This window comes from Zootoca vivipara, chromosome 9 (genome assembly GCF_965207765.1).
Source record: "Zootoca vivipara chromosome 9, rZooViv2.hap1.1, whole genome shotgun sequence".
In the NCBI taxonomy this organism is placed as follows: domain Eukaryota; kingdom Metazoa; phylum Chordata; class Lepidosauria; order Squamata; family Lacertidae; genus Zootoca; species Zootoca vivipara.
In genome coordinates this window covers 70,089,497-70,151,365 of record NC_142592.1, presented here as the reverse complement: position 1 = coordinate 70,151,365, position 61,869 = coordinate 70,089,497, and the positions used below count along the sequence as shown (strand labels likewise).

Genomic DNA, 61,869 nt, shown 5'->3' with positions numbered 1-61,869 from the left:
TTTTTTGTTTTGAGGCTTTTTCAGTTAATTTGTTTTTGTGACTGTGTGGATCCCAGTTCAGCTACTGATTGATTGTGTGACTGTGGAGATGGATAAAAGCCATTGACTATCATCAGCACACATAAGAATTTTTTTTTAGTTTTCATTTTTATCATCTACAATACTGTTTTATTTATAGTACAGTACATTGATTATTGGGACCCAGGTGGCGCTGTGGGTTAAACCACCGAGCCTAGGGCATGCTGATCAGAAGGTTGGCGGTTTGAATCCCTGTGACGGGGTGAGCTCCCGTTGCTTGGTCCCAACTCCTGCCAACCTAGCAGTTCGAAAGCACCTCAAAATGCAAGTAGATAAATAGGAACCGCTACAGCGGGAAGGTAAACGGCGTTTCCATGTGCTGCTCTGGTTTGCCAGAAGCGGCTTTCTCATGCTGGCCACATGACCTGGAAGCTATACGTTGGCTCCCTCGGCCAATAATGCGAGATGAGCGCGCAACCCCAGAGTCAGTCACGACTGGACCTAATGGTCAGGGGTCCCCTTTATCTTTACCTTTTACATTGATTATTGCTTTCGTTTTATGGATCAATGGTCTCGTTAGATAGTAAAATTCATGTTAAATTTCTGTTTTAGGGGTTGTTTTTAAAAGTCTGGAACGGATTAATCCGTTTTGCATTGCTTTCTATGCAGCGCCATTCTTGCTCCAGCCAGGAGTGATGGGAAGCAGCTATAGTGAAGCCCATCTCTGCCTCACTCAAACATGCCACCCACTTTCTAGACTTTCATTAAAGCGCCACGCATTTCCGTTCCTTTCTGATGCTCCACAATTTAAGGATATTGACAAGCTGGAAGGTTTGCAGAGGAGGGCAGCCAAGATGATCAAGGGTCTGGAAGCCAAGCCTTATGGGGAGCTCTTGAAGGAGCTGGGTGTGCTTAGTCTGGAGGAGACTGAGAGGAGATAGGACAGCCATCTTCAAATATCTTAAGGGCTGTCACATGGAGGATGGAACAAGCTTGGTTTTTTCTGGTCCAGAGGGGAAGACCCAAACCGATGGCTGTGAGTTACAAGAAAGGAGATTCCAACTAAACATCAGGAAGGACTTTCCGACAGTGGAACGGACTCCCATGAGAGATGGTGCAAGTCAAATATGTAAAGAAGAGTAAGCGGTTAGTCGTCAATCGGAAGTATTTTAATTTCAATTGCTGTTTTAATTATCTTTTCTCTCTTTTTCTTTTCCTTCTTTTTATCTTTTCTCTTTTTCTATCCCCTTTTTCCTCCCCCCCCTTTTCTTGTTATTTAAGTTTCTAATTTTCTTTATGTTCGGTTGTTAGTTGAGTTATTTGAGTTATATTTGAGTTGTGTTATGTTAAGTTATGTTACGTATTAGATTACGTTATGTTTCTTTTGTGATATTCTTTTTATATTTTCAGATTATTTTATGTTATATTTCCTTTCTTTGAGCGTGATGTTATGGTATGTAATGTTTTAATAATTGAAATAAAGAACTTATTATTATTATTATTATTATTATTATTATTATTATTATTATTATTTTAAAGAGAGATGGTGGACTCTCCTTCCTTGGAGGTTTCTAAGCAGACGTTGGATGGTCATCTGTCATGGTTGATCTACTTGAGATTCCTGCATTGCAGGGGGCTGACCTGGTTGACCCTTGAGGTCCCTCCCAATTCTACAATTCTATGTTATTGGTTGCTGGGGGTGGCAAGTGGGGGAAAGTTTCTTTTAAAAAGAGAGAGAGAAAAAGAATCACAGCTGTTGGTTTACTGCCAGCAGAAACAGTACCATGCAGTTGCCAAATTTTTCAGAGGAAAACCAATACATGACCAATTGAAAAAGCAAGTGATTTAAACAGTGGAAAGAACGAGGTGAAACTTCTACCTTTGCTAGGAATTTAAAATGATGCCCTGTAATCTGCAGACGACATTCTACAGAAGTGTGATGACCAACTTTATTCCGAAGAGTCAGAAGCAATATTTTTACACTTAACTATATTATGTTTGGCCTAATATTTTCTTCCTTTCAGCCTTCTTTAAAATTATCAGAGTCTTATGGCAGGAATCCCTTCTGCTCATATGCTGACCAGATATATACTATCCAAATGGATACACAGAACACCCAACAGTACAAGATAGCTTTCGACATGGTTTAAAGTGGAGGGGAAAGTTTCTCTTGAGCTCTGGGTCCTGCTTTGGGGCTTCCCTCTGGGGAACTGGCTTGCAACCAATTCTACAACTAGAGACATCCGACCTCCTCCCCTGGTGCAGACACCCCAAAGTGATCAAGCCGGACACACACACACACACACACACACACAGAGAGAGAGGGGGGGTCCTAGTGGATGGAGTGCCAGGCTTTTATTGGCAATTGCAGAGATTACATTCCATGGTTATCATGAGCGATGCCAGAAAAGAGCGGCTCTGAGAAAAGAGAGAGAGAGAACAGGCAGGCAGGCAGCCTATTGAAAGCTAGCTTGGGCCAGAGAGCCCACCGCATGCCTGGCTCCCTCTGCTGGACATTCACAGAAATGCAGCTACAACAAAGTTAACAAAGACCAAAAGGTGTCATTTATCTCCCACCGCCCCCAGCAAGCGAAGCCATTCCCGGGGAAAGGAAGAAACAATGCGGAAAGCCCCCTCCCCTGCAAAATCTGGCCCTCCAGCAGGTCCAAGGCTCACCCCCTGGGCAAGGGGCAGGAGCCACCCCGCAAGTCCTGGTCTCACCAGCCTCTCGTTCCGGAGAGGCTCCTATGAAGTGGGCTGGGGAGGGAAGGCCTCCAGAGCAAACCTTTCTACCCCAGCCGAGGAGCGTCCTCTGGGTGGGGCGACCTTTGCCCTCTGGTCCTGCCTCCGAAGCCCTCCCACTGCCTCCCCAGTCCTGGGCACAGCGTCTCCTTGGGAAAACCGCACAAGGGAACTGATCCAGTAATGGGAGATGGCGGCCAGAGCTGGGGTTCCCTGCAGCAGCAGCAAGCGAGAAAGTAAGGCCTAGAGACCCTCTACCTCTGCCCCAAGGCTCACCGGAGTGCGTGTGTGTTTGGGAGGGGTCACTAGTCCTTGGCCTTCCACTGTGCAGTCTCGGTTCCCCAAAGGCAGCCCCCCCCCAACATGCCACCTGTGGCTAGCACTCAGGCAGACCAGGAGGATCCGCGAGGACAGGGAGGATAAGATCTGGGAGGGACGGGCTGAGCAGGGAAGGAGAGAGCTGAGCTTGTGCACAGATCTGGGGCAGGAGAGAAATCTCGGGGGGAGGGGGCTGCGCATGGCCAAGGGAAGGCACAGCGGTGGAGGCAGCAGAAGGCCACGGAGGACTGAGGGCAACAGAAGGCGGAATGCAAGCAGGCGAGGGCCTGGGGGGGGGGAGAAGCTCACACAGCCCCTCCCTGTCTCCTCTTCCCACCTTCCCCGTGCCCAAGGGACTTCCATCATGGAGGGACCACCAGCCTCGCCTGCCAGAAGCCATGCCCGCAACATTTAGCTGCCTGGCATCCTCCAGGTGTGCTGCCACCCCACGGGGGCTCCGTGGCCCCCTTGCCCGGCTACGAACCAGCCCAGCCAGAAGCCAAAGAGTTTTTGCTGCTGCGGAACGAGAGCTGGCCAGCCAACCCTCCTCCTTCTGTGTCCGGGGAGAGAGCTTTGGTCCACTGGCAACGGTGCCTCTTGAGGTCCCGCGATGGTGCCAGCCTGGGCACGGAGGCAGGACGGGCGAAGGTCACTCGCACAGAGATTTCTGCTGGAAGTAGGCTTCAAAGCGGCACTGGGCATATTCCTGGGAGGCAAGAGGAGGGGAGGAAGGAGAGGAGGAAGAGGAGGGCAGAGTCAGGCTCAGGCATTGCACCACCTTTCCCGGAACATGAGAAGCCACCAGCACCCACAAGCCTCTAGTTCTAGAGCGATGCTCTTTTTGCGCACTGCATCCGTCTACCTTCACAAACTTCGCTGAAAGCGTAACATCAGAAGAGCCTGCTGGATCAGCAATGCAAGGACTCACCAGGTAGCCAAACTCGATGGTGGAGATCTTGGCCTGCAAGATGGACCACAAGCCCCAGAAGAAGTGGGAGGCCATTGCAAATCTGGGAGAGAGAGAGAGAGGAGTCAGGGAAGGAGGAGGAAGAGGAGCTGGAGGGGAGGCAACGGGGGTCCGTATGGAGGGGTGCTAGCTCAGGGACGGAGCATCTGCTCTGCACATCCATGCTTCCTGACTCCATGTGGTGTTGTGGTTAGAAAAATGAGCTGGGACTCAGGAGACCACGGTCCACACTTGGGCACGAAGCTCACCGGGTGGGGCCTAGGCCTCTGGCTACTTCTCTGTCTCAGCCAGACCTGCCTCACAGGGTTGTTATGAGGATAAAATAGGGGCGGAGAACGAAGCATGGGTGCCACCTTGAGCACTTTGGCAAGATACAAATGGCGCAAATGTACTGGCAGCTCCTGGTAGGGCTGGGAGAGCCCCCTGTTTGGAACCCTGGAGAGCCTCTGATTGGTTGCATAGATAAATAATACAGATCTATCTTAAAGGCGCATTCCTCCATTGTTTCCAGAGATAGCCATTTAACTATTGCATTAAGACCTTTTCCTCTAAGGAGCTCAAAATGGCACACCGCGTTTTCCTCCTCCCCGTTTTATCCCCATGTGAGGTAGGCTAGGCTGAGAGGCAGCGACTGGCCCAAGGCCACCCGGTGAGCTTCATGGCTGCGTGGGGATTTGAACCCTGGCCTCCCAGGTCCTTGTTTGACACTGTAACCACTATGCCACGCTGCCTCTCTCTGCCAGTGTAGGCAATAGCGGATTAGAATGCCCAAGGCAACTCCCTGCGTTCCCAGACACTGACCGGCTGATCTCTAGAAGCATCTCCTCCTCGAGGCGCTCCTGCTCTTCCGGGGATGGGCGGGCTTTCCTCCCGGCCGCCTCCTCCAGGTAGCAGCGGATAAAATGCAGCTGTGGAAAGAGTAGCCTCAGGGTGAGCTGGGAGAAGAGAGCCGGATCCTGACACGACAGGCTGCTCCACTCTCCCGAGATCTCCTTGCTTTGGCCTACTTGCCTGAACATGCTCATTACTAATCATCATAATTTGATTTATAACCCATCTTTCACCTCAAGGTCCCAGGGCATGGCACAACGCTTTCAAAAGGCAACACCGGAAACCAAAAAGCTTGTGCTTTTTGCAGACCCACAGCTGTTTCTCCCCAATAAATATTTCCCTTTAAATAAAAAAAAGACGATTTATTGCTTTTCGGTAAAGCTGGAAGGCAGCTCAGACAAACAGAAGAGGCAGCTAGACCAGGCCAGTGGCCCATCCAGTCCAGCATCCTGTTCTCACGGTGGCCAATCAGATGCCTGTGCGAAAATTTGAGAGCAGGATTTGAGCACAAGAGCAACTCTCTCCCTCCTGTGGTTCCCAGCAAGTGGGATTGAGAAGGATTGCTGCCTCTGGCATTGGAGACAGAGCACAGCCATCTCGGCTAGGAGCCCTCAAAGCCCTCTGCTCCTCCATGAATTTGCCCAATCCTCTTTTAAAGCCTTCCAAATTGGTGGCCCTCGCTGCTTCCTGTGGCAGTGAGTTCCATAGTTCAACTATGCGCGGAAGACTTTCTTTTCTCTGTCCTGAATCTTCCGTCATCCAACTTCATTGGATGTCCACAAGTTCTAGTCTGACAAGAGAGAGAAAGAAACCTTTTCTCTATCCACTTTTGCGTGCTGTGCATAATTTTATAAACTTCTAATGTGTTGCCCCTTACTCACCTTTTCTCTAAACCAAAAGGTTGTAGACATTGCAATCTATCTTTGTAAGGTCATTGTGCTACCCCCTTTCTTAAACTTTTCCAAACTCTACAATATCCTTTTTGAGGTGAGGCAACCAGAATGTGGTTGTACCAAAATTTTGTATAACAGCATGACAATATTGACAGCCTTCTTCTGAATCTCCCAAAGTTCTGCTTCATTGGATGTCCAAACACTCTGGCGTTATGGGGAGAAAAGCTTTTCAGTTTTCCAACGGATTTTAGTGCGCTTTGAGAAGAACTGCGGCAGATGAGAGAGGTGGGACTCAATATTCAAATAAAAATTCCTGCAGTCTTGCTGCTCTGGGCAGGGGCTTGTGAGAGCACCCCTCCCCAAAAGGCTGCCCTCCAGCCTCGCTGAGCCTTCAGCCTCCGGAAGCATTAAGGCTACTCACTTGACCAGTTTCAAACGCACAGAGTCAGCTTCTAAGTCAAACATGCACCAATGGATGGCCAAGCCAGCAGCAACTTAGTATAAGAGCTTAAGAGGTTTCTGCCAATTACAGCAACACCCTCCAAAAAACCCATTACTCGATTAGATTTGAAACTAAAACTCTTGTAATCCGTGATTTATAACAAAATATTATGCAAATATAAGGGAGAGACAGTGATATTCAGAGGACCCAGCTGTTGATATACTGGCATTTATTCTGGAACCCCAAAGGCAGGTACTGTAAGTTAGAAATCGGTTTACAAAGCAATGATAATGCTTTATTTATAACTAGTGGATTTTAGCCCGTTTAAAAACGGGCGCTAGAGGAAGCGGCCTGCCGGGACTGGCTTGGCGGTGGCGGGTCTTCCCGCCACCACCAAGCCAGTTCGCAGCGGGGGCTTTTCGCCGTTTGCCTTCCCCTGAGGGGGAGGCAAACGGCGAAAAACCCCGCCGCGCCGCAATTCGGCTCCGGGACTGGCTTGGCGGTGGCGGGTCTTCCCGCCACCGCCAAGCCAGTCCGCAGCGGGGGCTTTTCGCCGTTTGCCTTCCCCTGGGGGAGGCAAACGGCGAAAAACCTCGCCGCGCCGCAATTCGGCTCCGGGACTGGCTTGGCGGTGGCGGGTCTTCCCGCCACCGCCAAGCCAGTCCGCAGCGGGGGGTTTTCGCCGTTTGCCTTCCCCTGGGGGAGGCAAACAGCGAAAAACCCCGCCGCGCCGCAATTCGGCTCCGGGACTGGCTTGGCGGTGGCGGGATGTTCCCGCCACCGCCAAGCCAGTCCGCAGCGGGGGCTTTTCGCCGTTTGCCTTCCCCTGGGGGAGGCAAACGGCGAAAAACCCCGCCGCGCCGCAATTCGGCTCCGGGACTGGCTTGGCGGTGGCGGGTCTTCCCGCCACCACCAAGCCAGTCCGCAGCGGGGTTTTTTCGCCGTTTGCCTTCCCTCGAGGGGGAGGCAAACGGCGAAAAACCCCGCCGCGCCGCAATTCGGCTCCGGGACTGGCTTGGCGGTGGCGGGTCTTCCCGCCACCGCCAAGCCAGTCCGCAGTGGGGTTTTTTCGCCGTTTGCCTTCCCCTGGGGGAGGCAAACGGCGAAAAACCCCGCCGCGCCGCAAATCGGCTCCGGGACTGGCTTGGCGGTGGCGGGTCTTCCCGCCACCGCCAAGCCAGTCCGCAGCGGGGGGTTTTCGCCGTTTGCCTTCCCTCGAGGGGGAGGCAAACGGCGAAAAACCCCGCCGCGCCGCAATTCGGCTCCGGGACTGGCTTGGCGGCGGCGGGAAAAAGGGGAGGAATTCCTCCCCTTCTTCCCGCCGCTGCCAAGCCAAAGCGGGCCTCCCTCCGCGCCCGCTGCCGCTTCGGCTTCCTCGGGTTCCCCGAGGAAGCGCCGTCCCATGCCGGAGGTGTGCGGCAAGGCTGCCGGGGGGGGGGAGCGCTTCTCTCCCCCGCCGCCTCACCGCGCACCTCCAGCATGAGACTGGGCTTCGGAGCGGCGGTTGGCGGAGCGGCAGTTGGCTGTTCCCTGTGTCCCGAGAGCACGGGTCCAATCCCTGTGTCCCTGGTTGTCCCTCCGTCCAATCCCTGTGTCTCTGGGGGACATGCGCAGTACCCCAGGGACACACGGGACATCTGGACGCAGGGACAACATGGACATTATTATATAGGACTATGCAAATAAAAAATCGACACCCCCGCCCCCCCGCGCAAAGCTTGCAGGAACTACAGAACACAGACGTCTGCTTTCAAATGCAGTTACGGGGTAACCTAAATGGTTGTTGCAAACCACTTTTGAGATAATAATAATAATAATAATATATTATTTATACCCCGCCCATCTGGCTGGGTTTCTCCAGCCACTCTTGGCGGCTTCCAACCGAAAATTAAAAACAGTACAGCATCAAACATTAAAAACTTCCCTAAACAGGGCTGCCTTCAGTTGTCTTCTAAAAGTAGAATAATTGCTTATTCCCTTGACATCTGCTGGGAGGGTGCCACTACCGAGAAGGCCCTCTGTCTAGTTCCCTGCAACCTCACCTCTCGCAATGAGGGAACCGCCAGAAGGCCCTCGGCGCTGGACCTCAGTGTCCGGGCAGAACGATGGGGGTGGAGACGCTCCTTCAGGGATACAGGACCGAGGCCATTTAGGGCTTTAAAGGTCAGTACCAACACTTTGAACTGTGCTCGGAAACGTACTGGGAGCCAGTGTAAAGGCAGCCAAAATTATCAGGGAGATGGAGAGATTCCCCTGTGGGAAAGGCTGCGGTACTTGGGATTTATAGTTTAGAGAAAAGACCAGTGAGAGGCGACCTGATAGGAGGTTATAAAAATTATGCGTGACATGGAGAAAGTGAATAGAGAAACGTTTCTTCGCTCATAACACTAAAAGGGATGCACAGCCAATGAAACTGAATGATAAGAGGACTTAATGCAAACTGCTTTTAGCCAGGGTTTTCTGTTGGCCTTGATATTAATTCTCCTCCTACCTACATTTACTCACAAACTGTGATTCATCAGCCGCATGTTATATGAATGCACACATGTCATTCTACTTCTCCCTTTTCCTGTGGACGCTGCAATGCAACGGCAAGCCGCCATCGCGGAATAATTTGGCGAGAAACGAAAACGGGCCGTTATCTGAGAAACGGCCACTTCCTCCGAGCGAGAGATGCCACGCCCGTGTGGCGAGCAGAGGGCAGGAGTTACCTGTTGGTGGCGGCTGGGGTAGTTTTCTGGGCTGGCTTTGTAGAAAGGCCACTGGTCGTGGGCGTAGTTGTACACCCATTCGCAGAAGTGATTGGCGATGTCGAAGCCCCTGCAGGGGAGAGAGGGAGGGAGGGTGAAGCTGAACACACTGGACTTTGTGGCTGAGCATCAAGCCAGGATCCCACCCCACACACCCCTCCAATATGAGCAGGTCCCTCCAGTTGGTCTGCTGCAGGGCTGGGGCGTGGGGCGCTTGCCAATGGGCTTCAATGGAATGAAACCTCTTTTGAGAGTTTCATGGTGGGAAAAAGCCCCATCGGTAGTGGGGCAGCAGGCCTGCCTCCCCCCTCACTTTTCCTCAGCACAAAGAAATCCAGAGCCCTGCCTCATTAAGGGGTCACCATGCCAAGCCCGGCCCTGCGGTCGTTGCCAGGCCTCTTGCCAACAAGCCCTGATGTCTGCCCCCCGCTCGTCTCCCTGTCCTCCCCTCCAGCTCACCGGTAGTTGTAGCTGCTGTACTCAAAGTCGATCAGCATGAGGCGGTCGGAGGAGGAGGCAGCCTCGCGCCCAGCCAGGAGCAGGATGTTCCCTGGGTTGTGGGGAGAGAAGGAGCAAGAGCAGAAGGCATCAGCGCCACTCGCCATGGCTGCTATGCTTGTCACCCCTCTCCAGGGCAGAATTGTGTAGTGGTTAAGAGTGGTAGATTCGTAATCTGGTGAACAGAGTTCGCTTCTCCGCTCCTCCACATGCAGCTGCTGGGTGACCTTGGGCTAGTCACACTTTTCTAAAGTTTCTCAGCCTCACTAACCTCACAGTGTTGTGGGGGAGGAAGGGATAAGAGATTCTGAGCCGCTTTGAGACTCCTTAGGGTAGTGATAAAGCAGGATATCAAAGCCAAACGCTTCTTCTCTTTTTATAATTATATTTATTTATATCCCCCCCCCCAAGAACTCAAGGCAGCTCAGTTAAAACAGAACCTTGTGGGGAAGCAACCGTTAAACGCACACATATTTTTTAGGTATAGATAATTTTACATGTGAATATACATGCGTAACAAAACATGTCTCTCCCATCTCCACCTGTAACTCTCCAATGGTTCGATTTCACTCCCAAGAGTGCATTCTGCTCCCGTATCCTGAGACAGATGGATGCCAACAAAAATTGTGCACAGTGTGCACAACAAAAACATACAGATAATTCCAAAAAATACCAGCCCTCTCATTAAAAGCAACCAGTTCCCCAAAGCCTGTTGGAATAAGGGCAGTATTCATCTGCAGGATAGGTATTCTATATCTGCCGGTGTAGGTAGGCATTCATCTGCTGGCGGAAGGAGAGCAAGGAGGGAGCCCGTCTGGCTTCCCTAGGCAGGGAGTTCCAAAGACTGGGACCTGCCACCAATAAGGCCCTGTTTTGTGTCCTTACCCAGTATGCCTGTGAGGGGGATCGGACCGAAAGAAGGCCCTCCCCTGGAGCTCTCAGAGCCCAGTCAGGTTCATATGAGGGAACAGGATCTTTCAGTATCCCTCTGGGTACTGGTTTCTGGGAGTCACAGGTGGAGAGAGCCCTGTGGTACTCAGGTTCTGCTCCCAGAACTGGCCTCAATGGGCGCTTTGGGTCTGATCCAGCTGCAAGGCTCTCCTTATATGCCCTTCCATTCAGGGCGGCTCCAGGCACTGCGTTGCTCTCGCAGCAGAAGGAAGCCGGGGCGGTGTGCCTTGCCCTGCTCTGCTCCAAGGAGCGATCTCAGCATCATTCAGGAGGCGGGGAGTGGGAACTCTGAGCACCACCCAATATTCACGGGCCACTGGCCAAAACCTGGGGGGAAGATCACGCCGCCACCCCAACTTCCCTTCCCCACTTCCGTGTCCTCACCTTCTTGCACGTCATTGTGACAGAAGACCACGGGGGATGGAGTAGACTCCAGGAGCTCCCTGAAATTCCAGGAGAGAGAAAAGAGAGTTGGAAGAATGAGGAGGGTGTTTGCTTTGCACAGGAAAAACCCCAGCACCCTGAAACACAGCATATTTGGAGGACAGGAAAAGGGCCCCTGAAAAGAAAACATAACACACACACACCCCACATCTACCCCATCAACTCATGGAGGACAAGAAGGAGTTTTCTGCTGGTCCAGAGGGCAGGGCCAGAACCAATGGATTCAAATGACAAAGAAGGAGATTCCAACTCAACATTAGGAATAACTTTCTGATGGCATGGAATGGACAGCCTTGGAAGGTGGTTGGAATCTCCTTTGTTTGAGGTTTTTAAACAGAGGCTGGATGGCCGTCTGTCGGGGATTCTTTTGCTGTGTTTCCTGCATCGCAGCTGTAATGAACGGCATGGTTTGTACGGGCCTAAAGATTGCTGAAGAACACCACAAAATGGATGTGGTGTCTTTGAACTGTCAGTGAACTGATCATGAACTGTGTTGTATAAGCGCTAATGGGTGTGTTTTGGCAAAAACAGTGCGTGCTAGGAGCGGTGCAAGAACGGCACATACAAGGAGGCATGGAGATGGGCTACACAATATTACCTTCGAGATAAGATAAGAGTTGTGAGATGATGCCAGGGACAAGGATGTGAGATGCCAAAAACGAGGCGTAAGGAGTTGGGTAATACCATTGTGAGGGACAGGGGATATCGCGAAGTCCCTCCCCTCCTGAGTTCAAGCCCAGCACTGACCACAGGGGAAAGCAGAGGGAGCTCTGATTCCAGTGGGGAAGCAGGAAGTCGGGTCCGAGGCTCAGGCAAGGTAGCGGAGCCAGGGTCCCAGGTGGGACAGGAAGGGGCAAGTAAGGGGGGGAGACCCATCCCTCCAACGCCAGAATTACGCAGAAAGAGGAGGGGCAAGAGGATGGGTCTGCCGAGGCTTTTGTGCTGGGGAAAGACGCGCCAAAAGTCATTCGGAGGTTCTGATACCGACTGAACACATTACTCTGTGTAAATAGCAATGAACTTAGCACTGTAAATACGCAGCACCAATAAAAGAATAAAATGCAGAGCTGCGTAGCGTCGTTACTCTGAAGTAGCCTACTCAGGCCACTGTGACAGCAACCTCCGAATCTTTTTGGGCTACTTTGGAGTTGCCGGGATGAGCGTGCCAGAGGCGGAGAAATGGCGGCAGCTCGCTGAACAAGCACAAGAGGAGCTGCAGAAGCTGCATCTGCAGGCACAGGGAGAATTAAAGGCAGCAAAAGAAGAGACTAAGAAGGTCCAGGAAGACCGGCTACAACTTGCGGAACAGGTGAGAGCGCTTCAGGAAAGAGAGCAGCAATTAAGGGCGGTGGCGGTAGACCTCCAAAGCAAGCTAGATGCAGAGAAAGACAAGGCGGGAGGGGCTCCCCAAGTCCAAGTGCTGCCAGGAAGGAGAGCAGGGACCCTTGTAAGCAAGTTCAATGGAGACCCGAGGGAATACCATGGCTTTGAGACTGAGATCGTGTATGCTCTTGAGCTGCACCAGAATGAGTTCCCCGATGATGAGCACAGAGTAGCGTTTATTGTGGAACATCTTACCGGAGCAGCCAGGGAGTGGCTAAGACCATTAATCGCAACCAAGAATCCTTGCATGAAAAATGTTCAACAATTTCTAGAAGGTTTGAGGACGATGTATTCGTCAGATAGTCATTTGGACCAGACTAAGGAGGAACTGCATAATTTACGACAAGGAAATATGACAGTTCGCGCATATTGGGCGAAATTCACCATGCTGGTGCACAGACTGGGGTGGGTTTTGGAGTCGCCTCCTATGCAAGCTGCGTTTTACTTGGGTTTGCACGCGGACGTTAAGGATGAACTCTCGAGAGGTCCAAAGCCCAGTACTATGGATCAGCTGAGCAAAGCAGCTCTGGCGGTGGGGGTGAGGCAGGAATCCCGGTGGAACGACAAGCAAGCGACGCGCGCAAAGCGGGCTTGGTTCCCACGGTCGCAGGAGAAGCCACTCCCTCAACAACCCTTTCAAGCCACGCCTGGAGCCAGCCAGGACCAGGAGCCCATGCAGATTGATAGCGCGCGCGCGCGGGCTTTTCAAACCCCAGCGGCGCCAAGACGCAAGGAGGGAAGGGGCGGGAATTGCTTTCTCTGCAACTCACCCCAGCATCTCGTCAGAGACTGCCCACATCGCAGGGAGTGGCAAGGAAAGGCGGGAACGGTGGTGCCCTCCCCCACTGACGCAGCACCACAGCAGGGAAACGGGAAAGCCTGGCTGCAGGAGACAAGGGGCAGCAGCCAGGCACAGTCAGCAGACAACAGCCCCAGCCCGCCCACCCGCACAGAGAGGTGCAGAGCCAGCCCACCCCTCCCAGAGCAGGAGTGGTTCTAGAAGTGACGCTAACGCTCCCAAATGGCTATCCCCTGACGGTCCTCGCCTTAATTGACAGTGGGGCGTCCGCCAACTTCTTCTCGAGAAGCTTTGCAGAAGAGCACCAAATCCAGCTTTTGCAGTTGGATTTTCCTCTGCACGTGGCAACCATTGACGGCAGGGAGCTGCTGGGAGGGGCCATCACACATCAAACCCCCCCCATGAGAATGACGGTGGGAAGGCACTCAGAGACACTGGCGTTCAACGTCACCACCATCTCAGACCCCCCCATCGTCTTGGGCATGAGCTGGCTGGCGCGCCACGACCCCTCCATCAGTTGGCACCAGAGGTGCATCACGTTTGGGTCGGACTTTTGTCTGGAACATTGCATGCAGCACCAACCAGGGGAGGGGCCTCCGATAGCCACGGTGGCCACCATGCATATCAAAGGGGGTGAGGCAATACCCAAGCAGTACTGGGACCTGCAGGAGGTCTTCAGCGAAGCGGAGTCCGACCACCTACCCCCGCACAGGCCTTTTGACTGCCAGATCAACCTGGTGCCAGGGGCGACGATACCCCCAGCCAAGCTGTACGCCATGTCAGACCAGGAGCTGGAGGATCTGCGCGCTTTCATCGACAAGAACCTCAAGCGGGGGTTCATAAGGGAAAGCAAGGCAGCAGGGGGCAGCCCGGTCTTCTGGGTGGACAAGAAAGACACGCAACAGCGCCGTCTTGTGGTGGACTTTAGACGGCTGAATTCGGTGACAGAGCCAGTGGCTTTCCCCATGCCCAGAGTGGATGATCTCCTGACAGCGGCACGCAGGGGCAAGATTTTCACCAAGCTGGACCTAAGGGGGGCGTACAACTTGATCAGGATCCGGGAAGGAGATGAATGGAAAACCACGATGTTCACGCCTCTGGGCTCTTTTGAATATCTGGTGATGCCCTTCGGTTTGCAAGGGGGCTCAGCATGCTTCCAGGCCTTCATGCACCACGTCCTGGGGTCCCTCCTCTTCAGGAAATGCTTGGTCTTCCTAGATGACATCCTTATCTACTCGAATGACCCAGTGCAGCATGTGAAAGATGTCAGAGAGGTGTTGCAACGCCTGAAGGAGAACCACCTGTATGTGAAGCTGGAGAAGTGCAAGTTTCACACCAAAGAGGTGGACTTCCTGGGCTACAAGCTGTCAGACAAGGGGCTGGCGATGGACAAGGACAAGGTGCAGGCCATCCTGGACTGGCACAGCCCCAGGACGCGCAAAGATGCCCAACGCCTACTAGGCTTCGCTAACTTCTACAGGAAGTTCATCAAGAACTTCTCTCGCGTTACGGCTCCCATCACGGACTGCCTGAGAGGCAAGCAGAAGTTCAAGTGGACACCAGAGGCGCAAGCAGCGTTCGAAAGCCTCAAGAGAGTGTTCGCCTCAGACCAAAACCTGTTCCATGTGGTGCAGGACGCGCCCCTACGCATTGAGACAGATGCTTCTGAAAAAGCTGTGGGCGCGATTTTGTTGCAACTGGACGCCAACAGGGAGTGGAGACCCTGTGCCTTCTTCTCCAGGAAGCTGACACAGCCTGAACGCAACTACACAGTGTTTGATAGGGAACTTCTTGCGATCTACGCTGCGTTCCAGCACTGGCGACACTTCCTGGTGGGCGCAAAGCACCCCATCCAGGTGTGCACAGACCACAAGAACCTGGAGTTCTGGAGAACTGCCAGGGTGCTCAACCAGCGGCAGATACGGTGGGCAGAGTTCTTCTCGAACTTCAACTTCTCCATCCACTACATCCCGGGGGAGCAGAATGTCAGGGCGGATGCCCTCTCCCGCAAGCCAGAGTACATGGAGGAGGAGGCGCCACCAGCACCCAGGCACATCTTCCCCCCGTCAGCATGGTCCTGCGGAGCAGCAGTGGTGAGCGAGGCAGAACTCACAGCACTGACGGCAGCGGATGAATTTGCCAACCGCATCTTCAGAGAACTGAGAGGGGGGAGGGAGCAGACAAAAGACTTTGCAGAACGCAGGGGGCTGCTTTTCTACAAGGGGGCACTCTACCTGCCCACCACCCAGCTGAGACGTACAGTCCTCAAGCAGATGCACGACAACCCAACGGCGGGTCATTTTGGAAGGGACAAAACCACTCACCTAGTCATGAGACACTTCTGGTGGCCAGGGGTGCGGGAAGATGTTCGAGACTATGTACGGGGCTGTGACACCTGCCAGCGGGCAAAGGTGGTCAGAGCAGCGCCACCAGGCTTGCTGGAGCCCTTAGCCACCCCACACAGGCCGTGGGAAGTGGTGTCCATGGACTTCATCACAGATCTGCCTTCTTCCAGGGGCAAGACCGCAGTGTTGGTGGTGGTGGACCTCATGTCCAAAATGTGCCACTTTATACCGTGTGCCAGGGCGGTCTCGGCAGAAGAGACAGCCAAACTGTTTGTGGACCACGTGTTCAGACTGCATGGATTACCTTTAAGGGTTATTTCGGATAGAGGCCGCCAATTTGTTTCCAGGTTCTGGAGGCGGCTCATGAACCTCCTGCAGGTGGAGGTCAGCTTGTCGACAGCTAGACACCCGCAGACCAACGGACAGGCGGAGAGAGTCAACGCCATTCTGCAGCAGTACCTGAGATGCTACGTCAGCCAGCGGCAAACAGACTGGGTGGATAGACTGCCACTGGCAGAATTTGCCTACAACAATGCGGTGCACGTCTCCACAGGGGTGTCGCCCTTTAAGGCCAATTACGGGCGCGACCTCAGATCTTTCCCAGAGAGGGAGGGGGAGGAGGAGGAGGAGGGCCCACAGGCTGAGGATTGGGCAGAGGAACTGGAGACGGTGCACCAGCAGCTCAGAGAACACTTGGAGAGGGCCAAGGAAGCGTACAAAAGGGGGGCAGATCGCCACAGGCGACAAGGGGAGGTCATCAGGGTGGGGGACAAGGTTTGGTTGTCCTCGGAGGGCCTGCCCACCAGAGGGAGGTGCAAAAAGCTGGCGCCCAGAAGGCTGGGTCCCTTCACAGTCACGCAACAGGTCAACCCGGTGGCATACAGGCTGGCACTGCCAGAGGATATGAGGGTGCATCCAGTGTTTCATAGATCGCTGCTGTCGCCGTACAGGGAAAGCAGCAGGCTCCGAGACAGCGAACACACCCCCGAGGGAGGGGGGGAGAGGGGAGGCAGGGAGCAACTAAATGAAGCCACGGCCATCCTTGATTCACGGAGGGGGGTGGGGGGACTGGAGTACCTCATGGCATGGGAGGACGCTCCGCCCTCCCAGAATGAATGGGTCCCCGCCACTCAGATACAGGAGGAATTCTTGGTGGAAGAATTTCACGCCCTCTTCCCCCACAGACCCAAGCCCTGGCACATGGAAAGGGAGGGGGAGGAGGAGGAGGCACGGGAGAGCAGCTCCCCATGGCGCTGGGAAGCGGAGTTTGAGGAATCGGGAGACGAGATATGGGTGTCACCAAGATCCACCCAGTCAGAGGCAGAAGCAGATTGGCAGCACATTTTTACCCCCACCAGCTCAGACGCCACGGACTTTTTGGGATTCCAGTCCTCCCAGGCGGAAGGGGGGGCCTCGCAGGACTGGGCGGAGGTGTTCACACCAACGGGCTCGGAAAGCACTGAGTTCCTAGGCTTCCAGTCGTCACCGACACCTGGGGGGGACCTGGGGAGGGGAGAAGGGGAGCTTGGAAGGGGGGTGGATGTGAGGGACAGGGGATATCGCGAAGTCCCTCCCCTCCTGAGTTCAAGCCCAGCACTGACCACAGGGGAAAGCAGAGGGAGCTCTGATTCCAGTGGGGAAGCAGGAAGTCGGGTCCGAGGCTCAGGCAAGGTAGCGGAGCCAGGGTCCCAGGTGGGACAGGAAGGGGCAAGTAAGGGGGGGAGACCCATCCCTCCAACGCCAGAATTACGCAGAAAGAGGAGGGGCAAGAGGATGGGTCTGCCGAGGCTTTTGTGCTGGGGAAAGACGCGCCAAAAGTCATTCGGAGGTTCTGATACCGACTGAACACATTACTCTGTGTAAATAGCAATGAACTTAGCACTGTAAATACGCAGCACCAATAAAAGAATAAAATGCAGAGCTGCGTAGCGTCGTTACTCTGAAGTAGCCTACTCAGGCCACTGTGACAACCATAGAATCATAGAGTTGGAAGAGACCACAAGGGCCATCCAGTCCAACCCCCTGCCAAGCAGGAAACACCATCAAAGCATTCTTGACATCTGCCTGTCAAGCCTCTGCTTAAAGACCTCCAAAGAAGGAGACGCCACCACACTCCTTGGTAGCAAATTCCACTGCCGAACAGTTCTTACTGTCAGGAAGTTCTTCCTAATGTTTAGGTGGAATCTTCTTTCTTGTAGTTTGAATCCATTGCTCCGTGTCCGCTTCTCTGGAGCAGCAGAAAACAACCTTTCTCCCTCCTCCATATGACATCCTTTCATATATTTGAACATGGCTATCATATCACCCCTTAACCTTCTCTTCTCCAAGCTAAACATATCCAGCTCCCTAAGCCGTTCCTCATAAGGCATCGTTTCCAGGCCTTTGACCATTTTGGTTGCCACCCTCTGGACACGTTCCAGCTTGTCAGTATCCTTCTTGAACTGTGGTGCCCAGAACTGGACACAGTACTCCAGGTGAGGTATGACCAGAGCAAAATACAGTGGTACTATTACTTCCCTTGATCTAGTTACAGGTAGGTAGCCGTGTTGGTCTGGGTCGGAGTAAAATAAAAAAATTCCTTCAGTAGCACCTTAAAGACCAACTAAGTTTTTATTTTGGTATGAGCTTTCATGTGCATGCACACTTCTTCAGATATCTGAAGAATAGATACTTCAGATACTTCTTCTAGGTATCTGAAGAAGTGTGCATGCACACGAAAGCTCATACCAAAATAAAAACTTAGTTGGTCTTTAAGGTGCTACTGAAGGAATTTTTTTATTTCCCTTGATCTAGACGCTATACTCCTATTGATGCAGCCCAGAATTGCATTGGCTTTTTTAGCTGCTGCATCATACTGTTGACTCATGTCAAGTCTATGGTCTACCAAGACTCCTAGATCCTTTTCACATGTACTGCTCTCAAGCCAGGTGTCTCCCATCCTGTATTTGTGCCTTTCATTTTTTCTGCCCAAGTGTAGTACTTTACATTTCTCCCTGTTAAAATTCATCTTGTTTGCTTTGGCCCAGTTGTCTAATCTGTTAAGGTCATTTTGAAGTGTGATCCTGTCCTCTGGGGTATTAGCCACCCCTCCCAATTTGGTGTCGTCTGCAAACTTGCTCAGGATACCAAGCATCAGAACAACAGGGTGTATGAATGGCAAAGCCCTCCAGCCTAAGGTGTGTGCCAGACATTTACAGCGCTGTCATTTGTGTCACCCCTGGCTCTTACTGGACCTGATCAATCCAGTGAAGAGTGAAAAGTGTGTAAGGTGTATGAATGGATGTATGGCTGAGTGAATATTCCTTGTCTTGGCATGTTAATCAATAAAACTTGTTAATCAATAAAACAATATTATAGAGAAAATCCAATATTAGTTGTCTGATATTGTTCCTTCCCTGGAGTGTTCTGGGTCTCATCTATGTTAAACACCTAAACAGATTAAAAGAACCTAATTGGTCATTACACAGGGGGTTGGACTAGATGGCCCTTGGGGATCCCAGCCGTCTCTACAATTCTGTGATTATCCTGGCCAGAAATGCATCTTCCCTGTTTAGAGGCCGGTTGCCTCTTGCAGCCAGAGGCTAAAGGCATGTCGCTGCTTCAGACAAGTCCAACAACCGGTCCATTTACTCTGGAGTTGGAGTCCACCCCCACTGCCACCCCAAAGCCTTCTGGCAGGAGAGGGGCTCTGCCACTTAGAGCTATGGTGGTGGTGGTGGTGGGGGTGATGGACAGCAGGGGGGCAAGGCATCCCACCACAGACTTGCTAATTCTGCCAGGGGGCACAGCACTGACCCAAGGCTTCCGATCCTGTGCCCCACCGCCGCCCGCTCACCTGAGGCTGCGCATTTCCGCTTCCAAGTTGTACGCCTTGAGCTTACTGAGCTTCTGCAGCTGGGCTTCCTGGGGGAAGGTCAGCTCGGAGATCTGCTTCAAGTAGCTGCCAGGAGGGGTAAAGGAGAATCGGTCAGTCACCTGCTCTCTCCAGGCACAACCCAACAACTCTAGGAGGTCTCATCATTCCACTCAGAAAGCCTGGGAGGGGGATTTGCACCCTGGCCCTAACTTACACTTGACCTCCCAGTTTTCACACCCATTCAAGGGGTTAAGGTTCCGTCCCTCATGGGGCGGGCCGTTGAGCCCTGCCCTATTATGACTATCTCCTATGAATTCTCAGGAAACAACGGGATGATCCAAAGGGTATTCTTTCCTTTGCATTTCACTTCTAATTTGTACATCGCCTTTCTGAAGAAACAACAAAATATACCGCAAGGATTGCGAATCTTGTAACACCCCGATCTGATGCAGGTAAGTCATAATAAAAAAGATGACTAAAAAAAGCCTTGCTTCTACCAAATAAAATGACATTCAATAATTCATGGGAATATAATAGTACCCAATAAAATTAACCCTCAAAATATCAGCAAATGATAATTGAACAGAAATCCCCTCTCAACAATTACAACAAATTATTACTAAACTATCATCCATAAAAATAACAGTAAGTCACAATACAAACATTCCACAATGCATTAAAAATATCATCCTTAAAAACAACAGAAAGAATAAGATTCCTCTTGCATGCTAACATACATATGGACTTGTTAACTATGATTGAAAGTTGCATACCAATGACTGTTATGGTAAGATAAAGGATTAAGATCGGATTTATGATATTGGGAATAATCAAGAGAGAAAAGGCAGGAACATGAACCAAAAGATTTTCTCCTGACCAGCCATAACATGGGAAGTCCTTTTAAATTATATAATTTGGCATGTAGAATTGGCTTTATTATTTGTATTCTGGTGTGGCAATATTTGATTTGTTATTAATTGGAGTGTTATTAACGAAAACCTAATATATATATTTTTTAAAATCATCCTCAGGAAGTAGAAACGGGCCCACAAAAGGGGGTGAAAAGTGCGAGGGCCACACACACTTTAGCAACCCACAGGCCGCATCCAGCCCCACATACTGCAAGATGGCAAGAGGAACCATTGAGGACACCAGAGCATCAGCATAAGAACAGCGTGCTGGATCAGGCAATGGCCCATTCCGTTTGGCACCCTCTCTTCCCAGTGGCCAACCAGTGGCCAACCAGTGGCCTGTGGGAAATCCACAAGCAGGATCTGAGCCCAGGAGCAACTCTCCCCTCCTGCGGCTTCCAGCAACTGGGATTCAGAAGCATGGCTGCCTCCCACTGTAGAGGCAGAGCTGAGCCATTGTGGCAAGCAGCCACTGGTCCTGTTCTCCCAGTGTCCCAGCCCCAACTGGGACCTACCCAGTCTCCAAGGGCAGCCCCATGCAGTGTGCGCTACTGCGGTAAGTTTAGCCTGCAGCTTTCAAAAGCACAAGGAGCCTCACCTCTCCATTGTCCCGAACATCCACTTGGGCTCCTTATTGAAGGGCATCACCATCTCGTGAAAGTGAGCCATCTTCGTGGCGATCTCCCCCGAGATGCTGGGGTCGGACAAGTCCTCAGTGATCAGGCGGCGGCTCTGCGGGGAAGACACACCGGGGGGGGGGGCATGAGAGCCTCTTCCACCCAACAGAAGCCAATTCCCTCTGCTAGCCATAGCCCCAGAGGTGTGGGGACCCCTGGACAACAGAGCACAGAAACAGCAGGCAAGAAAGCATCGATTGAGAGTCCGTATCACAGGGGGGAGGAAAGTTTGGTGTGCGTGTCTGGGGCCACTAAACCAGAGCCAGAAAATGAAGGAGGGCATTGGCTCGGATCCAGGTTCCAATGTCTGCATGTTGGCAACATCCACAAGCGGACTAGCCTACCTCACAGGACTGCTGTGGTGAGAACACTGGACAGCCAACCTGTATAAAACATGATTCAGAATAGCAGCTTGCACAGCCCATTAAGGAAGATAATATGGCAATATGAAATTCAAAGCGGAAACCATTAATTGCATTTATTCAAAGCCCAATTAAAACTCTTTAGTTCAGGCTTCCTCAAACTCGGCCATCCAGATGTTTTGAGACTACAATTCCCATCATCCCAAACCACTGGTCCTGCTAGCTAGGGATCATGGGAGTTGTAGGCAAAAACATCTGGAGGGCCAAGTTTGAGGAAGCCCGATTTAGTTTAATTAATTCCAACAAACCTGATGAACTTGATCCAGCTTTTCCAGGTCTGAAAGTCATTTACACCTCCCGTATTCCTTCTGCCAGCCCCTCAGGTAATCCCACCCACCCCACCCACTTTGGGAACCACTGATCCCAAAGGGCACAGCCAACAACCCACCGGGATGTATTCCTCCAGGCGCCCCTGGGGGAAGATGCCGTAGAGGCGCGGCCCCAGCATCCGCTCGGCCAGGATGGCAAACATGACGCTCTCGAGAACCAGCGAGTCGACCCCCTGTGGGAGAGAGAAATAATAATAATAATAATAATAATAATAATAATAATAATAATAATAATAATTTATTATTTATACCCCGCCCATCTGGCTGGCTTTCCCCAGCCACTCTGGGCGGCTTCCAACAGAAAAATAAAACACAACAATCTATTAAACATTAAAAGCCTCCCTAAACAGGGCTGCCTTCAGATGTCTTCTAAAAGTCTGGTAGTTGTTTTCCTCTTTGACATCTGTTGGGAGGGCGTTCCACAGGGCAGGTGCCACCACCAAGAAGGCCCTCTGCCTAGTTCCCTGCAACTTGGCTTCTCGCAACGAGGGAACCGCCAGAAGGCCCTCGGTGCTGGACCTCAGTGTCCGGGCAGAATGATGGAGGTGGAGACGCTCCTTCAGGTATACTGGACTGAGACCAGAAAGGCGATGGGGTGAGATTCTGCCCTTGCCGACACCCCCCCCCCCAAAAAAAAGGAGAGAGAGAGAGGGTGTTGCACAGCCCTGGCAGAGAAAGACGTGCAAATCATAGAATTGTAGAGTTGGAAGGGACCCTGACCGTCATCTGGTTTAACCCCCTGCAATTGGCCTCAGCAGGGAAGGCAGCAGAATTGTGGGGCCTCACAAAAAGGATTCGAGATCAGGCTGGCCACAGACGAGACCCTGAAGGACTGAAGTGGCCTAAGAACAGAAGAAGAGGATGCTAGATCAGGCCAGGGTCCCATCTGGTCCATCATCCTGTTCTCACGGTAGCCAATCAGATGCCTGTGTGAAAATTTGAAAGCAGGATTCAAGCACAAGAGCAGCACTTTCCATTCCTGCCGTTTCAAGTAACTGGGATTCAGAAGCTTTGCTGCCTCCATCTGTGGAGGGCAGAGCAGAGCCATTCTGGCTGGCAGCCATTGATAGCCCTCTCCTCCTCCAGGAATTTATCTAATCCTCTTCAAAATCCACCTAGGTTGGCGGCTATTATGATCTAATCGCCAAATAGCACTTTAAACCTAGGTTATGGTCTCCACAATGGAATGTCTAGGTGCCTTTTTTTGCATTTTGGAGTTTAAAATTATTATTATTTTCATTATTTTATATTTTAAATAAAAGACCTCAAAGTGTTTTTACAAAACATCGGAACATCAAATAAAACAATCCAGAATAAAACAAATTCAAGCTTTGAGGAAAATATTTCAGATCCTTCTCTAAGTGACATTTTGCTTTCCTCAGTCGCCTACCTGGCACACTGAGATTTCCACGTGGTCGCAGATGCTTCCGTTGCCAGTTGCAAAATGCGCCTGGCGACTGGCTAATTTCTAACACTGCTCTTGCAGGAGGCATCCCCAATCCCTGAACAAACTTCAACTTCTGCTCTTTACGCTTCAGGGGGTATCTAACCAGGAGAGCTGCTCCTTTGCAACCAGAACTGGAGGAAGATCGAGACCCGCCCACCCAGGTTGCCCCCAAGAGACAGTGGTAAAAAGTAGAAGAGGGCCAGTGTCCACACAAGACGCCATCTGGGGTAGGAGTGCAAATTGCAGTTCTTGCTGGATCTTCAAATGGGAGGGGCAGGACTGCATTTAGACACCTCCCTGCACAGAGAAGGCCATGCCACGCACGGGGTCAAGGACCCAGAGCACCACCGGGACCGCAGGATCTCACCTGAAGGATGACTCCATAGATGCGCAGCAGAACTTGGCGTGGCTCATCTTCTGCAGTCACAATGTGATCTGGGAGGGTGCACTTGTAGAGGAGGTTGCTCAGCCCCCCACTGTGAAGAAAGCACAACCCAGGAGGGGAGGAAGAGTCAGAAATGGGGAGGGCAGGTAGAGACCGAAGAACAGCAGAACTGGCAGGGAGAAAAAGTCTCCAGGCAGGTAAGCCAGCAATGACCTCCTTCCTCAGGAGGCCAAACACCTCCCATCCCATGTGTCTGTGTGCCCAGGCTCATGCTTTAATAATTCAAGAAGACCCTCCTGGATCGCTCACCTAGGCAAGCATCCTGCTCTCACAAGGCCCAAGCAGATGCACCAACAGAAAATGTGTAGTAGTAGTAGTAGTAGTAATTATTATTATTATTATTTACTTATACCATGCATAGCTGCCAAGTTATCCCTTTTTTAAAGGGATTTTCCCTTATGCTGAATAGGCTTCCTCGCGAGAAAAGGGAAAACTTGGCAGCTATGATACCATGCCCATCTGGCCGGACCTCTCCAGCCACTCTGGGCAGCTCCCAACAGAATATTAAAAACACAATAAAACATCAAACATTAAAAACTTCCCTAAATGGGGCTGCCTTCAGATGTCTTCTAAAAGTCAGATAGTGGTTTATTTCCTTGACATCTGACGGGAGGGTGTTCCACAGGGCGGGTGCCACCACCAAGAAGGCCCTCTGCCTGGTTCCCTGTAACCTCGCTTCTCACAGGGAGGGAACCGCCAGAAGGCCCTTGGAGCTGGACCTCGGTGTCTGGGCTGAATGATGGGGGTAGAGACGCTCCTTCAGGTCTACTGCGCCAAAGCCGTTTAGGGCTTTAAAGGTCAGTACCAACACTTTGAAGAGACGTGGGTGGCACTGTGGGTTAAACCACAGAGCCTAGGGCTTGCCGATCAGAAGGTCGGCAGTTCGAATCCCCGCGACGGGGTGAGCTCCCGTTGCTCGGTCCCAGCTCCTGCCCACCTAGCAGTTCGAAAGCACGTCAAAGTGCAAGTAGATAAATAGGTACCACTCCGGTGGGAAGGTAAACACCGTTTCCGAGTGATGCTCTGGTTCGCCAGAAGCAGCTTTGTCATGCTGGCCACATGACCTGGAAGCTATACGCCGGCTCCCTCGGCCAATAATGCGAGATGAGCGCGCAACCCCAGAGTCGGTCACGACTGGACCTAATGGTCAGGGGTCCCTTTACCTTACCAACACTTTGAGTTGTGCTTGGAAATGTACTGGGAGCAGGATCCTAGCAAGAGTGCTCCTGCTGTGGTTTCCAGCAACTGGGATTCAGAAGAGCAGAGCCATCAACAGCCCTCTCCTCCATGTCCAGGTGTTTACACAGACACCTGCCAGTGATTCCTGCATTGCGGGGGGTTGGACCGGATGTCCCCTGGGGGTCCCTTCCAACTCCACGAGTCTTCGATTTGTCCCATACAGCAGAGGAAGCTGGAAAAGTCATCCCCACCATGCGGGCATCAAAATGCCGATGTTAGCTGCTCCCCAGGAGATGTTCTGCCCTCCTTCCCTGCCCTGTTGTTTGCCAATCTCACTGGCAGCCTCCACCCCAGCCTCTGCCCAGCCATGCTCTGGTGGTGTGTGAAGCCTTCCTGGAATGCCTTGAGAAGGAGAGGGTGACCTTTGGCGCCCTCCGTGCTGTGGGCCTGCTGTGCCACATCCCACAGGAGAAAGGAACAATTGACGCACACCCCTCCTCCTCTGGGGGCAGGAAAGGCGCAGAGCCTGCAAGGAAGAAGTGAGTCATTTTCCGGAGAGCTGAGCTGTCCAGCTGCAAGAGCAGCAGCAGCAGCAAAAAAAAACAGGCCAGAGGGATTTATATCTCTCTCTATGTACAGGAACGTAATTGCAAGTGCCTACGGCCTCAAATATCTGAAGGGCTGTCATGTGGAAGATGGAGCAAGGTTACAAGGAGCGACGGCTTCAAGTTACAAGATAGGAGATTCCGACTCAACATCAGGAAGAGCTTTCCGATGGCAAGAGATGTTCGACAAGGGAACGGACTCCCTCTGGAGATGCCGGGCTCTCCTTCCTTGGAAGGTGTTCTAAGCAGAGGTTGGATGGCTCTGTTTAAGAATCCCTGGCAGATGCGCCACCCAACCTCCGCTTAAAAATCCCCAGCCAGATCCCACTTTCCAACAGCTCTCGCCAGCAGAAGTTTTCTTCTTCCAGATGTATTTAGCCAGAGTCTTGGAACTTGAAGCCACTGGTTCGGCCCTACTCACCTGAGCAGGAGAAAACAAGCTTGCAAAACAAGAAAGTGGCTCTCCTATCCCCTCCCTCCCAGGAGCTCAAGGGGCACACGTGGTTCTCCCCCTGCTCGTTTTACTCCCACAACAACCCTGTGAGGTAGGTTAGGCTGACGGAAGACAGCGACTGGCCCTCATGGCCGGCCACAGGGAGCTTCGTGGCAGAGTTGCAGGGGGATTCGAACCCTGATCTGTCTGAGGTCCTAGCCTGGACACTCTAACCATTACACCGCACTGCCTCTCCTCCCCATTTAACCTCCACCCCCCAACAGCCCTGCCAGGTAGGTTAGGCTGAGAGGCAGTGACCAGCACTCAAGGCCACCCTATGGCTGAGAGGCAGATCTTGGAACTCTGCTCCCCCCCCCCAGGTCCAAGGCTTCATTTGACACCCCCCCCCCACGCCAACCCTTCCAGGTAGGCTAGGCTGGGAGAAGTGGTGCCTGGCTCCCAAGATTCATGGCATCACGCCCCGCTCCCTCCCAGGTCCTAGTCCAGTGCTCTAACCATTGCGCAGCACTGCCCATTTCAACCCCACGCCAACCCTGCGAGGTTGGCTAGCCTGAGGTTCTAGCCCCATTTCATAGAATCATAGAATCATAGAATCATAGAATCATAGAGTTGGAAGAGACCACAAGGGCCATCCAGTCCAACCCCCTGCCAAGCAGGAAACACCATCAAAGCATTCCTGACAGATGGCTGTCAAGCCTCTGCTTAAAGACCTCCAAAGAAGGAGACTCCACCACACTCCTTGGCAGCAAATTCCACTGCCGAACAGCTCTCACTGTCAGGAAGTTCTTCCTAATGTTTAGGTGGAATTTTCTTTCTTGTAGTTTGAATCCGTTGCTCCGTGTCCGCTTCTCTGGAGCAGCAGAAAACAACCTTTCTCCCTCCTTTATATGACATCCTTTTATATATTTGAACATGGTTATCATATCACCCCTTAACCTTCTCTTCTCCAGGCTAAACATACCCAGCTCCCTAAGCCGTTCCTCATAAGGCATCGTTTCCAGGCCTTTGACCATTTTGGTTGCCCTCTTCTGGACACGTTCCAGCTTATCAGTATCCTTCTTGAACTGTGGTGCCCAGAACTGGACACAATACTCCAGGTGAGGTCTGACCAGAGCAGAATACAGTGGTACTATTACTTCCCTTGATCTAGATGCTATACTCCTATTGATGCAGCCCAGAATTGCATTGGCTTTTTTAGCTGCTGCATCACACTGCTGACTCATGTCAAGTTTGTGGTCAACCAAAACTCCTAGATCCTTTTCACATGTACTGCTCTCAAGCCAGGTGTCTCCCATCCTGTATTTGTGCCTTTCATTTTTTTTGCCCAAGTGTAGTACTTTACATTTCTCCTTGTTAAAATTCATCTTGTTTGCTTTGGCCCAGTTGTCTAATCTGTTAAGGTCATTCTGAAGTGTGATCCTGTCCTCTGGGGTGTTAGCCACCCCTCCCAACTTGGTGTCATCTGCAAACTTGCTCAGGATTCCCTCAAGCCCATCATCCAAGTCATTGATAAAGATGTTGAACAAGACTGGGCCCAAGACAGAACCCTGTGGCACCCCACTAGTCACTACTCTCCAGGATGAGGAGGAGCCATTGATGAGCACCCTTTGGGTTCGGTCAGTAATCCAGCTACAAATCCACTGAATGGTAGCATTGTCTAGCCCACATTTTACCAGCTTCTTTACAAGAATATCATGGGGCACCTTGTCAAAGGCCTTGCTGAAATCAAGATAGGCTACATCCACAGCGTTACCTTCATCTACCAGGCTTGTAATTCTGTCAAAAAATGAGATCAGATTAGTCTGACATGACTTATTTTTCAGGAACCCATGCTGACTTTTAGTGATCACAGAGTTTCTTTCTAGGTGCTCACAGACTGTTTGCTTAATGATCTGCTCTAGAATCTTTCCTGGTATTGATGTCAGGCTGACTGGGCGGTAATTGTTTGGGTCCTCTCTTTTCCCCTTTTTGAAAATAGGGACAACATTTGCCCTCCTCCAGTCTGCTGGAACTTCGCCTGTTCTCCAGGAATTTTCAAAGATTATTGCCAGTGGTTCTGAAATCACCTCTGCCAGTTCTTTTAATACTCTTGGATGTAGTTCATCTGGCCCTGGAGACTTGAATACATCTAAACTAGCCAAGTATTCTTGTACTACCTCCTTACTTATTCTGGGCTGTGTTTCCCCTGCTGAATCATCTGCTCCATATTCTTCAGGTCGGGCGTTGTTTTCTTTCTTGGAGAAGACTGAGGCAAAGAAGGCATTGAGGAGTTCTGCCCTTTCTCTGTCCCCTGTTTGCATTTCACCATGTTCTCCTCTGAGTGACCCCACTGTTTCCTTGTTTTTCCTTTTGCTACGGACATACCCATAAAAGCCCTTTTTGTTGCTTTTAACCTCTCTGGCGAGCCTGAGTTCATTCTGTGCTTTAGCTTTTCTGACTTTGTTTCTACACGTGCTGGCTATATGTTTGAATTCCTCTCTGGAGATTTCCCCCCTTTTCCATTTTTTGTACATATCCCTTTTAAATCTTAACTCAGTCAAGAGTTCTTTAGATAGCCAGCCTGGCTTCTTTAGGCACCTTCCATGTTTCCGTCTCATTGGTATTGCCTGAAGTTGTGCTTTTAATATCTCCCTTTTAACAAACTCCCAACCATCATGAACTCCCTTCCCTTTTAGTATTACTGTCCATGGGATTTCACCCAGCGTTTCCCTAAGTTTTCTGAAGTCGGCTTTCTTAAAGTCTAGAATTTGGACCTTAGTATGCTTGGTTGCTCCTTTCCGCTGGATAATAAACTCCAGAAGAGCATGGTCACTCCCACCTAATGATCCTGCCACTTCTACCCCACCAACCAAGTCATCACTATTGGTTAGGACCAGATCTAAAATGGCTGATCCTCTTGTTGCTTCTCCCACTTTCTGGACAATGAAGTTGTCTGCAAGGCCAGTGAGGAATCTGTTCGACCTTATGCTCTTGGCTGAGTTTGACATCCAACAAATATCAGGATAGTTGAAATCCCCCATTACTACTATCTCACTTCCTTTGGAATGCTTGGCCATCTGTTCCAGGAAGGCATCATCTGTGTCCTCAGTTTGGCTTGGGGATCTATAGTAAACTCCCACAATGAGATCACTGTTGTTTTTCTCTCCCTTAATTTTGACCCAGATACTCTCAATTTGGCTTTGAAGTTTTAAATCCTGGATCTCTTCACAGGTATACATATCCCTAACATATAAAGCTACTCCTCCTCCTTTCCTGTTTGGTCTATTTCTCTTAAATAGATTGTATCCCTCTATTACTACATTCCAGTCATGAGACTCATCCCACCAGGTTTCAGTGATGCCTATTATGTCATATTTAGTTTGCTGTACCAAGAGCTCAAGTTCATCTTGTTTATTTCCCATGCTCTGTGCATTAGTATACAGACATTGAAGACCGTTGATCATTCCCCCATGTCTCTTATTTAAGGATATTTTCGTCCCACCACTTCGCTCCCCCCCCCACACACATAGCAACCCTGCGAGGTTGGTTCACGGGCGAAATTCGAACCCCGCTCCCTCCTAGGTCTCCTCTCCACGCGCAGGGGGCTCTTTCCTGAAGCCCAGGTCTGGAAAGCTGGTTCGCCGCTATTCCACGCTCTACGGCAGAAGCGGCGAGTGGAAAGAGGCTGACATCACGCGGCGCGGCTACTCGGCGCATTACGGCGGGCGGGGCGGGGCTCACCTGACGGGGACGATGCCGAGGTCTTCGGGCGCCGCCAGGGAGCGCCAAGCGCCGGCCAGGAACTCCCGGCACCAGAGGAAGGCTCGGAGGCGCGTGGGCCCGGGCACGGCCGGGGAGCCCCGTGGCGAGCTGGGCACGGTGAAGTCCCCTCCGGACCCGCTTCCTTCAGGCGACTCCATCCCGCGGCCCGCTCGGCTGCGTTGGCCGAAGCCCGCCAATCAGAGCGCCGCTTGCCTCAGGGCCTCGGCCAATGGCGGCAGCGCCGGGCCTTCGCCCCACCCACCGGCCCCCGTCCTGCCCAATCGCCCCTCCGTCGCTTGGACGGCCCCTTCCCGGCTCCTTTCGCTCTCATTCGCCGCGCGTTCTCCTTGCCGCCGGCTTTGATTGGCCTCTCGCGGCGTCAACGTCGAGAGAGATGCTGACGGGAAGGTGGGCAAGGCCTTGGTGAGGCCCCACCCCATGACCCCGCGGCCAATCCGAAGCCCCCGCTCCAGATCCGCCTCTGGCGCGGGGGGGCCAATCACAGCGGCCAGGGAGTAGGGAAGCCTGGGCGCGGGAGATACGTGAGCGGGACATACGTGGGAACGCGCAGGCAGGTCGGGGTCGGGCTTGGGTCTCCGGCCAAGCTTCTGGGACTGACGGTGGGTTCAGCTTCTACACCCCCAGTGCTTGAGATATAGACCATGGGGTGAGGTGGGGGGGCAAGGCCGGATTTAGGTCAGTTGAGGCCCTCAGCTCCTGAAGGTCATGGGGCCCTTTCTATGTCCAGCTGTCCCTTGTCAACAACAAATGGTCGCTGTTTTTGTGTGTTGAATATATGCTATATGGTAATTGGTGGACCTAATAGGTATCTAAAGCCATTTGCACATCACAAAAGATGTATTTTATCAAAGTAATTGTTGAACTCAAATACAATTAAGAAGTATATTAATAGTGAGATACAATTAAGAAGAAGTGTATTAATAGTGAAATAATTATTAAGCTCTAACTTAAAACAGTTTTTTTATTCATAACAAACTTATTAATGCAAACACATTGGCATTTGGCAACAACAAAAGTTCCTTTAGAAGCACAATTTACAAAAACTCATAATCTAGTATCTAGAAACTTGCTATAACATGAAATAACAATAGGTGTAAATATATGATGCAAACTACTAATAATTACAAATAGCAGAATGTAGGCACCCTATATATAGAAAGGAGCAAACCAGTGATATTTTAGGGAGCAGGTGGGCCCATGAGTTACATCCTAGGAGCCTACACAACACAAAACACTGTTGCTGTATGTAGGTTTTATTTTATTTGTTGTTAATCTTCTATTTTGGAAATGTACATCCAGTTTTTTCCCCCTTTAATTTTTTTTGGGGGGCCCAAGAGAGTGGGGCCCTAAGCTAGAGCTTGTTTAGCTTATACATAAATCCGGCACTGATATGGCTACTCCTCTTTTAAAGCCATCTGAGTGTTTGACCATCACTGCCTCTTGTGGCAGCGAGTTCCATAGTTTAACTCTCCCTGCGTGAAGAAGGACTTGTCCAGGGCCGTCTTAAACATACCTGGCGCCGTGGCGTGACGGATCCCTCCGGCGCCCCCCCCCCGCCCCGTTTCCCAGTGCGTGTGGTTTTTTTCCTTTATTTTTTTTTCGGATCCCCAAGAGAGTGGGGCCCTAAGCTAGAGCTTGTTCAGCTTATACGTAAATCCGGCACTGGTGGGGGGCAGCCAAGTATTCTGGCCCTCAGAGCCCGTGGATGGAGGGGCGGATGTAGGCCCCGCCTCTGAAAACATTTTAGGGGAAAGGGCGAGTAAGAGGCGACACGAGAGAAGTGTATAAAATAAAGCCTAATACATGGAGGGAAGCTCCCACCCCCCTTTTTTTCTCCTAACACTGGGACTCGTCGCAAAGGAAAGTCTTCCACAACATATTGCATAGTTTGGGGCTCTGGAACTCCCTGCCACAGGAGGCAGTGACAGCTACCAATCCAGATTGTTTTCGAAGAGGATTAGAATCATAGAGTTGGAAGAGACCACAAGGGCCATCCAGTCCAACCCCCTGCCGAGGAAACACCATCAAAGCATTCTTGACATATTCTTGGCTTCCGATTCGTTGCGCTGGTGAAGTTGGACGCAGGGACTTCGTGCTCTGAAGTCCCTGGCTTCGTGGAGGGGGGGGGAAGTCCGCAGAGCGAGCGGACTCCCCGAAAAAACACCGAGTAGAGAGTCCCGGTGACATAGTGCCCAGCTGTTTGCTCCGAACACGAATCCTCTGCTGCCCGAGAGCTCAGTAGAGCAATCGAGAGCCAGCGGAGTGGAGTCGCGGGAGCCATTTTTGGGTTTCATCTTACCTCCTTGAAGTGAAGCTCCGAGTCCTCAGCCTGCAAGCGGCGGATTCTTCCAAGGCAATAAAAGGCAATAAAAGGCAATAAAAGACTTCTTCAAAGTAAGTTAAATCTCTATTCGGATCTTAAAAATTTTAAATTTGAAGATAGGAAGAGATTCTAAAGTAACGGAAGCCGATCTCTTCCAAATGGACAATCGGGAGGCGCATTAAATATTCCCAAGCCGAAAAGGGAAAACTTCTTTCAAGATTGCGGACCCGAGAGAAAGAAAGACTTTTCCAAACCTCCCCAGCCCCCCGGTGTCGTTGCCCCTTGAGGTTCAGCAGCAACAAGGGGGAGGACGTTTTGACAGCTGTCAAAAGCTGTCAAATTGTTAAAGGGCTAAGAAAGACGATTTTATTCCTGTGAATTGGAAAAATTGATTCAAAAGGTTTTAAAAGGATTTAAGCGGACTGTAAATTTGAAATCTGATGAGGTTAAAGACAAAGGATAAGAACAGCCAAGATGGAGCCAAAAACGTTGTAGAGAGGAATTTTCCAGTACCCTTCTGCCCTTATCTCTGGTCTGCCTGTGGTCAAGTGAACTATGAAAACAAAATTCTCTCGAGCTTTCCAGGAAGCTGTGCTGGGTTATCTACAAACATGGGAAGATATCTACAAGGAAAGGCAATGTTTCAATCCAACAGAAAAGGAGAATGAGGTGCAAGAGCAAGATTTAGAGGACAATTTTGATTATGAGATTGTGTGTGAGGAGCAACAATTTGAGGACAATTTGGAGACTGATTCAGACTATAAAAAATATGTGTTGGATGATGAAAAACAAAGATCAGAACGAAGAGATGAGGCCGACAAGGAGAAGCAAAGTGAAGAGAAGATTGATGGAAGTGAAAATCCTGGAGAGACTGAAATGTTGAATGGTGTTAGTGAAGGGAGGGAAAGGCAGAAAGAGGGAGGAGCAGAGGTCTGGAAGTGGATGTGGGAAAGAATTGGTGTGGGGTAAAATTTTTAGTTTAAGGTACTGTTTTTGGTCTATGAACAACGGTGTCGGAATCTTGGCCTGTTAAAGGATATGCTGATCCAATTGGGAGGAGGGACATGGGGGGGGGGAGGAGAGATTTTTATAGTTTAAGGTTAAGAGCTTTCTGGAGGGAGTAAAAAGAATGGCTGAGGAAATATGCTTAGAGTTTGTTTTTGAATAATTTTGGTGATCAGGTGTTTGGGTGGAAAACTGCCTGTCTCCCCCTTCTTACTCTTGGTACCCAGTGGCAGGGGGTGCCTTGAGGGGAGAGGGAAGGGTGGAGGGAAACCCAGACACAAAAATGGAACCTTTTGACTGCTGGACTCCTCGGGCTACCCCAGTGGCAGGGGGGGGGGGCTCAGAGGGGGACAGCATGAAGAAGGAGGAGGATTGTGTTAATATTATAAGAATAAGATTCTGAATTGGATTAGAAAACCCGCCATAACTATGTAAAGAGGTTGGGAAATCCAGGAGGAGGAGAGTCGTGGAAGCCATTAATATTTTTCCTTTTTCCTTTTTTTTTCCTTCCCTTTTTTTCCCCTTTTCATATTTTTGCTTTTTTTCCCCTCTCTCCTTTTTTCTTTGTTTTTCTTTTTTCCAGTACAGTGAAGAAATAGCTGGGGGATAAGCCAATCCCCAGAGATCCTCCGCCTTTGTCCTCTCAGTGGCAGGGGGGGGATGAGGGGGGAGGAAGGAGGGGGGAGGTCAAACCCAGCTTAAAATGGACCCCTTTGTTCCCCAATACCCATGGGGCTCACTGGTGGCAGAGGTGGGCTTGTGGGTGGAGGGAAAATGAAGGGACAAAGTTTATGTTGTATACTTTATATGTGTTTTTTCCCCCCTAAAAATTAATAAAAATTATTCAAAGCATTCTTGACATATTCTTGACATTCTTGACACACACACCCCCAAATATTCCCTCAGTTTCCTAGAGAGAGGCAGTAGTGTGGGCTCAGCCTTGCTTGGAAATTCCACCTCTTAGCAACTCCCCATCCTCCTCTCGGATACCTGGGGGCTAAACTCTGCACATCCTCAGAGGTGGTTATTTATACCTCTACCAGGGGACGTGGGTGATGCTGTGGTCTAAACAACTGAGCCTCTTGGGCTTGCCGATTGGAAGGTCGGTGGTTCAAATCCCCACGATGGAGTGAGCTCCCGTTGCTCTGTCCCAGTTTCTGCCAACCTAGCAGTTCGAAAGCACACCAGTGCAGGTAGATAAATAGATACCACTGTGGCGAGAAGGTAAACAGCGTTTCCATGCGCTCTGGTTTCCGTCACGGTGTCCCATTGTGGCTGAAGCGGTTTAGTCCTGCTGGCCACATGACCCGGAAAGCTGTCTGTGGATAAACGCTGGCTCCCTCAGCCTGAAAGCGAGATGAGCGCCGCAACCCCATAGTCACCTTGACTGGACTTAACCGTCCAGGGGTCCTTTATCTTTACCTTTTTTTATATCTCTACATGGCATGACAGTGGAACAAACTCCCTCGGAAAGTGGTGTGCTCTCCTTCAGTAGCTTTTTTTACCTGGGTCCTCTCCCCCCCCCCACTTTGAAGATGGGGACAACCATTGCCCACCTCTGGTCTTCAGGGACCTCACCTGTTCTCCAAGAATCATAGAATCATAGAGTTGGAAGAGACCACAAGGGCCATCCAGTCCAACCCCCTGCCAAGCAGGAAACACCATCAAAGCATTCCTGACATATGCCTGTCACGGCTCTGCTTAAAGACCTCCAATGAAGGAGACTCCACCACACTCCTTGGTAGCAAATTCCACTGCCGAACAGCTCTTACTGTCAGGAAGTTCTTCCTAATGTTTAGGTGGAATCTTCTTTCTTGTAGTTTGAATCCATTGCTCTGTGTCCGCTTCTCTGGAGCAGCAGAAAACAACCTTTCTCCCTCCTCTATATGACATCCTTTTATATATTTGAACATGGCTATCATATCACCCCTTAACCTTCTCTTCTCCAAGCTAAACATACCCAGCTCCCTAAGCCGTTCCTCATAAGGCATCATTTCCATTAGACAAGTTCATGGAGGAGGAGAGGGCTACCCAGGGTCTATATGTTCTGAGCCAGCCATGCTCCTAAGTCCTAGTTGCTGGAAGTTGCAGGAGGGGAGAGTTGCTCCTGCGCTCGGATCCTGCTTGCGGTTTCCCCACAAGCTTCTGATAAGCCACTGTGAGAGCCGGATGCCCCCTTTGTCCCCACCCAGTAGCATCTTTTTAGGTTCTTAAATTTAGGCAAACAGAAGCAGAGCAACACCAGTGACGGGGTGTTAAAATGTGTCTGGAATGGGCCACGTTTATCCTGAAAGTCTCACCTTTCTGTTCCTTGGATGTCTGTTTTCAACTTCTCAATGGCTTTATGTTATGGTTTTATTTCTGTAAACCGCTTTGATATATTTTTTCTTTTACTATGCAGCAGTATTCAAATCCTTTTAATAAACAGATTATTATTTGAAATTATTCTCCCTGAAAGGGAGCTTGGCTGCTATTACCCATGGGTCCTAAGGTTCGTAGTCAGAGGGTGCTTTTGCCAAACTCACCTGCCTTGGGGCAATAGGGAAACTGAACAGCTCCCTGCATACAATGAGAGAGAGTGCTTGGGCAAACCTCCTAGAATTCTCTGCAGTGCTGGTTCCGTGGCAGGCCTGTGGTTTAGGTAGCAGGGACACCTTGGTGTACAAGGAGTTGCAAAGAGTTTCCCAGGACCTTGAAAGCACCTGCACTGGATAATCTTATTTGCCTCTTTGGAACTTCCCTGTTCTCTTCCAGATGCCCGCAAACGTGGAGATCAAGGCGCGGGTTCGGGACCGGGCAGAGCTACTAAGGAACGCTGAGCGGCTGAGCGGATCCCCAGGCTGTGTCATTCTTCAGACTGACACTTTTTTCCCTGCCCCCAACGGGCGACTGAAGCTTAGGGACTTCAGGGTGAGTGAGTCTTTCTGTGCTTAGACGGAGGGTGTTTCTGAACTCTGAGAAGCTGCATCTTGTCTAGTCAGAGCAGTGGTTCTCAGAATAAAAATTAGCTTGCGCCACACCAATTCTTTTAATTGATAGGAAATACATGGGGGGGGAGACGACTCCTAGCAGTGCTTGATTTACAACGCAGAACGCAACTTCTTTAAAATATAATCATCGGGCATCCAGGGGTATAAAACGATGCAACTACATAAGAACGTGAATCATTCCCAAAATATATGAGCCTCTTACGTATGTACCTTAAATATGCATACTTACTCAATGAGAGGTGTGAGCTTTCTTTTTTGCCGGGTAATCTCATTTATAGGTAAAGGTAAAGGGACCCCTGATCATTAGGTCCAGTCGTGACCGACTCTGTGGTTGCGGCGCTCATCTCGCATCATTGGCCAAGGGAGCCGGCGTATAGCTTCCAGGTCATGTGGCCAGCATGACAAAGCCGCTTCTGGCAAACCAGAGCAGCACATGGAAACACCATCTACCTTCCCGCTGTAGCGGTTCCTATTTATCTACTTGCATTTTGATGTGCTTTCGAACTGCTAGGTTGGCAGGAGCTGGGACCAAGCAACGGGAGCTCGCCCCGTCACAGGGATTCGAACCGCCGACCTTCTGATCAGCAAGCCCTAGGCTCAGTGGTTTAACCACAGCGCCACCTGGGTCCCTAATCTCATTTATATTAGGTCTAATTTGAGACAAACAAACTCTCCTCATCTACACAAAGAAGCCTTTTTCTTTTCTAATCTTTCAGATTGGTCAGAGTTGAAAATCCCTGTTCACAACAATATGACATGGAGAACTGTAGAAGAATAGCTCATGCTCTTGAATATCTATATTCTGCAACAACAACAAAAAATAGCGATACTATACTACATTGAAATATTTAAATGTTTATTTGATTATCCTTGAATCTTCCTGCCGCACCAATGCGGCACTCCACTCCCTTTGAGAACCACAGGGTCAGAGGATAGAGAGGGTGGGCCTTGAGTGTGCCTACTGCACACAGGTAAACATCTCCTATTTATTGCTCCACCCACTTTTGCCTCTGGCTCCACCCACCATTGACACGTGGCCCTTGAGCTGAAGACGGGTCCCCAGCCCTGGCCTTGGACTTCCAACTGCTGCCCGATTTCCCCTGCTTTGTTGGACTGACCTCACAAACGAGCTTTCAGCCTCCAGGAGACCAAAGTTCAAACTCTGCGAGTGGGTGGATAAATTATTAGACAGGCAATCTATCGTCAGTCCAAGAGTGAGTTGTTTCTGGAGTTCTCTTAGCTCAGAACTAGGCAATGGTCAAAGTCAAGAGCCTGATACCCATCTCTAGTAGTACTTTAAATCTCTTCTCAAGGATCCTTTCAGTCTCCAGAGTGCTTTGTGGACTCGTATGACTTTTATTCCCAAATATCTTGTGAGGAAGAGGCCAGAAGCCATTTTTACAGGTGGTGAGCTGAAAAGTCTTCGTCTCTTTTAGGTTGTGGTGATTGAAAAGCCACATTTGCAAGGGAAAGAAGATTCTTTTTATCATATGTGGTGGTCTTGTAGTAAGGTTAAAGCTTACTGGGAAATGATGTACTGTATAATGAATTGAAAAGGATGTTTAAAATAACCTTTGTAAACAAAAAACAAAAAAACCAGAAGCTTTTCTTTTGGGAATTATAGGGACAGAACTACCTAAAATGTATAGAAACTTATTCATGTATGCTGCTGCAGTAGCAAGAATGTTACTTGCCCAGAAAAGGGAAAAAAGCTGCAGAGGTCCCATCAAAGGAAGAATGGATACAAAAATGTATGGAATATTGCAGAAATGGCAAAACTTACTGGAAGAATAAGAAATCAAGATAACAAACTTTTTTATATATAAAAGAATGGAAGTGGTTTATTGGATCTTTACAGATAAATTGTAAACAGATAAGAAAATTGGCAGGATTATTGTAATAACCTGCAATTTTATGAGAATATATATTTAAAGTAGATGAATAAACGAGTAAGTTAAGTTAATTTGGAATATGCAGAAAATATAAAAAATAAATATAAGGAACTGCAGAAAGATGTGAAAATGATTGTAAATTTATTGAAGTGTATAAAATGGAAAATCATAAAAAAAAGAAAAGCCACATTTGCGAAAATGAGATTGCAATAATAATAATGTTATTATTTATACACCTGCTCCTGAGGGGAAGGGAATCCATTTGTGGCATGTTGCATTTCTTCTCAGACTGAATTCTGCGAAATAGGATGGTTTTTGGGGGGGGGCGGGGGAAAGGGGCATACTTTACATCCTGATCAATAAAAATGGCCATACCCTGAACTTCCTTTCCTCTCGGGGAGGCGGCTGCTTCATCTCCCATGGGCTGACGCCAAATCTTCTCTTTGCAGGACGGCCGTGGGCAGCTGGTCTTTTACAACCGCCCTGACGCTGAAGGCCCCAAGCTCTCGCATTATACCATCTCTCCCACAGATGATCCCACCGGGCTTACGGTAATTCCTTCTGGGGTGGGAGCTGCTTCTCGCTGTGCTTCCTAAGGGCTGCTGGATGCTGCCCAGCAGCCCACCTGGATGGGGGCTCCCTCAGGAGTGCCTCTCCCCTTCTCTTGGAAGCTGTGCTCTTCCCATCCTGCCTCTTGAGGTCAGTCAGAGTGGCCTGGCTGCTCTTTCTGCCCAGGACCCTGCATAAGGAGAGCCTGGTTTCTGAAATCAGAAACCAGGAAGAACAGAGTTTCAATGAAGAATGGAGGTAATTTATAACTTCCCTCAGAGAAACAGTTGAACTATTTAGCAGGATTTGAATAACACTTGTAATGTAACAAGAACTAGGAATACATGGGATATTAAAAAAAATGGAGTGACTTAAAATATGCAGCAGAAAAGGACTAGTGACGGAACCCACGGAGGGGTGGGGGGAAGTCCAGAGATTTGGTTGAATCTTTGTTTATCTTTTTACTATTCTTGATTTTGGATGCAAATTTTATTTTGTAAAACCGCCTTCTGGATCAGGCCAATGGCCCAACTAGTCCAGTGTCCTGTTCTTGCAACTAGATGCCTGAGCACAAAAGCCCTCTCCCCTCCAGTGGTTTCCTCCAACCGTGGAGGCAGAACATAACCACCAATAGCCCTCTCCTCCTCATGTAAATTGGTCCATTCCTCTTTAAAAGCCATCCAAGTTGGTGGCCATCCCTGCCTCCTGTGGCAGGGAGTTCCATAGTTTAGCTCTGCTCTGCATGAAGAAGGACTTCCTTTTCTCCTGAATCTTCCATCATTCAGGGTCCTTGGATGTCCACAAGTTCTAGTGTGAGGAGAGAGGGAGAAAAGCTTTTCTCTATCCCCCTTTCCATGCTGTGCATAACTTTATAAATGTCTATTGTGGTTTATATGCAGTGCTCCCCTGGTTCTCAAACTTTAATCCATTCCGGAAGTCTGTTCCAAAACCAAGGCGTTCCAAAACCATGGCGCGCCTTCCCATGGAAAGTAATGCAAAACGGATTAATCCATTCCAGACTTTTAAAAACAACTCCAAAAACAGCAATTTAACGTGAATTTTACTATCTAACGAGACCACTGATTCATAAAATGAAAGCAATAATCAATGTACTGTACTATAAAATAAATAAGACAGTATTGTAGATGATGAAAATTAAAATTATTTTTTTTCTTACCTGCACTGATAATAGTCATTGTTTCTGCAGTCACATAATCAAATCAATCAATCAATCAGTAGCTGAACTGGGTTCCACACAGTCACAAATTATTATTTTATTAAACAAACTAACTAACCGAAAAAGCCTCAAAAACAAAAAAGCTAAGTAAATAGCAAAAACAAAAGCACCAAACTTAATCCGTTCCAGAAGCCGATTCGACTTCCGAAATGTTTGAAAGCCAAGGCGCAGCTTCTGATTGGTGCTGGGGCCCCGGAAACAATAGCTGACAGTTGCATTGGATGTTCGGCTTCTGAAAAACGTTTGAAAACTTGAACACTTACTTCTGGGTTTTCGGCTTTTGAGAACCAAGGTACCACTGTAATGCATTTGTTTTAGTGTTTGAATCGTAAACTGCCTTGGGTACTGTCACAGTGGTCGGATGGGACTACTTCAGAGTAACGACTCTCCACCACTCTGCATTTTATCTCTTTTATTGGTGCTGCGTATTTACAGTGCTAAAGGTAGAGCTATTTACAGAGACACATCTTTTCAGCTTTCATCAGAACCTCCGAATGGCTTTTGGCGCGTCTTGCGCCAGCATAACAACTTGGGGAGCCCCATCCTCTTCCCCCGACGCTTTCTGCGAAGTTCCGGAGTTGGGGGGATGGGTCTGCCCCCCCTCTTTCCTCCTTCCTGTCCCACCTGGGACGCTGGCTCTTCTACCCTGCCAGAGCCTTGGACCCCACTTCCTGTTTCCCCACTGGAGCTGGAGCTCTCCCTGCTCTCAGTCGTGCTCTGGGCTGGGCTGGAACTCAGGAGGGGAGGGGCTTCGCGATACCCCTTGCCCCTCACAGGTACCTTAGCAGAAAGGCAGGATATGAACTCAGCGAATAACAATGCCGCTGCTGAGCTCCTCTGACTGGCAGCTGCTGTCCAAGGCCTGAGATGGAGAGGAGGAGAGCTCTTTCCCAGCTCTGCTCCCTTGAGAGCCTTTAAACCGGGTTCCGAACTCAGGACCTTTCTGTTGGGAGACTCATCCCCCGTCTGCAGTCATAGGATTGTCATATGACTGTATGTGTTTTCATTCCCACAGAGTGGAGGTGACGTAGACACTGGTGTTTGTCTTACTGTACTACGTGGGACTGTTGTCTCCTTTGTTCTTTCTCTTTACTGGCTGTCATGCCAGAGAGAGGGAGCCATAATGTAGAGCTCCCAGTTTGTTTATATGTAAATAAAGCAGTTAGCCTTATTTACTGCCGTGTGTGTGTTGTTCTTCACGTTTCTGAGAGCAATCGCATGTTTGGCCTGTGGGACCAGTTTAACAGCTGGCCCCCGGGACGGCCGAATGCTAACACTTTCGTGTGGCATGCACAGGCTGGTTGGTAGACCTGGTGGAGAACCTGATCTATGCATGTGTGAATGCTGCTCTCCCTCTGCCTGACCCCCCCCCCCCACTCACTCTTCCTCTTGCAGGCTGTGCTGTCCCAGGCCCTTGGGGTGCAGGGGACGGTGAAGAAGGAGCGACGCCTCTACCTGGTGGGCCAGACCCGTATCCATGTGGATTGTGTGGAAGGGTTGGGCGACTTCATGGAGCTGGAGGTGAGGGTAGCCGGGGGTGTGGGGGTGCGTAGCGCCCTTGGGGGTCTTTCCAATGCAGTTCCCAGTTGCCAGGTCAGCCGGCGGACGTGAAATTTGGCCCTGGAGGCTCAGACAAGAGGCTTGGGAGTTGAGACCGAAGGCAGGGTTTGGCCTGGAGAAAGGAGCAAAGCGAAATAAAGGCCCAACGGGAGCTGGTTGCACCAGGGGAGAGGAATCTGGTCAAGGTGGCAGATCCGAGGGGAGGTGGAAGAAATCTAGGCAGGTCCGGGGGACTAAACAGTAGTGCAGACTAAACAGAAGTTCCAGCTTCTTTTGGCAAGGGATGCGAGGAAACCAGAAGCCAAGAAACCAAATCAAACCGTCTTGCTAAATTGGGTTCTAGTTATGGGGTTGGGCAGAGAGTCCTCTATATTATCCCTGTAGAAGGCAGACAGGGGAGGGGGCAGCCCAGGGGTGCTTCTTGTTTAATCGCTGCAGCTCCCTGCCAAGACCTTGATGAGGCCCCACCCAGAACCATCCTACCAGGACTGCAGCAGACTCTGCTTTGAAGATGGACACGCACACTCAGAATTGGCTTCTGTCTAGGTTGTCCACCTCACTGGTAGACCAGCCCACTCGACTCCCCCTAGTGTGGCAAACACGGAAGACGCCCCAACAACACGTTACGTGGAATCGCCTTCGCGGCCACCAACTTGGGTGGCTTTAAAAGAGGGCTGGAGAAGTTCATGGAGGGGGAGAGGGCTGTCAGTGGCTACTAGCCACTCTTGTGCTGCTCTTGTGCTCAAATTGTGCTTGTGGGTTTCCCTTTGGGGCACCTGGGAGAACAGGATGCTGGACTGGAAGGGCCCTTGGCCTGGCCCAGCAGGCGCTTCTTAGGTTCTGTTCCATCCCCGTAGGTGGTTCTCCAGGAACAACAGAGCCCCCAGGAGGGCGAAGACGTGGCCCGGCGGCTGATGAAAGAGCTGGGCGTTTGCCAGGAGGACCTTCTGGCAGGGGCCTACCTGGACCTCCTGCTGGCAGGAGGAGAGCCTCGCCCCTGACGCTGGACCTTCCTGGCCCATTTGAAGGTCCTCTTTCGGGATTGTGTCTCCTTATCTGCTAGATAAATCAAAATGCAACGGGTGCAAGACGGGCTGGGAATTGGGCTCGGCTCAGCAGAGAAAGTCGCTTCTTTTCACATCTGCAGTTCATCTCACCTCTGCGGTTCAGACTTGGTCTTAAATAAAGTCAAAAATCTACTCCAGCTTCAAATGGACAGAAAAGCCCAGAGCTCATAGCTGTGTTGCCTTTTTGGATTTAGAATGTCCTTTGGATTTAGCCTCCCTGCCCCATCCCCAAATATACTAGCAGCCCAGGCGATTCTGTTGGGCAGCAGCAGCAGTACTGGGGGCATGGAAAGTGGCTTCACACAATCCTAGAGTCCTCTGTGGCATTTCAAGGGCACCCAGAGTGCACTCCCCAGGCCCCAGCAAAATGCCTCTGCTGAAACGTATCTGAGAATGTGAGTTGATCACAATAAACCTGTTTATCATGAAGATGCCACAAGGGTCTTTGTTGTTCTATCTGCAAACCCTCCCCTCTGCAACCGCAGTGACCCCTCTGGATCCTGGGTGCTCTGTCTCACAGCCAGTATGTGCAACCGGTTGTCAGGCTCCGTGTGGTTTCATTTCCACGACCCTGTGGCTGGCTTAATGTGCAGAGCGGTGGCCGCATAAGATGTGGCTCCTCCAGCTGTGCGCTAAGCTGTTCCAGGAAAGGAAGGAAGCTGGTTGGTTGGGGAATGTGTCCTTTTCTGAACAGATGTTGATCCAGCTTGTTCTCTTGCCCTAAATGGCACAGAAAAATCAATCCTAAGTGTGTTGCCTGGATAGCAGAGCAGAGGCAGATTGCAACAGCACCATCGGCGCCAGACCCACTTGGCAACAGTGAGCAGCAATTTCTTTAAAAATAATAATCCGCAATCCCTGTTTTTAATCCTCAGTCTTTTCATTAGCCTCTCCATTCTTCCTTGCACCAGGCAGCCACTCACTGTTTCCACTGTTTTTATTTCATAAAATCTATACATCACTGTAAAAAATAAAACAAACAAAACCCAACCACCCCTCAAAGCGGTTTACACAAAAACGATGAAGCAATAAAATTATCAATAAGAAAAATAAACAATAGTAAGGCTTTCGCAAAGCTAAACAATAGGCTAAAAACATATTAAAACTTGCATCAACTTCCTAAATATCTAGACATACTTGTCTAAACAAGTACTTCTTAGCAGAGTTCTTAAAAATGCAGAGTGGTTATTATGGGGCTCCTGTCGAGTTGGCACCTAGGGACTAAAGCAGTCTTGTAGGTAAGCCATTTCCAAGGACTGTATATATTAAGAGTAACACCTGGAACTTGGCACTCCTTTATGATATACGAGGAAACCCCAATACCCCAGGTGGCTTTCTCCCTACATACGGTAACTGTGTTTATTTCAACTTGTTTACCTAGAAAGTTGGGGTTTGTAAATTCTTTTTTTAAAAAATAGTTTCTATTAAGTTTTTCTAATTTACATTTCAAGATAATCATTTAGACAACTTTAAATCAATGACTTCCCTCCTTCTCCTTCCCCGGTTCATTTTACATACCATACATCCCTGCATATTTTACATGAACTAAAGCATTCAGTAATCCATTGTTACACCATCAAAACTTATTTACACTGCTGAATTTATCTTAATGCCACCAGTGTTTTTTAAATGTACACAGCTTTCACCCAATGTTTCATCAGTAAACATTTCCCAGTCTTCTTTAAACATATGTTCTTCTTGTTCTCTTATTCTATATGTTAAATTTGCAAGCTGCACATATTCCATCAATTTAAGTTGCCATTCTTCTTTGGTTGGGACCTCGCTAGTTTTCCATTTTGGGGCTAGCAAAACACAGGCTGCAGTAGTAGCATACATAAATAATCTTTTTTGAGAGTTTCTGTCTGAATTATCCCCAACAAAAAGGACTCTGTTTTTGTTTTGGAAATGTACTTTTAAACATTTCTCCCCAATTCATTATGGATCATTTCCCAATATTTTTTACCCTTTTACAAATCCTCCGCACTTACCTGATTCAGACTTAAACATTTTAGCAAGTCTACTCGGGGTTAGATAACATCTATAAATCATTTTCAGGTTGTTGTCCTTCAATTAATAATATGCTGTGAACTTCATATCGCTCTTCCGGGTGTTTGTAAATTCAAGCAAGGGGGAAATCTCCAGCCTGCTCCTCACACAAGTGCTGAACTCACAGGTCTGCTTGGTTGCTTACCATCATGTTTTCCCCACTGGAGCAGAGATGCTTGCCAGCTGGGCCTCCTCCCCTCCCACCTGTACAGGTGACTTTCCTAACCACCAGGCTGCTGTTGTTTTCTCCTAGCAGCAAAGCCATGCCCCACCTGCAAAAAAATACTGTAAAAGGGTTTCAGTGAAGCCAAATGCATCAGGGGAAAGTGCAGCCAGGCGTTGTGTGTTGTGCATTGATAAAAAGCACAGAATTGTAGAGTTGAAAGGGACCCTGAGCGTCAGTCTAGTCCATGGGTAGGCAAACTAAGGGCCGGGGGCCGGATCTGGCCCAATCGCCTTCTAAATCCGGCCTGCGGACGGTCTGGGAATCAGCATGTTTGTACATTAGTAGAATGTGTGCTTTTATTTAAAATGCATCTCTGGGTTATTTGTGGGGCATAGGAATTCATTCACCCCCCCCCCCAAAAATATAGTCCAGCCCCCCACAAGGTCTGAGGGACAGTGGACCAGCCCCCTGCTGAAAAGGTTTGCTGGCCCCTGTAGTCAAACCCTCTGCAATACAGGAATCACAGGAATGACAGTGTGATATCCAACCTCTGTTTCAAAATCTCCAATGAGGAGTACCATTCCACTGCCGAACAGGTCTTACCCGCTTTTGCCATCAGAAAATTATTCCTAAGGTTTATTCAGAATATTTCATGTCATTTGTTTTTTTTTTTAAGATTTTTTATTACATTTTCTGTTTTACAATTTCAAATACTCAATTTACATCTTTAAGATAACAATGACTTCCCTTCTTTTCTTTCCATGGTTCATTTTACATATAAACCCCTGCATATTTTACAAAAACTATACCATTCAGTATTCCATTATTGCATCCATCAAAACTTATTTACACTGTTGAATTTATCTTAATGCTGCCAGCGTTTTCAGCTGTACACAGTTATTTTCCATATGTTTTCTTTTTCTGTATGTTAAGTCTGCAAGTTGTGCATATGATTTCAACTTAAGTTGCCATTCTTCTTTGGTTGGGACCTCGCTCGTTTTCCATTTTGGGGCCTAGCAAAACACGGACTGCAGTTGTTGCATGCATAAATAACCTTTTCCGACACCTAGGAATTTCTGTCTGAATTATCCCCAACAGAAAGGACTCTGGTGGGTTTTTGGGGTGGGGTGGGGTGGAGAGTACTTTAAAGCATTTTTTGCAAATCATTATAGCTCATTTCCCAATACTCTTACCCTTTTACAAGTCCATCACATATGATAAAACATACCCTCTACCTTATTGCACCTCCAGCACTTATCAGATTCAGACTTAGCAAGCCTACTCAAATACCATCTGTAAATCATTTTCAAGTAGTTTTCTTTCAAAGAACATGCTAATTTCAATTCGCTTTTCCAGAGTTTTCCCCAGAGGTTGAAATCTATATTGTGTCCTATCTCTATTGCCCAGTGTGTCTTTGAGGCTTTAACTAGCTTGTCTTTAGTTTCCCATTCTAATAACAGGTTATACATTTTAGACAAAAGCTTTTTTGAATTGTGAGCTTTGGTGCTAAAAGCCATTCTTTCTAATTTGAACATTTCATATTCAGGTAGGTAGCCATGTTGGTCTGATGCAGTCAAAATAAAAAATAGTTCAGTAGCACCTTAGAGACTAAGATTGTTCTGGGTATGAGCTTTCGTGTGCATACACACTTCTTCAGTTACGCTTCTGAATCCCAGTTGTTGGAAACCACGGGCGGGGGAGGGGGCTCCTGTGCTCTAATCCTGCATCTGGTTGGCCACTGGGAGATGCTGGACTTAGGTGAGCCCCCTTTGCCCTGATCCTGCAGGCTCTTTCCTCCTATCCTTATGGAGGTAAAAGGTAAAGGGACCCCTGACCATTAGGTCCAGTTGTGACCGACTCTGGGGTTGCGCGCTCATCTCGCATTATTGGCCGAGGGAGCCGGCGTATAGCTTCCAGGTCATGTGGCCAGCATGACAAAGCCGCGTCTGGCAAACCAGAGCAGCACATGGAAACGCCGTTTACCTTCCCGCTGTAGCGGTTCCTATTTATCTACTTGCACTTTGACGTGCTTTCGAACTGCTAGGTTGGCAGGAGCTGGGACCAAGCAACGGGAGCTCACCCCGTCACAGGGATTCGAACCGCCGACCTTCTGATCAGCAAGCCCTAGGCTCAGTGGTTTAACCACTGCGCCACCTGGGTCCCTTATGGAGCACCCTTATGGGTATCCTTATGGAGGACTGGTGCACAATTTCCTTACACTGAATTAATACTATTACAAGAGGAAGTGTGTGCTTCTGTGACTACTGCCAGGTTCCTTTGGAGCATCATGTGCTGCTAAGAGACAGGGTGCTGCTGTGTGGGCAGATTCCTCATCCCATTCCAGTGTTTCACCCAAACTGACAGCTCTGGTGATCCTATCATTTGAACGGTGATGAGATCAGCATAGGCAGCCGAGGAGGCTGGTCGGCATAAGGTGCAGGTGGGCCATCGCATGTGTCCGCCACACCACCAAGGGCAGCCTATCCACTGCCCCAAGGGAGCAGCCGGTGCCCCTCCCTGGATGTAAGGCCTGCCCGCCTTGCAGCCACAACAAGCACCACCTTAGCAACCCGGAGACGTGGCCTAAGGCTCCTGGGAGCTCCGCACAGACAACCGAGCCTGAGGCCACAAAGCATGTCTCTAATCCAAACAGCCACCCAATGGCGCTTGCCATGAGGAAGCCAGTCGCTTCAGCAGCAGGGCTGGCCCAGATTCCGCCAAGAGTTGTTTGGTCCTGAAATACCCCACCCCCTGTGTAGAAAACCACCGGGCGTGAAGCTGGCTTGCAGATACATCCCTATCCTTCGGCTGCATCACTATGGCAATGCGCCCGCCTCCCCCAGCCTCCGGGGAGGATTCACAGGGCAGCTGGGACGCCCACATTGCCACCTCTCTCCAGGAGAAGCTAGCAAACCAGGGAAAACCAATTAGTGCCCAGCCCTGGGGGTGGGGGTACGACAACCCCCCCCTTTTTAGCTCCTTCCCCTCGCTGGGGAGAATGGAGACCCTCGCTGCGTACATAGAGGCATAGGAGACCCAGGCCTGCCAGAAGTTGCCCTTTCGCCCACGGTGGCGCGCGGTCCTTCCCACTTCAGCACCGAGCGCACGGACAGCTCCCACGGCCGTTGTTTCAGCACCAGAGCCGGCGGACAGCTCCGCTTCCTCCTGCCAGGCTCCGCGGAGGCTCCGCGCGGAACGGTTGGTGGCGGAGAAGTGGGGAGGTTGCTAAGTGGGGTGCCCTACCTCCCAAAAAGGGGGCGAGAGGAGAGGTTCCGTAGACTGGCTCCTCCAAAGCCTTGGCGACAGCCTTCCTTTGTCTTCTGGGGAGGCGGGGAGGGCGATCCGAGGCTCAGGACGCGAGTCCTCCTCTCCTTTCTCCCCCTCCGCCCCTCGTGCGCCGCCTTTGCTATAGCGGCGCCGCATCTGCATTGGGGGGGGGGCGCTGTTGAGCCTCGCCCCTCCTCCCCCGGCGTCGTCGAGCCGGAGAGCGCCGGGCTGGTGGGCATTGGCTCAGGCCGCCTCCCTCCGCTCCTCTTCGCAGCCAGCGCCCCCCCTCCGCCCCCCCCCCGGCCGCTGTTTACTCGGGCCTTGCCGGACGGAGCGCGCGTGATGGCTGCAGTGACGAGAGGCTCCGGGCATCAGCATCACCAGCAGCCTCCGCAGTGACACCGCCCGCCCGCCTGCCTGCCCGCTCCAGTGCAGCCCGGCCCTCGCCGCCGCCCCGCCCGGCCCCCGACAGCCTCGCCCTGCCGTGCGCCCCGACAGCCCCAGCCCGGCTAGGCTGCGCCGCGGAGAAGATGGCGGATCGGGCGGAGATGTTCTCGCTCTCCACCTTCCATTCGCTCTCCCCGCCGGGCTGCAGGTAAGCCGACGCGCTTCGCTTGGCGCAGCCCCGCCCGGCCGGCCGGGCTCCGGGGACCCCGGGGGTGGGTGCCTGGGGGCGGGCGGTTGGGCGCGGAATCCCCCGCACGGCCTCAAACCCCACCCCGGATTGACGATTGAGGAGCAGGTCGGGGGCTGGAGGGTTTTCTTAACCTAGAGCTGGGAGCTCAGCCTGCAATGAGTGGGGGGTTTGGTCAGGTTGGCCTCCCCAGATTTGCCCCCAAGGCCTTCGTCCTAGGACGTAGAGACAGGCTCTCGACCATAGGAGGACAGAGTGGGCATGGGGAAATAAACCCCCAAGGCCTAGCTGTTCTCTGCTCTCGTCCCCCTCGGAAGAGCACCTGCTGGGCTCTGCCCCCGGCCCCTTACCTCTTACCACCAGCCTCTGGGCCTGCTTCGGGTCCCAGGCAAAGCCCCCCCCCCCGGCCTACCCTTACAAAGGGTTGGCCTCATCCCTTCCGTGCTGAGAATCCCCCATTGGATCCGTCCCTTGCTGTTTTCAGGGACTGGGGGGAGGGTGTCCCTTGGGGAATTCCCAGGTCAGAGACTGCTGCAGCGCTGGAAGCTGCCACCCTCACCGCCACCCCCTCTGCCCCGCCCCAACGTGCCCTTGGGATCAACACTGTGCAGAGCTTTGCAAGCTCCCCCACATATTTTCTGTCTCCCCCTCCCCCTCCTTCCACCCATCCAATCCTTTAATGTGTTTGTTGCCAAACCCAGCAGATTTCGCTTGATTAATCTCCTTGCCCCGCTGCTTTGCCAGCAAAGTGGATCCCTTGGCAGAGCCCCAGACAGCCCTCGAACCTCCCCCACCCCCTTCTCTTACGCTCCAGGCTTTTATCTCCTTCTTCCCTTCCTGCCCCCACTGGGGGCCCTGGATCCCATTTGCAGAGATGGGCCTCTTAGATGGATCCGGGAGGCAGTGGAAACAGGTGCTTCCTGACTTGGCCTCCTGCCCTCCCAAAGTACACATTTGCTGGTGCGGAAGAGGAAGGGGCCGGGCCAGGCCAAACGGTAGCTGTGCCCACTGCCCAGGGCTCTATTAAGGCAAGAACCACACCTGGTTCCACGGGCAGGTGTGGGCAGGTGGCTGATGGTGAGGCCCCGTACCTGGGGAGTTGCATCAGGGAACAAGGTCCCTAACTGCACACAGGGCATCAACGTGGCCTAAAAAGCATGGGTGATGTGCAGGGGTACCTGGGAGGCGCCACACCTGTCGGACGATGGATCCTCTTTCCCCACCCCCACCCCATCTCTTGTGTCCAGGCCGGCAGGAAGCCATATCTACCTTGATGCAGCGATGCCACAGGGGATCCTGCTTGGGGGGGGGGGGAGATCCAGCACGTTCCTCTTGTAACCCCTGGTAACTGCTGCAGAGCTGGTGTAGAGATGTGTCGCGTTTACTGCTGCTTTTAGATCCTACCTCAGTGCTTGGAGAGACAACACCCTGGAGATGGGGGAAGCAAAGCTTGGGCTTCCTGGCAAAGGGAGAGGAAGTTAGGAGCTTGTGTCTGTTCTTCTGTGGCGCTAGAGCTGGAGAAATGGAGCTTCCGGGTGTGAGGGTCCTGGGAAACGAGGGGCGCTTTCCCTTGCATCAACCTCCAAGGTTGTGTCGGGGGAGGACTGTGCTGGGCTCCAGCAACCATTGCAGGACAGGTCAAGGGGAAAAGATGGTGTCCAGGGGTCCCTGGCAGTTGTCACATGGGCCCACAAGGAGCATTTGGGAATGGTGGGGTGGCCAGAAGGTGTGGGGATGGGCATCCCTCGTGGACTACGTTGAGGAGAGAGATGACTGGCTGCCTGTGGCTCTCATCAGCTGTTTCTCTGAAGGAGGAGGTGGGAAGGGGGGGTCTTTCATGATGTCTGCCATTCTCATACTCAAATGTGAAAGCACAGGAGCACCATATCCCTCTCTGGGATGACCTTCCTTTTAACAGCAGTTACATTTCGAGACTTTTCCCACTTTTTGTGGGAGAGGATGCACCTACCGAAGGAGTGGACATTTGTGGATGTGCTGGGGAGCTCTAAAGGGAGACTATGGAACTCCCTCCCTCAAGAGGGATGGCCGGGATGGCCACCAACTTGGGTGGCTTTAAAAAAGGATCCAACAAATTTGTGGAGGATAAAGCTATTTATTGTAGGCTCCTAGCCACAATAGCTCTGCTCTGCCTCCAGAGTCATAGAGTCATAGAATCATAGAGTTGGAAGAGAACACAAGGGCCATCGAGTCCAACCCCCTGCGAAGCAGGAAACACCATCAAAGCATTCTTGACATATGCCTGTCAAGCCTCTGCTTAAAGACCTCCAAAGAAGGAGACTCCACCACACTCCTTGGTAGCAAACTCCACTGCCGAACAGCTCTTACTGTCAGGAAGTTCTTCCTAATGTTTAGGTGGTAGCAAAGGTAGCAAAGCTTCTGAATCCCAGCTGCTGGAAACGACAGGAAGGGGAGAGTGTTCTGGTGCTCGAATCCTGCTTGTTGGTTTCCCACAGGCATCTGGTTGGCTAATGTGAGAACACGATGCTGGACTCGGTTGGCCCCCTTTGGCCTGATCCAGCAGGTTCTTACTTAATTTCTCCAACACCTCCAGGAGCTCACATAGCAGAATAGACCCCCCCAAATTTGAGGGCTAAGAGAGCTGCAGCCTTCCCCAACCTGGTGCCCTCCAGATGTTTTATCCTGCAACTCCCATCAACCCCATTCCCCATGGCCAGCTTAAATAAAGTTCAGCTCTGGCAATGAAGTCCACCAAAAGCCTAACTAGTTAACCATCGGGCATCATAAGGTGAAAGGAGAAGGCAGAGTGGAGTGTGTTCCAAGGGTTGAGCCTGGCCATTGAGGAGGCTCTCCTTTATGCTGCTACATGGTAGGCCTCGGCTATTGATGTGCAGAGCAACTAAGAGAGTCTCCCTTGCAGATCCCGAAAAATGGACAGATCTGCCCAGGAGAAGCCATTCTCTTAGGTATCCAAGCTTCAGGCAGTGTAGGGCTTTGTAAGCCAGCATTGTTACACGACATTCAAATCTCCTGGTGGTGAGAGATTCCAGGAGTTCCAGAAGCAGTTACCCAGGTTCTCTTTCCTTGGAAAGAAGGTCAACAGAGATTGTGTGGTTTTTATCTACACATATATACAGCCTGAGGCTAAGGAAGAGGGGTTCACAGAATTAGCACCCCCAACAGATCTTGCTTCTTCATTTATCATGGCTTTGGGACCAGCACAGAGCAAGCAGGTCTCTCTGCCTCCAGCTTCCAGCCTCTCCACAGCTCTGCTCACACTCACTGCTCTGGCTATTGCTGGGTGAGGGCAGAGGATAATAGAATCATAGAGTTGGAAGAGACCGCAAGGGCCATCCAGTCCAACCCCCTGCCAAGCAGGAAACACCATCAAAGCATTCTTGACATATACCTGTCAAGCCTCTGCTTTTGTTGTTGTTTAGTTGTTTAGTCGTGTCCAACTCTTCGTGACCCCATGGACCAGAGCACGCCAGGCACTCCTGTCTTGCACTGCCTCCCGCAGTTTGGTCAAACTCATGTTGGTAGCTTCGAGAACATTGTCCAACCATCTCGTCCTCTGTCGTCCCCTTCTCCTAGTGCCCTCCATCTTTCCCAACATCAGGGTCTTTTCCAAGGATTCTTCTCTTCTCATGAGGTGGCCAAAGTATTGGAGCCTCAGCTTCACGATCTGTCCTTCCAGTGAGCACTCAGGGCTGATTTCCTTCAGAATGGATAGGTTTGATCTTCTTGCAGTCCATGGGACTCTCAAGAGTCTCCTCCAGCACCATAATTCAAAAGCATCCATTCTTCGGCGATCAGCCTTCTTTATGGTCCAGCTCTCACTTCCAGACATCACTACTGCATCACTAAAGACCTCCAAAGAAGGAGACTCCACCACACTCCACACTTAGTTGTAGCTCTTGCAGCATGGCTCATTCTTTTGGGATGAGGACACTTCAGTGGCCAGTTAATGCCATCATCTTGGCTGGCTAGGTTTTGGCAACATTTGCAAAGGCGGAGGAGTAATGGGAAAGACAGGCTCGGGTAAGTGGGCTGCCCCACCTGTGGCCTGTGGCTGGCTCTGCTGCATGACGGACCCAACCAGAAGTGAATGCAGATGTGCCCCGGCGCATGAGCCAAGAGAGCATAAAGGCATCGCTGGGTCTGTATGGCGGCAATGTTCTGCGGCAATGTTCTGGTGGGCCAGGGGCACTGGCAGCCAGAGCAGGACCCCCCACATAAACACGCCCCAAGGGAAATCAAATCAAACCTTATTTGCATAGCCAACAGGCCATAGCAGGTCCCAGGGGAAAAGAAAGTACTTCTTCATGCAGCGCATAGTTAAACTATGGAACTCCTTCCCGCAGGAGGCAGGGATGGGCCCCAACCTAGATGCCCTCAGAAGAGGATAGGGCAAATCCATGAAGGAGAAGAGAGCTGCCCGTGGCTACTAGCGGTGTGCAAATTTTAGGAAATAAATAGAATAAATGAATGGAAAGGGCAATAAGACCTTCCAACTACAGAGTAGTTGATGGTGGGTGTTTATCTGAAATACAAGGCTCCTTGGATTCTCTTCATATCAAATGAGTTCTCCCCTTTAATATTCCTGAAGCTTAATTACAAAATGGGAACCCTGTCGAAAGCTCCCCTGCTCCCCCCCACCATCATGCAGCTAGCTAGGCAAGCCCCTAGACTTCTATTGACCAGCCCCTGCCGGTCACTTCTGATACCATGTTGCGGAGGGGATGGCTCTTGGGTCCTTTTCACCACCAGTCAAGGTCACGCCACATCATGCATGTGGGATCTTGTAATGTCCTTGAGAGTGCACTGGGCGCATGGGGACGTGGGGAGGTTGCCTTCTACAAGACTGGACCCTTGGTTCCTTCAGCTCAGTACAGTGGTCCCTCGGTTCTCAAACTTAATCCGTTCCGGAACTCCATTCCAAAACCAATGTTTTCCAAAACCAAGGTGCGTTTTCCCATAGAAAGTAATGCAAAATGGATTAATCCGTTCCACACGTTGGAAAAACAACCCCTAAAACACCAATTTAACATGGATTTTACTATCTAACGAGAAGACCATTCATCCATAAAATGAAAGCAATAAACAATGTACTGCAGTCACACAGTCAATCCATCAGTAGCTGAACTGGGTTCCACACAGTCACACACACACACACACACACACACACACACGTGCCACAAAAACACAAAATAAATAGCAAGTAGATAAATAGGTACCACTGCGGCGGGAAGGTAAACAGCATTTCTGTGGGCTTTGGCACTCATCACGGTCCTCCGTGTGCCAATAGCGGTTTAGTCATGCTGGCCACATGAGCTGGAAAAGTTTCTGTGGACAAATGCCATCTCCCTTGGCCTGAAAGCGAGATGACCGCTGCAACCCCATAGTCACCTTTGACTGGACTTAACCATCCAGGGGTCCTTTACTTTTTCTTTTCTTTTCTGTTTTACCAAGAAACTTTTTTACTGTTGTTGGTTTTTTTTACTGTTTTACTAAGAAACTTTTTTTTACTGTTTTACCAAGAAACTTGCGGGTTGGTTCAGCAATTGTTGTTGTTTAGTCGTGTCCGACTCTTCTTGACCCTATGGACCAGAGCACACCAGGCACTCCTGTCTTCCACTGCCTCCCGCAGTTTGGTCAAACTCATCAATAGTTCAATGGTTCAGCAATAGAATACTCTATTAGATCCTAACCACCACCACCCCTCACCGAAGTATCATCTTATCTAGCCCCCTGCAATGTAGGAATCACAGCTAAAGAACTCGTAACAGATGGCTCCCTAAAAATCTCCAGCGGTGAGGAGTCTGCCGCCTTTCAGGAGAGTCTTTTCTGCTGTTGAACGGCTCTTACTTTCGGAAAGTTATTCCTAATCTTGAGCCAGATTCTCCTTTCTTATAGATCATGTGCTTTGCCTCTGCACTGAGTGTGCTTTCAGCATCTGTTGGGGGTCTGCCCCTTAGGTACTGTTTTGCTTGTGCCGGGAATATTGTGCTGCAGGATGTGAATCCAAGAACATCCTTGCATTAGTTGCTAGCAACACTTAATGGTGGAGAGCAGGGAGCAGAGAGAAATTGCTCCCCAGGGACCGGCCTGCACCTGCTTGTTTTCACCTTCGCCCGGCTTCTTTCTTGGTCTGTTGGCAGAGCTTAGTTTTTCTGTTCCTAATATATATATATATATATATATATATATATATATATATATATATATATATATAATAATAATAATAATAATTTTTATTAATTTTATAAACACAAAAGAAAAGAAAAAGACAAAAGAAACATCACCAACAACTTAAAAAACAATAAAACACTATAAAATACAATAACATAACGATAAAGGAAAAAACAAACATCTAAATACCATTCCAGATTTCTTTAACATTGTCTATAGGGACCTCCCCGAGTTCCCTCCATCTGCGCTTCATTTCATTTTTATCTCTTAGAAATTTCCAATGCATTTTTATACAAATTTCTTAAAATTTCAAATCTATCCTTTCTATATACTTCACTTAGACTCTAAATTCTCAGCTTCTATACAATTCTAAATCTCATCTTAATATTCAATTTTTGCATATTTTTTCAAATAAATTTTGAAATCTTTCCACTCTTCTTTTGTCGCTTCTTCTCCCCAGTCGCGGATTCTTCCGGTCATCTCAGCCATTTCCAAGTTTTTCTGTTCCTTTTTAACCAGATGGTGCAATGGCCTTTCTTTGTTCCACTCTTTTCCTGGTCCATTTCTGATCTCTTTTTTAAAAAAAATATTATTGATTTTTCCACATATTTTTAAACATAACTTCCAACATATATAACATAGCAAACATTTGGCTACACTAGCCTACGACTTCCATCCTCCTTGGCTGATGGTTTTCCAACTTACTCTGATACTACATTTTATTACTGTAGTTATTACTATTAAATCCTTTTCATGAATAAAAATTATAAATTATACTTTGCAATAATGAATAAAAATTATCCTCACAAAACTTCTTGTAACCCTACTAGCAAGGTCAGTTATTTACAGTTGTCTTTCAAATATGCCATAAATTTCCTCCAGTCTTTCAGGAAAGTTTGGTCTTGCTGGTTCCGAATTTTCCCAGTTAATTTAGTCCATCAATTTTGCCTTCTTTCTTAGGCCTCTCTTTCTGCTTCCATCGTTGGGATAATAATAATCTTGCTGCAGTTGATGCATATAAAAACGGTCTTTTCTATTGCTTATATATTTCATTACCTTCAATATCGAGCAGGAAGGCTTCTGGTTTTTTACGAATGTATATTTTCTTTTTTCTTTTTTGCACACCCGATCCTCTCAAAGTTATGCCTGCCTAACTGGGTGTGCACATATTTAGCATTAGGCAGATAGATTTTAAAATAGCAAAAACCCAGCCAGACCAAAATAGTTTACCCGCAAGATCGCCTTACCCCCCATGAGCCCACACAACTGCTTCAGTGCGTGGAACTGGCATTCTTACCAGCGACACATAGTTCCCATTCCGCATTTGTAAGAATTTGATCATTCAGCGTGGCAGCACCTGCACTTTGGAACTCCCTGCCTGTTGAAATCAGGCAGTCATCTTCACCCTTCTCTCTTTGGCACCTGCTAAAAACCTTCTTGAGACAAACTTGCCCAGATGCTTAGAAAGTTGTTGATTTTAATCCATCTTTTGGTCTGTTTTAAGGTACAGTTGTGATGGGTTTTTTTTCCTTGTTTGTATCTTTTTGTAAACAGCTTTGAAGTTTGTTTTTAAGGTCAAACTGGGTATTAATTTTATGAAACAAACAAACAAACAAACAAACAAACCCTAAAGGGGAGGGGACATCTACCCAGAGTCCTAGATCTTATAGAATCATAGAATCACAGAGTTGGAAGAGACCACAAGGGGCATCCAGTCCAACCCCCTGCCAAGCAGGAAACACCATCAAAGCATTCCTGACATATGCCTGTCAAGCCTCTGCTTAAAGACCTCCAAAGAAGGAGACTCCACCACACTCCTTGGCAGCAAATTCCACTGCCGAACAGCTCTTACTGTCAGGAAGTTCTTCCTAATGTTGAGGTGGAATCTTCTTTCTTGTAGTTTGAATCCATTGCTCCGTGTCCGCTTCTCTGGAGCAGCAGAAAACAACCTTTCACCCTCCTCTATATGACATCCTTTTATATATTTGAACATGGCTATCATATCACCCCTTAACCTTCTCTTCTCCAGGCTAAACATACCCAGCTCCCTAAGCCGTTCCTCATAAGGCATCGTTTCCAGGCCTTTGACCATTTTGGTTGCCCTCTTCTGGACATGTTCCAGCTTGTCAGTATCCTTCTTGAACTGTGGTGCCCAGAACTGGACACAGTACTGCAGGTGAGGTCTGACCAGAGCAGAATCTTTTTCACATGCACCCTTGTCAAGGCAGGTGTTTCCCCCCCATCCTATATTTGTGCATCTGGTTTTTTTCTGCCTAAGGGCAGAACCTGACATTTGCCCCTATTGAAATTCATTTTGTTAGCCTGTGCCCAGTTCTCCAGTCTGTGAAGGTCATATTGCGGAATCTTGTTCAAATATCTCGCACAGATCTCAGGCATCCTTCCATCCCTCCTCCCTCAGTAGACCCATAGGAGAGCTCAGAGTGAATACCCTGGGGGTCAATTTCTTTTCTTATCCACAAGGCTAACCTTATCAGAAGACCTGAGCCTTGCTCAGCTGCCAGAGAAAATGAGAGACTCTTTCCCACTGCCGAGTCATTTAAGCAACTTTGGCATTGCTCCTGCTCCGCCTCCCTCATTCGCCATGCGGGCAAGACATCTGACTGAGGGTCAGAATTTGCTAGGTGGTCACAAATGTGCAGCTCGAGGGACTTGGCAAACTGAAAAGGATTTGCTTTGCGTGTCAAGGCCCCAAGAAATCCCAATAACTCACAACGGACACAATAATTATGGTTTGTTTTTTGGGCATTATTTTTGGCCACAACTTTATTTAAAAATACAATTTAATTCTGAGTGTTGGCTTAGGCTTTGGTTAATCCATCTGTCCACCCTAAGGGACAGGATCATTTCCATCTGACCCTTGGGTCAAGACCATACCATCTGCCCGTTGGGCAGGACCAATTCCATCTGACCATTTGGGTCAGGACCAGCTCCGACTTACCTAGTGGTTGGTAAGTCAAGTAAACACCCCAAAGGATTGGAGGTACGGTTTCACTATACTCTCCTTCCCCCAAGGAGTGTTCCCCAAGGCTCAGCTCTGTAATGGACACACCATCTTTGCTGATGGCTGGATGATGGACTAGAGTCCCTGAGCCCCAGGATTCCTTTAACGGAATACTTCTATGAGGAGCAAATAATGGGGGGTAGGCATTTAGCCATGCCCCTCCAATACCATTTAACCAAAGCCTAACGGCCAACCTAACAAGTTGTGACAGATTGCTTGACAGTAGGCGAAAACCAAATGGCAACAGCCAATCAGCCAAGTGGAAAAATTCCTACTGGACCCCTGAATACAGGCGACGACCGCTAGTCGGGCAAGCAGCGTCGACTAAAGCCTAACGTCAGGGCAGGTGGGCGGGGATTCGGAAGCTTTTCAACAGACTGGGGAAACCGAAAGCGACGCGATCATTAAGTTAGATGTGCCTGTCAATCAAAATCAAGGCACGCTCCGTGACTCAGCTTACACTTGGCCCCACCCCCTCCCAGATTTCTTTCAGGCCTGTCCGCAAACGCCACTACACTCTATGAGTGTAATGGTCTTTGCCTTCCCGTTACATCAGCCAGCCTGTCCTTGCCCCCAGGCAGCAGAGCCACCTTGCCCAGCTGGTGCCAAGGACTGTCCTGGCATCAACGGACTGGTGGCATTTTGGATTATGTTAAGGGGAGCCTCTTATCTGGGACTTGTGGGGGCAATAATAATGATGTGGGTTGGGGGGGGTCAGTCTGGATGACACCCTTGGCTCCCTTGGGGTGCTGTGCCCAGTGAGAGTTAGAATCCAATAGAGGACTCCATTGCTGAACTATCCAGACGAGTTTCTTTGTAAGAGAGTGACCTTATCTGGCTACAAGTGTCCTCACCGACATCCCCAAAAAAGGAGTCAGGTTGCAAGAACTACAACCAAGTGATGGGGTGCCTCAGGCTAGCAGGTGGGCCTTCACTGTCCCCCTCACCTAGTTACTAGATGGGAGAACAACAGCCAAAGGGTTATGTGTGAGCTGAGCTAGAAAGTGGCTGGAAAATGGAGACACAGAGACCCACTTGCTCTATGCTGGATCAAAAGCTGTGTGTAATAGGTTCATAGAATCATAGAGTTGGAAGAGACCACGAGGGCCATCCAGTCCAACCCCCTGTCAAGCAGGAAACACCATCAAAGCATTCTTGACATATGCCTGTCAAGCCTCTGCTTGTTGTTGTTTAGTCGTTTAGTCGTGTCCGACTCTTCGTGACCCCATGGACCAGAGCACGCCAGGCACTCCTGTCTTGCACTGCCTCCCGCAGTTTGGTCAAACTCATGTTCGTAGCTTCGAGAACACTGTCCAACCATCTCGTCCTCTGTCGTCCCCTTCTCCTAGTGCCCTCCATCTTTCCCAACATCAGGGTCTTTTCCAGGGAGTCTTCTCTTCTCATGAGGTGGCCAAAGTATTGGAGCCTCAGCTTCAGGATCTGTCCTTCCAGGGAGCACTCAGGGCTGATTTCCTTAAGAATGGATAGGTTTGATCTTCTTGCAGTCCACGGGACTCTCAAGAGTCTCCTCCAGCACCATAATTCAAAAGCATCAATTCTTTGGCGATCAGCCTTCTTTGTGGTCCAGCTCTCACTTCCATACATCACTACAGTGGTACCTCGCAAGATGAATGCCTCGCACGGCGAAAAACTCGCACAACGAAAGCGTTTTGCGATGTTTTTGGTGACTCGCAAGACAAAGTTTTCTATGGCCTGCTTCACAAGATGAAGTTTTCAGCGGTTTTTTGTTTGTTTGTTTTGCCGCGGCAAACCGCGCTTCGCAAGACAAAATTATCGCAAGATGAAGCAACTCGCGGAACGAATTACTTTCGTCTTGCGAGGCACCACTGTACTGGGAAAACCATGTTGTTGTTTAGTCATTTACTCGTGTCCGACTCTTCGTGACCCCATGGACCATAGCACGCCAGGCACTCCTGTCTTGCACTGCCTCCCGCAGTTTGGTCAAACTCATGTTCGTAGCTTCGAGAACACTGTCCAACCATCTTGTCCTCTGTCGTCCCCTTCTCCTAGTGCCCTCAATCTTTCCCAACATCAGGGTCTTTTCCAGGGAGTCTTCTCTTCTCATGAGGTGGCCAAAGTATAGCTTTAACTATATGGATTTTTGTCAGCACTATACTGTTTCAAAATCCATAAACAGAAGACATATAACATGTGTATGGAGTCACATATTAATAAGAATCAAATAAATGTTCCATGAACAGGAATGGTAGAGAAGTCAGTGTCAAAGATCACTGGAATGGAGGCAGAAGGCCTTTCCACAGTCAATATCTTACAAACGTGAAATGACGGGTGCTCCGAACGCCGCAGTAGGGTGCTCCGAGTACAACAGCAGACAGGACAGTTCTTCCAGAATAATGAACTGTTTCAATGATAAATATTCATCAGAAAATGAATAGTCCCCAAAAGGACATCAAATGGCCATGGATCAGCTATCACTAAAAAGTGCAATAAGTTGATGGATTTGATATACTTTTGGGGACTATTAATCCATTTCAGGGATCTTTGACAGTGACTTCCCACTCCTACCATTCCTGTTCATGGAACATTTATTTGATTCTTATTAGTTTGTGACTTGGTGCACATATTATATGTCTTCTGTTTATGAATTTTGAAACAGTATAGTGTTATAAAAATATTGTCAGTATATTATTAGCCAACGTGTTGCTTGTTGGTTCAGAATGTTCTGTTTTGCAACACAGGGGATTTTCTTTGGTGTATTCTCTGAGGGCAGTAAAACTTTTAATGAGAATCGAAGAATCCGTTTTGCTCTAGAACCTCATTGCCTCTTAGTACCCTCCTAGGTAATTCTCCTCCAAGGGAGGGAAATGCACACTTTGGGTACCACTGGGCTCCACTGACTGCCTAATTCTGAAAGCGAGAGCTAACTGGGCACCAAGCTCACCCATGCGACCCAAATCCTGATGTGCAGTTCATTACTCAGTGGTAGTGATTGACGTATACTCTGCACATGCTCAGCAATGTTCTTCTTTGAATCGGGTCCCCTTTTTTGCCAGTGCTGATTCTGGCCCTGAAAAACCAAACTTGACCCTCGAGCTTAAATTAAACCTCGGCGCTGCTGCTGCTGCTGACCATTTGACGTCGCAGGCTAATGCTTTTCTCTCTCCAAGAGGCTGGAAAGCACTGCAAGCTATTAGAGGAGGCAGGGCAAGCACAGAGGTTAATAAATCAGGAGACAGAGATGGATCTGGCACAGGTCCCATTGGGCAATTTTTTCCCTCTGCCGCTAACCTCTGCAGCATCAGGTGCTTGATGAGTGAGGGAGCAGGCAGGGTGGAGGAAGAGGAAGAGGCAAGATCTTGTTTTGGACTATATACGGAACTCCTATCACCTTCAGCCGCGGCTGGCTGGACCTGATGGGAATTGTAGTTCAAAACACCTGGAAGGTGTCCAATTGCAGAGGTTCTCCAAAGAGCCATGATGCCCAAAGATGGAAGCAGGTCAGCCAAGGTGGTGAGGGGGATGGGCCCTTTCGCTCAGGCCTTGCCCGTCCACTGCCACCAGATTTAATAAGAGCCTGCTGGATCAGGCCAGTGGCCCATCTCAGTGCCGGATTTCTTGTTGTTGTTGTTGTTTAGTCGTTTAGTCGTGTCCGACTCTTCGTGACCCCATGGACCATAGCACGCCAGGCACTCCTGTCTTGCACTGCCTCCCGCATTTCGGTCAAACTCATGTTCGTAGCTTCGAGAACACTGTCCAACCATCTTGTCCTCTGTCGTCCCCTTCTCCTAGTGCCCTCAATCTTTCCCAACATCAGGGTCTTTTCCAAGGATTCTTCTCTTCTCATGAGGTGGCCAAAGTATTGGAGCCTCAGCTTCACGATCTGTCCTTCCAGTGAGCACTCAGGGCTGATTTCCTTAAGAATGGATAGGTTTGATCTTCTTGCAGTCCATGGGACTCTCAAGAGTCTCCTCCAGCACCATAATTCAAAAGCATCAATTCTTCAGCGATCAGCCTTCTTTATGGTCCAGCTCTCACTTTCATCCATCACTACTGGGAAAACCATAGCTTTAACTATACGGACATTTGTCAGCAAGGTGATGTCTCTGCTTTTTAAGATGCTGTCTAGGTTTGTCATCACTTTTCTCCCAAGAAGGAGGCGTCTTTTAATTTCGTGACTGCTGTCACCATCTGCAGTGATCAAGGAGCCCAAGAAAGTAAAATCTCTCACTGCCTCCATTTCTTCCCCTTCTATTTGCCCGGAGGTGATGGGACCGGATTTATGTATAAGCTAAACAAGCTATAGCTTAGGGCCCCACTCTACATGTTGTTGTTGTTTAGTCGTTTAGTCGTGTCCGACTCTTCGTGACCCCATGGACCATAGCACGCCAGGCACTCCTGTCTTGCACTGCCTCCCGCAGTTTGGTCAAACTCATGTTCGTAGCTTCGAGAACACTGTCCAACCATCTCGTCCTCTGTCGTCCCCTTCTCCA

The 61,869-nt window shown here is 49.7% G+C and overlaps 3 protein-coding genes across 4 annotated transcripts in view; 2 read left to right on the top strand and 1 right to left on the bottom strand.

Annotated features, from left to right (window-relative positions):
* Positions 1-2,348: 2,348 nt before the first annotated feature.
* CHKB (choline kinase beta) lies at positions 2,349-29,605 on the bottom strand. Its single transcript, XM_035128656.3, has 11 exons — positions 29,427-29,605; positions 23,391-23,499; positions 21,636-21,749; positions 20,747-20,880; positions 19,217-19,321; positions 10,795-10,853; positions 9,421-9,511; positions 8,923-9,031; positions 4,847-4,953; positions 4,007-4,088; positions 2,349-3,784 (listed from the first exon to the last, which is right to left on the bottom strand). The coding sequence occupies exons 1-11, from the start codon at positions 29,603-29,605 to the stop codon at positions 3,728-3,730; spliced, it is 1,146 nt and encodes a 381-aa protein (XP_034984547.3). The 3' UTR covers positions 2,349-3,727.
* Positions 29,606-29,815: 210 nt separating this feature from the next.
* Positions 29,816-42,520, top strand: LOC148684704 (uncharacterized). Of its 2 annotated transcripts, XM_088676572.1 has the most exons (5): positions 29,816-30,067; positions 35,551-35,706; positions 38,128-38,229; positions 40,860-40,985; positions 41,882-42,520. In XM_088676572.1, exons 2-5 carry the CDS (start codon positions 35,551-35,553, stop codon positions 42,023-42,025), a joined length of 528 nt encoding a protein of 175 aa, XP_088532698.1. In that variant the 5' UTR covers positions 29,816-30,067; the 3' UTR covers positions 42,026-42,520. The 2 variants fall into 2 exon arrangements, with proteins under 2 accessions (XP_088532698.1, XP_088532699.1); XM_088676573.1 differs by lacking the exon at positions 38,128-38,229 and having other exon boundaries at positions 29,921-30,067.
* Positions 42,521-47,874: 5,354 nt separating this feature from the next.
* The window catches only part of MAPK8IP2 (mitogen-activated protein kinase 8 interacting protein 2), a 48,471-nt gene continuing 34,476 nt past the window's right edge, over positions 47,875-61,869 (top strand). Inside the window, exon 1 of the mRNA XM_060279308.2 lies at positions 47,875-48,165. Coding sequence (XP_060135291.1) covers positions 48,101-48,165 — 65 coding nt within the window. The 5' untranslated portion in view covers positions 47,875-48,100. The remainder of the gene's footprint in view (positions 48,166-61,869) is intronic.

What these genes read in the sequence shown, in the direction of transcription:
- CHKB (XM_035128656.3), bottom strand. Translation starts at nt 29,605, where the DNA reads ATGGAGTCGCCTGAAGGAAGCGGGTCCGGAGGGGACTTCACCGTGCCC. An exon ending in TCACAATGACGTGCAAGAAG is followed by an intron (nt 9,512 to 10,794) that starts GTGAGGACACGG and finishes CCCACAACCCAG; the next exon opens with GGAACATCCTGCTCCTGGCT. An exon ending in TACAGCAGCTACAACTACCG is followed by an intron (nt 9,032 to 9,420) that starts GTGAGCTGGAGG and finishes TCTCCCCTGCAG; the next exon opens with GGGCTTCGACATCGCCAATC.
- LOC148684704 (XM_088676572.1), top strand. Translation starts at nt 35,551, where the DNA reads ATGCCCGCAAACGTGGAGATCAAGGCGCGGGTTCGGGACCGGGCAGAG. An exon ending in TGAAGCTTAGGGACTTCAGG is followed by an intron (nt 35,707 to 38,127) that starts GTGAGTGAGTCT and finishes TTCTCTTTGCAG; the next exon opens with GACGGCCGTGGGCAGCTGGT. An exon ending in GCGACTTCATGGAGCTGGAG is followed by an intron (nt 40,986 to 41,881) that starts GTGAGGGTAGCC and finishes CCATCCCCGTAG; the next exon opens with GTGGTTCTCCAGGAACAACA.